Raw genomic sequence first — 72,089 nt, 5'->3', positions numbered from 1 at the left:
TTGAAAACCTCCCGGAGGTCCTAGTACTCTGCGGAAATGGCAGAGAGATTCGAGGCCTCTCCCAAGCCCGCAGGAAGACGTCCCGGGACAGGCTGCGCCGACTTCAGAAAATGGCGTGGCAGAACGGGCTCCAACCCATGATAGAACCAGTAGCCCAGTAGATTAGAGGATTGTGCCTCTATAGCCATGAAAACCCCAAAACTACGGGTGCATGAGGGGATTCAATGAGCAGTTCTAAAACCAAGAAAACGATTTATAATCTATCACCTCTGTCTCCGGTAATTGAAGAAACACATTTGAATGGAATAATATCCTAAAAATGCTCAACAAACACTTTTCACTCTTAATTTATATCCAATATCTATCCCCCCATAATACTCTATGGCACAACCCCAATACAACACACTAGGTTAATTATCTTATCCTAATCCTATGATTAGATGGACAACATGTCAGTTCATACTGCAAAAGCTTTGATTGGTTGGAGGACGTCCTCCGGAAGTGGTCATAATTACCATGTAGGTCTATGGAAGGGGGTGAGGCCTAAGAACCTCCTAGGTTTTGTATTGAAGTCATTGTAGCCAGAGGGAAACGGAAGCTAGCTGTCCTCCGGCTACACCATGGTGCTACACCAGAGAGTGCTGTTGAAGTTACCATAAAACTTAATTGCAAAACAGTGTGTTTTAATCAATTATTTGATGACATATGAATATATTTAGTATAGTTTAGTTATACTGTTTTTAGTTTTTTTATGTTACACTATTTTTATTTTTATGACATTTCAATGAAGAGGATGGTCCTCCCCATCCTCCTCTGAGGAACCTCCACTGGTGTACACCGCCATCTTGTCTTTTTCAAATCTTCTTTCATTGATTGAGACAAATTATCTGGTGTTACAATCTGTAGATAGCGAAAATAGTGTGGTGATTGGTCAAATTACAAGCCCTCGCATAATATGTGGAATCGCGGAATCCTGGCGGGACTGATCTTTACTTTCAATCTTACTTTCAATTAGATTAGATTAGAATACACTCTACTTTTTAATCCATGTAGGGAAATTAATTAGCCGAGACATTTAAAAAAATACAATAACCATATTAGCAAATTCAATAATGATCGTCACTGGCTACATAATGGATACACATTGTTTACTGTTTATTTGAGGAATATACTGCCATATCTTAGCTTTACATTACATTCCTATCCAACTGGTTTAGGAATAGGAGGAATCGAATTCTTAAATGTAATTGAAATATTACTGAAAGGATTATTTAACCTTTCACGAGCCTCAACCCCGGATCCGGGATCACCCCCCACCCCCCACCCCCCCACACTGATTAGCATCGCTAGCATAGCGTCACAATTAAATAGTAGCATCTAAATATCATTAAATCACAAGTCCAAGACACCAGATGAAAGATACAGATCTTGTGAATAAAGCCACCATTTCAGATTTTTTAAATGTTTTACAGGGAAGACACAATATGTAAATCTATTAGCTAACCACGTTAGCATAAGACACAATTTTTTTACTCCAACAGTTTTTTCCTGCGTCAGTAGCTATCACTAATTCGACTAAATAAAAATATATATAGCCACTAACCAAGAAACAACTTCATAAGATGACAGTCTGATAACATATTTATGGTATAGCATAGTTTTTTTTTGAAAAATGTGCATTTTTCAGGTATAAATCACAGTTCTACATTGCAGCTGCAATCTGAAATAGTGCTGACGCAGCCAGAACAATTACAGAGACCAACGTCATATAACTAATTACTTATCTTAAAACATTTCAGAAAAATACACAGCGTACAGATATTGAAAGCCCAACATCTGGTGAATCCAAACAATATTTCAGATTTATTAAATGTTTTATAGCGAAAACAAAATGTAGCGCTAAATTAGCATAGCCACGCCAGCCAGAACCAGCTGGGCGCCCGCGACCAGTTCACATGCACGACAGATATATGAAATAACATCGTAAATTGGGTCTTACTATTGCTGATCTTTCATCAGAATGTTGATCAATGTGTCCTTAGTCCTGATGAGTCGTTCAATCCATTCATAATGGCAACTTTCCCTCTTCATTTAGCATATGTACTGGTCGACTGGCCAAAGTAAAAAAAGTCACAGAACGGAACACGGCAAAACTCCCGAAAAAATTCAAATAATCTGATTAAACTATATTGAAAAAACATACATTAAGATGATATGGTCACATGTATCAAACAAACTTCGAGACGGAGATAGTTTTCATCCGTAACGGCAGCAAAACAGTAGACAATCGCACCTCCAAATAGCGCGAGTCAGAGAACCGGAAGTTGTCGGTCACGCCAAAGAAATAGGTCTTATTTCACGTCAGTACAAGGTAAACAAAAAAATTCTCCTCTGACGTCCTCTTGACACCCAGAGGAAGACGAATGAAGTGTGTTTCGGGTCATAGGTGGCGTGACCATATATAGGCAGAGCGTTGAAGCGAGCATACACATCTTGCATTCTTCTTCTTGGTCAGGGAAAGTGCTGTCAAATGACTTCTGTTTAACTCAGAGACAAAATTGAAACGGTTTTAGAAACTATAGATTGTTTTCTATCCAATGGTATTAATTATATGCATATAGTAAGAGCAATAATTGAATAAGAGGCAGTTTAATCTGTAGAGGAAATTATGCTAATGCGAAAACAGCACCCCCTATAGTGGCAAGAAGTTAAACTTTTCTGGTCTTGTTCATTTCTCAATAAAACCCCTTGTGTTAATTCAAACAATCATCCTCAGTGTTGCTTGACTTATTTACAGTGTCACTGTAACGGCTTGCAACAAGAGGATGGAATGTGGTGTGATTTCTTAATTAAACCCCCTAGAGTCAATGTCTGGAAAACAGCATTTTGAAATGGTTTTCCTTGGCCAGCACCCGCACACAAGCCGCACACAAGCCGCACACAAGCCTAAGATCACAATGCCACGCGTCGGCTAGAGTGGTGTAAAGCTCGCCGCCATTGGACTCTGAAGCAGAGTTAACCACAACCACTAACATAACATTTGTTTTGATATAACATTTGATTTACCCTGAGCTTTCCTATACCTCTCAGATGCATTTCAGACACTTCAAAACATACTTCCTATTGATTTATTTTGCTATGTATTTGTGTTATACAATGGGTTTCTGTAGCAGTAAGGGCAAATGCAATGCTTCATTAAATAATTTGTTTCAAGAAAATTAATATACCTACAGGTTTCCTAAAATACAAATTAAAATAGCTAAATGGTCAATTTTATTACTATCTTAACTCCATATGTTATCTTAGTAGCCCTAAATGTATCACTTCTAAGCTAGCTGAACACGTTTTAATCAATATGTCAGTGTGGTGTATTCTGCTGGAAACATACACTGAGTGTACAAAACATTAAGAAGACCTGCTCTTTCCATGACATACAGTACATGGCATAATCTGTAATTGACGAATTAAAATGAAATTAAAATGAAGATCAGACAGTGGAGAGATGGAAAAAGGTGATTATGAAGATTGCTCCTCATCGGTATGTACTGTAGGTCTAAGCAGTAACATCCTGTTGACTTGTAAGGGTTGTGTCTTGTGGTTAATGTGAGTTGTACTATCAATAGAATGAACTGTAGGTGGGGTTATACAGGGTGCTGTGGATAGAGGGGCCTCCTATATATAAAGGGGCTTGTCTGATTCCTAAGTTACTTTACCAAACCCCGACACGACTTTTACTCTTCACATCTCTACCACCACAAATCATGAAGACATCTCTGGTCCTCCTTGCCCTCAGTCTGCTGGCTTGTTCAGGTGAGATTTTATTTATTTAACTCAAATAGTAACTACTGTATATGCAGCACATACATTGGGTCAGGGTTCAAGGGGAACTGTGGGTAGGGGGCCAAAATCAACTCCAAGTTCACCTTTGGTTTCAGTAAAATACAAGTGAAGTACCCATCACTTGAGTGACTGTTGTGTCATTTTTTCTTTGCAGTTTGGAAAATCCATGGGCATCGCCAAGAGGTTGACCCTGATGACCAGGAAGTAGTGGAAGCAAAGCCGAAAAAGTGCATGGTAATCTCACTCTCACATTACATATTCAAATGTACTTAAACCATAACACTGAATACATCACACCATAATTGAATTCATAATAATAATTTGGGGGGGGGGTGCTTATATTTGACTTAAGTGTGTTTTTTTCTCCTTTCTTGTTTGTTTGTGGTTTCTAAAGGAGCAACAGCTAAAGGGGACCTGCTGGGTGTGTAAGTGGGCACTGAACAAAGTGAAGAAATCCATCTCCGCTTCCTCTAGCCAGGTAGCTACCATAGCATTACAATTGATAAGAGTGTCCTTTAATGAAATTGCACTATTTACTATTTACTGTGATATTTCTCTGAAAATGTCAACTGTTGTTGATGATGATTTCTTGTCAACAGGAGGAGCTAAAGCAGAAGCTGTTGTCTGTTTGCGATAATGTTGGCTTCCTAAAATCTATGTGTAAAGGCCTGGTGAAAAAACACTTGTGGGTGCTGATTGAGGAGCTTAGCACAAGCGATGATGTGAGGACCATCTGTGTTAACATTAAGGCCTGCAAGTGAGTACAAGAAACCGTTCGACAAACTATTTAGTCACTGTTCAGACAACTAAAGAGTATTGCGATGATCACTTGTGCTTGTTAATTGAAACAGTATTTGAGTCAAATGTATTAATTCATATGAAACTATTGGGGTTTATGTCTTCCGATCTTCCACTCATGTAGTCTTTTTGTGCCTCTTTAGACCAAAGGAAGTTTTGGACCTGACCTACTGACCAAGCAGCCAGTATCCAGATTCCAAAGTGAGAAGATGGATGTTCAGGTGTCAAGACAATGCTATGCTACCAGCCTCTTGCTCTTTCTTTTTCAAACTAGTCACAACACAAGCATATAAATGGATGATGAAGTTATTGGAATGATTATGTTCTGAAATAATGTTTTGGGAACATGTGTTATAATTAAGCAATAAGTCCAGAGGGAGTGTGGTATTTGGCCAATCTACCGTGGATAAGGACTGTTCTTATTCACCAAGCAGCCAGAGTACCTGGATACAGCCCTTAGCTGTGGTGTAACGGCCCTATACCACAAACCCCCGAGGTGCCGTGTTGCTATTATTAACAGGTTACCAATGTAATTAGAAAGTAAGTAAGTTGTTTTGCGTCATACCCGTGGTATATTGTCTCTTATGAACTGGGTGGTTCGAGCCATGCATGCTGATTGGCTGACAGCCATGGTATATCAGACCGTATACCACGCGTATGACCAAAAAATACTTTACTGCTCTAATTACATTGGTAACCAGTTTATAATAGCAATAAGGCACCTCTGGGGTTTGTGATATATAGCCAATATACCACGGCTAGGGCTGTATCCAGGCACTCTGTGTTGTGTCGTGCTTAAGAACAGCCCTTAGCAGTGGTATATTTTCCATATACCACACCCCTTTGGGCCTTATTGCTTAAATCACCATCCAGGGATCAAATGATCCAGTTTATAATAATGTATGTGTCAATTTTAAATTGCACTCTATTTTGTATCACATACAAATGTAAATATTATGCTATTTTAGTCCAAAAGTTTGAAAATGTTTGTGTGAACTTTTTTGTTTGGGCAAAAAATAAACCTCAATTGATAGAGAATACAACTCCAACTCTTCTTTGACATGTCTAACATAACTCTAGAAATGTATCTACTTAGAATTTTTACAGATTAACATATCGTAATATTATTTTATGATAAAGCATTTAATAATTACATTGTCTAGGAACTCATGTTGGCATTTTGGCTACCTTTTTCATTTACAATCTTAGTTTTCTGAACAAAAAGTATTGATTGTTTGGTAGGTGGCTTAAAGTAGCTGATCCAAAAAGTATCTGTCCAGTGTTTCCAGATTTCTATGAAATAGGACTTACAATGAAAAACAATATGAGTGAAATAGTTTCCCTTCCAAAAGGTTTTAATTAAGTGTGTTAAAAAGCAGCTTTTCTGTGAGTGGTGTGGGAGTACCCCAACAACAGAATGGTGTGGGCGTCAGATGTCATGCTGTATGTCACCTTATTTGTCCTCTGTGTTTAGGCATCATGTTCTTCACCTTCCTCGGGACCAACTTACATCTCCAGCAGACTCTAGGAAGGTTTGCTTCAACCCGGCTCTCAACCTGTAGTGTTTTAAAACAGCTGATTGCCAGCTGGGTCATTCCTATAAATGATGTCCTCATAACTTTTTTGAGGAAAAGTACATATTATTTTAGTATTCTATCAGAAAAAGGACATATTGGTCAAGCTCAGGAACGTACATTCTTTTGGTTTATTTTCAAACCTGTTGCATATTCGTAAAAGGGTGGACATTTGGAGCCTAATTAGTCATATAGTAGCTTGGCGAATGAGCAAGACTGAGCTAACATAATGGTGAACACTGACATTTTGTTAATTTTCTCAAGAATTTAGCCGAACAGGGTGGAAATATATAAGTGGGACATACAGACCAACAACATGAAACAATAGTTTATATTTATTTAGCTTTGCACCATTGTTTTCCCACCAAAGAAATTATGACACTTCCTGAATGTGGTGTTTGTAGTAAGAGGTTGTTTTCTGAAATGGAGATTTACAACAAACTAACAGGGCAGAATAATTTTTTATATTTCTTTTATTAAAGGCTTTATTGAACAAGGTATGACCCGCAACTTCTGGTTGGTTAAAGCGGAAGGGAGCTAGGGCGAGAGAGATGCCTGCCTGGCTGCCTGCTATGAGTTGAATCCCATCTGATGCACACATCCAAGAAGATTTACTCACAAGGCTACACACAAAAGACACAGTTAAGGCATCAGATAATTACCATATTTGTGTGGGTGTGGGGGATCGTCTGCTGGGTTAATTTTATTATCTGTCTGACAGTGATGTGCACTTCACGAACGATTCATTCTCTTTGAACGACTCTTTGTACATATTCGACTGTCATTATTCGTTTTCTAAGTGACTCGTTCATTTAAGTCGATCATTTTACCAGCTAGTACTTAACACACGCTCCTCCGGCTCAGAGGCTCCAGAGACCTGCTCTGAACACGAACTGTCTATCATATGCGCGCATGAAAAATAGATAATGAGCACAGAGAAGAAAAATGTATGTTAAGAACTGATAATTGATCGCATGTTGCAAGAATTAATGCTATGAATTGATTGTTTAACGTTATGATGGACATCACAGCTTCGTAGAACATAGTAGCGAGAAGTAGGGATGCTGAGGGTGCTGCAGCTGCATGAAAAATCGGAATAAAAATATATACTGAACAAAAATACCTCATTTCAACCAGCATGTTAAATGTGACAATGAGCACAAAAAAACTTGCTTACGCAGGTTCTAAGAAGCCCATTTGTAATTTACGGACCTGTGATCTATAAATCTCAAATTAATTTAAAATTAACGGCACCTGAACGTGCCTTACAATCAGCGATTTCCCATTATAGGATGCTAGCACAAAATAGTGTTTAGTCAGGAATAACCATGGACCAAAAGAGAAAAGCTAACTTTTTGGAAGATGGCTGAATGATGGCTGTTATATACCTGACCTGTCACTTATTTCCCTCTGGAATATCCCAGTAGTGAGGAATCCCAGAGTGGATAGTACTTGGACAGATACGGGAATGGCATGATTACAGCGTGTCTTCCTTTCCAGATTAGGGGCTAAATCCGCACAGAAATCTAACGGAACATTTTTTAGGGAGACGATGGCGATTTATAAGCCATGGATCATCATGCGCATAAAAGTAATTGCGGTCTCTGAAAACTCTCTCTTCTAAAATCACAGTTTACAATGTCTTCCAATAACGCAAGAACAGCCATGGTTACTTTTTTCTAATTTGACACACTATTTATAGAACATCGCATCCTGTTTCTAATTCAAGACACCTTGCGTCCTCACAACTTTATTAGATCATTACTAAAAAATTGTTAATTAGGAAAGTGCAAAGTTCACCACAGGCTTGGACGCACATGTGTCCCAAACTGCAATACCCCTACATAACCAGTAGGAAAATCACTTATGTCAAGTCTAGACTTTACTTAGAGATAAGATAATTTCCACGTTAAAGTAAGGTTTTATAAATAACTACTTGTACGTGGTTTTCTGCGTAAGTCATATTTAAGATACAAATGTATCTTAAGTCCGTTTTAGAAATGAGGCCCCAGGTACTTATATATGTGGTCAATCTATCAACAGATTCCCCATTTATCTTCGTAGGGGGTAGTGGAGTTTTGTTTGTTCTGAAATCAATTTCCAACTCTTTTGTTTTCTCAACAAGAAAGTTATCTGCGCACCACTGGACAAATATAGCTGTTTCTATGTCAACCTTGAAGAGAGGCTTGGTCTGGGTGGAGGAAACCCACAATAGAGGAGTGTAGCAGCTGCATTGATGACACACACACACAGTCGTCCATGTAATTCCCTGTAGAACCCATATGGAAGCTAACAATAGAAGGAACCCAAGCACATCTACCCTTTCATTTCCTTCTTTCTTTCTCTTATATCATTTTGCTGAGTGAAGTTTCTGTTTTGCTTGCCTTGTAGTGTCCTTGGAAGTCTTGAATGTCACTTGAAAATGAGTCACTAATGTTTAATGAACTATAAGGGACGTTCGTAGCCAATGGAACAGCAACCTATGTTTTTTCTCTCTCGTTCTGCAGTGTCATTGTCCTCCAGTAGGGGATTCTCTCTGAGGAAGACTGACGACGACCCCCGACCTTCCAAGTCACCCCAGACCCACCACAGCACTCAGCAGGTCAGAGACACAGAGACACAGAGTAAGAGCTGACCTGGCTCAAATACTATTTGAGCATTTGCTTCAGCCTGCCTACAGTGCCAGGTGGGCTGGGGTTTGCACTTGTGGACCTATTGGTACCATTGCAACAGGCAACCTTAATCAAGAACAGCAAATACAGAATAGGTGAATACCGGAACATCAGTCATCAAGATTCTGTCTTGATTCATACTTAGACGTTGATGAATGTTAGGGATGAAAGTATGGAGATGAAGAGATATTAAGGTCCTAAAGAGGTAAATAAACAGTCAAAGATATGTCTTGGACTCTGGCGCAGGAGTGATGATGACACCCAATTGGAATTTTCCACCAAAGTCAATTTAGAGCTCTCTTGTATTTTGCATCATTGGATAGGCAGTTTATGTGAACGAATGGGTATTGAATGGTTTCTAACATAGACATATAATGACTAGACTGGTTTACCCATCACAGATCATGAACTTGAATTGGGATTTAGGAACTATTTCTGGCATTTGAACACTTGAAGTGCATTGTTAATCCATGCCATTTGTGAGCGTGTGTGTGTGATGTGTGTCCAGAGGAGAACAAGCATGTTGTTGGTCTGTGTGAGGTCAGGACGGCAATCCCTCTGTGTCAGTGTGTGGCCTCAGCCTGTCTCCCTCTTCCGTATCTCTTCTCCTCCGCGCCCTCAAACTGCAGGCCAGACGACCTCTTCCCAGAGCTGGTCGACCCTACAATGCCCAGACTCCACCTCCTGGAAGTGTCCTCCAATCACATAATGTGGGAGGGCCTTAAGACGACAGTGAATACCTTGGAAGGGCATCCTCAACTTTCTTTCCCGGTTATTTATTATAGGTCAATTGTATTTACTTAGTTAATTTGTATAAAGTTAGTGTCATTTTTTGAGTAGTTGATGTTGTTTGCTGGTGAAATACTCTCAGCTGGACAGCAAGTGAAGCTATGAAAGTCTGGGGCCTCATTTATAAACTGTGCATTCGTACAAAACATACCCCAAAACATTTGTTGTAATGCAAAAGTTGGCATTTATAAAAAACTGAACTTGCAGTGAGAATGTGCTTAGCTTCCCGCAAACTTTGCGTATGCACAGAAGGTTATTGCATTGCAAGCAAGCAAGTAGGGGATACCTAGTCATTGAACTGCAGACTTTTCCACATTGCCGGATCAGGGATTCAAACCTTTTCTGGCCATGATGGGTTCATATTCCCAAAGTAGCTTTAGCCTACAACAAATTACCATGTGCATCTCTCATTTAATCAGGCTGCTATTAAGTATTTTGCTCTATGCATCCGAAAGGCAGCACGGATTTAATATACAGTAGAGTTGAACAGACAGTTGATCTTTTGCATTGAAGTGTGTAGGCTACCACTGTAAGTGGGCCTACTATAAATTTATATTTTTGGGGTGAAGTACACAGACAGTGCATCATATTTTGGTTTGGGAAAAAGTAAACACTAAATATTATTGAATTCAAATGATCTGTTTACAGGTTTACAACAATTTGCTATTGATTTTTTCTTTAAGAAACTGACCCACCTGAGCCAGGCCCTACAGGAAATGTCACTGGAAAAGTTTAAAACATTCTTCCAACACCTCCAGAGACATTTGATCAAGCTCGCCATATATATTCTTTAGAAACTTCCTTGTCCTAATTCCAATACCAAAATATACAGCAAATAAGGGCATTATTTTCACCATAAAAGGTGAATGATGAGCTTTTTACAGGTGGAGTTATTACGCGCGTTCACATGCGCACCGTTTCAAGACGGGTCTGATTTATAACCGGAAACATGCATATATATGAATGTTGTTTCAGAAGCATCTGCACCCCACCAAGACAAACACTGTGGGAAACACTGACATATGATACTGACTTGTAAGACTCTGGCTGTGCTATGTCCCTATATGGCCTTCTATCCTCTGTTCAGTGATGGTCACAGCACCACCCCCTCTTTCTGCAGCAGCCTGACAGGCAGCAGTGGGTGTGCAGGACAGGCCAGGCTAGGTGTTCGTGGTTGGAAATAGGTCTGACTGGCGTGTGAGGCTGTCTTCTAGTGGTCTGTGTAATTTGAGAAATATTGTCTGAAATCCATGTAAATTCTGAATAATATATGGCAGTAACGTTCTTATCTGTCAAAAGTTCAACTCAAGTAATTTATTTTCAGACAAGTTAGATACGTTAAAAGGCAAACATTTTTCTGTATTTGTCAGACAATCATTAACCAAACCATCTGGTTTGCATAATATAACACATTTTAAATAATATACCCTTTTTCTTTTGATACTTATATATACGTATATTTAAAACCAAATACTTCTAGACTTTTACTCAAGTAATATTTTACTGGGTGACTTTCACTTCTATTAAGGTATCTTTACTTTTACTCAAGTACAAATATTGGGTACTCTTTCCACAACTGAAAGACTCTTAAACTGAACTGCATCTCTGCCTCTGCCTGATCTTTAACTAGAGTCCAACTGTAGATGGGCATCACCTGACCATGCTTTCTGGAAGAAATGTTTGGGGTGTGGTCGATTTGTTCTGAATGCTACGTGTTGAGTTTGACCCATCAGTGAGTTTAATCATGTGATAATATTCAAGGTGTTCATTATGTAAAACTATTGCAATGATGTCCTTTTGTTTTCAGTTGATTTGTTTACATAGGCTTTGCTGGTTTGAGGTCCAGGCAGTTTATTGGCAGCTCCCTTGTCACGTTCTGACCATAGTTCTTGTGTGTTTTACTTGTTTTAGTGTTGGTCAGGACGTGAGCTGGGTGGGCATTCTATGTTGTGTGTCTAGTGTGTCTGTTTCTATGTTTGGCCTAATATGGTTCTCAATCAGAGGCAGGTGTTTTGTGTTGTCTCTGATTGGGAATCATATTTAGGTGGCTTGTTTTGTGTTGGGGTTTGTGGGTGGTTGTTTCCTGTCTTTGTGTTCGTTTCACCAGAGAGGACTGTTTCGGTTTGCCACGTTTGTTATTTTTGTATTTTGTAAGTGTTCACGTTTTCGTCTTGTTTATGAAAACATGTTGAACACGAGCTACGCTGCGTCTTGGTCCGATCCCCGCTACACCTCCTCTTCAGACGAAGAGGAGGAAGGCTGCCGTTACAGAACCACCCACCAAACCCGGACCAAGCAGCGTAGTAACGGGCAGCAGCAGCGGCCCATTACACAGGACTCCTGGACATGGGAGGAGATTCTGTAGGGTAAGGGACACTGGGCTAAGATTGGAGAATATCGCCGCTCTCGTGAAGAGCTGGAGGCAGCTAAAGCCGAGGAGCGGTGGTATGAGGAGGCAGCACGGAAGTGTGGCTGGAAGCCCGAGAAGAAACCCCAAAAATTTCTTGGGGGGGGGGCTAAAGGGGAGTGTGGCGAAGTCAGGTAGGAGACCTGTTTTATTAGTCACATGCGCCGAGCACAACCGTACTGTGAAATGTTTACTTACAAGCCCCTAACCAGCAGTCCCTTGCTGAAAATGGAGGAGGCACAGAGAACATGGTTCTGATTGGTCCTTTCTGTGTTCCACAGGATGACTGCTTCCTGACCAACCTGAGCCTGGTGGGAAATGGCGGACGGCAGCGTGGCCACCCTCTCCAAGTGTGTGTTTGTGGTTTCTCTCAATGTATATCAATCCTTGTCCTTCTGTATTTAGCTAGTTGAGCTGTCTGGGTCTTTTCAAAGTGTCTATCCTGTACACTACCTCTGGATCATGTGACCTGACTGTCCAGTACTTAGATCTGTAAGTTCTGTGTGTCCTGCTGTTCAGGTGTCTGCCTGTCTGTCCCTCCATTGTGTCTGTGGACCTGTCCGGGAACCCGGCGGTGACCTAGGTGGCACTCCAAAGCCTCCTCTCCACCCAGCGACCTTTGCCCTATCTCAACCTCCAAGGTACAGTAGGCCTATAGTAGTCTATTGGTTCTCAGTCTGACTCTGTTTCTCTCTTAATACCTCTAAATTGTTCCCTCTCTCTCTTTCTTCAGGTTGTCAGTTAGCCGTGCTCTGGGTCAGCTCTAGTTTGGATTGCCTGTCAGAACAGGTCCAGGACCTGCGGCTGTGCTCCCAGAGGCTCAACAAACTGGACTGCAAGGCACTGCAGCAGACCTGGGGCCAGAGAAGGCCTGGGAGCTGCTTCCTCTCCAGAGATGCCAAGTGCCTGCTCACTACTGCCCCCTCACTGTGAGAAGGACTCCTTGACTTTTCACCCTTTTAAAGACCGGATTCGATTCCAATGTGTATACTTGAGATGATTTACACTCCTTGGTCCTCATATTTGAGACATCAATTGACACAGGCTGCAGAGGGATCTCGGCATTAATATTTTATAAACATTATGTAGATATACGTATTTCACTGTGTTTGTAGGTGCGTTTATACATGTGTATTGTCTATGTTTTTGTAAGTATTCAATGAAAAAATAAAAAAAATGATATTGCCATGGTACTTTTTCCACGCGACCACCCAACATTTGCTGACTGAAGAAAGGGCCAGCTGAAAAACTGTTATTACCCTTCATTCTGTCATGTTCTTCATAGTCTCCTCCCACAGCTGCTGCATCTCCAACAACTCACAACTCTCGGGGTGCAGTGTCATGAGTCTTGCAAGTGAAACAATGTTCTCCACCAACTTGGTGTGAGCTTCTGAAGACACACCGCTTCACATTGTGGTTTCCTTGTTAGTTAACCTACTGACTGGCCTTCTCACTGTTTAATATTTCCACAATGGAGGGTGTTGTGTGGGCTTCAAGATACTGTGGGAAAGTTCCTAGTCACACATCAGTGTTGTCACCTCAGTGTATCGCTATATCACTCAGAGATTGGGCCAAGGTGATTATATTTAGGATAACTCATTTCATCACCTGTAATTTCCAATTTATAAAAAGCAATTACTAAATGGTTTCTGTTAGTGCAATTTGTGGATGGTGCTACTGCCACCTTGTTAACTATTTAAGCATATCCATTTGTTTGAAGTGCTGCTAAGCAGGGGCACAACTTTCAGTGGGGATGGGGGTTCATGTCCCCCCGCCACACAGTTTTATCATTGCAATGTGACAAAAAAAGTGGCAACGGTGTGCTTTAGGACCATACAAACGCCTCTGTGCGGTCAGGTAGGCTGTTTCCAGTTTTAGACGGCTGGAATGAGGACCCCACGGACACCAAAGATTGGGCTCATAGGCTATGTGAAAGCAAAGGTTCTGGAAGAATGGCTAGACCAGCACGGGAGACTTGAGCATACTGTAGTTCAGTGTGCATGTGTTGCGTTTTTTCACCGAGTTGTAAAAGCAAGCAGAGCAGAAACGGGCTATTATTTAGTTGACTGATGTAGCTGGCAAGGTAACTGCTGTTTAACTTCACAGAGAAAATGAACTACGGTTTATTCCCAGTGCATACCATGTTGCAATGATCTCTGTTGGGACCCGCAGGTCCTGCATCCTGTGGGTTGTCACTCTGGCCTTGGCCTAACACACCCGAAACCAATAATGAATGTTTCACTACGATCCTAGAGCTGAGTGGGGTAAGTTGGGTTGGGACTCTGCAGGGTGGTGGACCCCTAGGGACACGATGGGTCGACGCAGATACATTGTAAAAAGAGTTCTCATTAACATTAGGCTTTTGATATTAATTTTATGGAGGATTTGCTGTTTCTGTGTGTTAATGTATATTTGAGGTGTATGTGTGTTTTTTGGTTAAAGTTTTTGTTTCCAAACCTTTCCCTTAGGAATTCAAATATTTTAAGGTGTGAACTGGGAAGGAAATATGTTGGGAGTGAGTTGAGTTATTGACTAGACTTGTGGGGGTCCGGAGTGCAGGCGGCTCAGGCTGACTTGTCGGTCTGGCTGGAATTTTAAATTGAGGCTGTCTTAATAAAGACAATCAAAAGTCTTTGTATCTTTTCAAGAGTTTTTCATTTGTTAGGCTATTGGTTAATAAAGTTGCAACACAATATGTATTATTGGATTAACTTTGATCTAGTTCAGTCCTATTAATCACTTAAACATATTTTAAAATGATCTCTTACCTAACATGATGACTGTGGATTTTTTGCTTACTTTTTGTTCTAAATTACGACAGCATAATGGATTGTGTAAAAGTGCAAGAAATTAGCTTTAGATGCATCCCCTCCAAAAAACACCAAGTTATGTCCCCTCCCAAATCTAAAACCAAAGTGGTGCCCCTGCTGCTATGGGGACATTTTTTTAATCATGCACAAACCTTTTCACGGTTTGAAAGATGTAGTATGCATTCACTGAAATACTTTATAGAAAGTGCATATCAGTGGTCTCGTAGTCTCTTCCCACAGCTGCTGTGTCTAACCTATCAAGTTGAGGCCAGCCAGACTAAAACATCCATGTGGTTTTCATTTTCACCAAGGGACCAATCAAATCCCAGATCTCATGGTATGCCCTGAACCAGGCAGTTAGTACTATGTCTTTTACCCAATATGTCAGTGTTGAGTTCTGAGCTTGGCCTCCAGCTTCAACATTACTAGTTGACTTGAATCCTACTTACAGGGACCATCACTACATTTGTTCCTCTATTGAATACATTGATATTGAATATTGCATTGTTGGGTGTAACGTTTGCAAGAAAGGCATTTCCCTGTACATTAAAACTTGAAAGTTTCAATTGCTTGCTGTTTGGGTTTTAGGCTGGGTTTCTGTACAGCACTTTGAGATATCAGCTGATGTAAGAAGGGCTATATAAATACATTTGATTTGATTTATAGAATCAATCTTTAGGATGTTTTTAACATAAATCTTCAATAATGTTCCAACCGGAGAATTCCTTTGTCTTCAGAAATGCGATGGAACGCAGCTAACTCTCACATGAACGCGCATGGTCAGCGCATGGTCAGCTCGTGGCACTCTGGGAGAGACCTTACTCAATCTCCTCTCATTCGCCCCCACTTCACAGTAGAAGCATCAAACAAGGTTCTAAAGACTGTTGACATCTAGTGGAAGCCTTAGGAAATGCAACATGACCCCATTTCCACTGTATCTTGGATAAGCAAAGAGTTGAAAACATACAAACCTCAGATTTCCCACTTCCTGGTTGGATTTTTTCTCAGGTTTATGCCTGCCATATGAGTTCTGTTATACTCACAGACATCATTCAAACAGTTTTAGAAACGTCAGAGTGTTTTCTATCTAAATCTACTAATAATATGCATATCCTGGGATCTGGGCCTGAGTAGCAGGCAGTTTACTCTGGGCACGCTTTTCATCCGGACGTGAAAATACTGCCCCTACCCCAAAGAAGTTAAGGAGAAGTTTATCTAAAGTTCCATGTTTAATACTTGTATCTTTTATCAATGTTTATTATGAGTATTTCTGTAAATTGATGTGGCTCTCTGCAAAATCACCTGATGTTTTGGACGCAAAACATTACTGAACATAACGAGCCAATGTAAACTAAGATTTTTGGATATAAATATGAACTTTATCGAAAAAAACATACATGTTACACAGAGTAGGTGCAGACCTAACATAATCGTTTGGTGTGTTTCGTCGTAGAGTCTTTTTGAAATCGGACACTGTGGTGGGATTAACAACAAGTGTATCTTTAAAATGGTGTAAAATACTTGTATGTCTGAGGAATTTTAATTATGAGATTTCTGTTGTTTTGAATTTGGCGCCCTACACTTTCACTAGCTGTTGTCTAATCGATCCCGTTAACGGGATCTCAGCCGTAAGAAGTTTTAACCAGGGACTGGAACACTGCGGGAGCATTGGTCAGTCCAAATGGCATAACAAGGTACTTATAGTGCCCGCCGTGTTAAAAGCTGTCTTCCATCCGTCTCCTTCCCGTATCCGAACCAGATGGTAGGCGTTCCGAAGGTCCAACTTCGAGAAGATTGTCGCCCCCTGGAGAGGCTAGAAAGCCGAGAAGATGAGTGGTAGAGGGTAATGTTTTTTAACCGTTATGTCATTAATGCCGCGGTAGTCGATACACGGCCGCAGGGTTTTGTCCTTCTTCACAACAAAGAAGAACCCTGCGCCGGAGGGGGAGTCAGAAGGATGAATACGCTCTGCAGCAAGAGATTCCTCTATGTACTTTCCATGGTCTTGGTCTCCGGACCCGGCAGGGAATAAAGACGCACCTGCGAAGGTGTAGTTCCTGGTAGAAGGTCGAGAGTTCAGTCATAGGGTAGATGCAGAGGTAGAGATGTAGCGCGAGCCTTGTTGAAAACCTCCCGGAGGTCCTAGTACTCTGCGGAAATGGCAGAGAGATTCGAGGCCTCTCCCAAGCCCGCAGGAAGACGTCCCGGGACAGGCTGCGCCGACTTCAGAAAATGGCGTGGCAGAACGGGCTCCAACCCATGATAGAACCAGTAGCCCAGTAGATTAGAGGATTGTGCCTCTATAGCCATGAAAACCCCAAAACTACAGGTGCATGAGGGGATTCAATGAGCAGTTCTAAAACCAAGAAAACGATTTATAATCTATCACCTCTGTCTCCGGTAATTGAAGAAACACATTTGAATGGAATAATATCCTAAAAATGCTCAACAAACACTTTTCACTCTTAATTTATATCCAATATCTATCCCCCCATAATACTCTATGGCACAACCCCAATACAACACACTAGGTTAATTATCTTATCCTAATCCTATGATTAGATGGACAACATGTCAGTTCATACTGCAAAAGCTTTGATTGGTTGGAGGACGTCCTCCGGAAGTGGTCATAATTACCATGTAGGTCTATGGAAGGGGGTGAGGCCTAAGAACCTCCTAGGTTTTGTATTGAAGTCATTGTAGCCAGAGGGAAACGGAAGCTAGCTGTCCTCCGGCTACACCATGGTGCTACACCAGAGAGTGCTGTTGAAGTTACCATAAAACTTAATTGCAAAACAGTGTGTTTTAATCAATTATTTGATGACATATGAATATATTTAGTATAGTTTAGTTATACTGTTTTTAGTTTTTTTATGTTACACTATTTTTATTTTTATGACATTTCAATGAAGAGGATGGTCCTCCCCATCCTCCTCTGAGGAACCTCCACTGGTGTACACCGCCATCTTGTCTTTTTCAAATCTTCTTTCATTGATTGAGACAAATTATCTGGTGTTACAATCTGTAGATAGCGAAAATAGTGTGGTGATTGGTCAAATTACAAGCCCTCGCATAATATGTGGAATCGCGGAATCCTGGCGGGACTGATCTTTACTTTCAATCTTACTTTCAATTAGATTAGATTAGAATACACTCTACTTTTTAATCCATGTAGGGAAATTAATTAGCCGAGACATTTAAAAAAATACAATAACCATATTAGCAAATTCAATAATGATCGTCACTGGCTACATAATGGATACACATTGTTTACTGTTTATTTGAGGAATATACTGCCATATCTTAGCTTTACATTACATTCCTATCCAACTGGTTTAGGAATAGGAGGAATCGAATTCTTAAATGTAATTGAAATATTACTGAAAGGATTATTTAAACTTTTCTGGTCTTGTTCATTTCTCAATAAAACCCCTTGTGTTAATTCAAACAATCATCCTCAGTGTTGCTTGACTTATTTACAGTGTCACTGTAACGGCTTGCAACAAGAGGATGGAATGTGGTGTGATTTCTTAATTAAACCCCCTAGAGTCAATGTCTGGAAAACAGCATTTTGAAATGGTTTTCCTTGGCCAGCACCCGCACACAAGCCGCACACAAGCCGCACACAAGCCGCACACAAGCCGCACACAAGCCTAAGATCACAATGCCACGCGTCGGCTAGAGTGGTGTAAAGCTCGCCGCCATTGGACTCTGAAGCAGAGTTAACCACAACCACTAACATAACATTTGTTTTGATATAACATTTGATTTACCCTGAGCTTTCCTATACCTCTCAGATGCATTTCAGACACTTCAAAACATACTTCCTATTGATTTATTTTGCTATGTATTTGTGTTATACAATGGGTTTCTGTAGCAGTAAGGGCAAATGCAATGCTTCATTAAATAATTTGTTTCAAGAAAATTAATATACCTACAGGTTTCCTAAAATACAAATTAAAATAGCTAAATGGTCAATTTTATTACTATCTTAACTCCATATGTTATCTTAGTAGCCCTAAATGTATCACTTCTAAGCTAGCTGAACACGTTTTAATCAATATGTCAGTGTGGTGTATTCTGCTGGAAACATACACTGAGTGTACAAAACATTAAGAAGACCTGCTCTTTCCATGACATACAGTACATGGCATAATCTGTAATTGACGAATTAAAATGAAATTAAAATGAAGATCAGACAGTGGAGAGATGGAAAAAGGTGATTATGAAGATTGCTCCTCATCAGTATGTACTGTAGGTCTAAGCAGTAACATCCTGTTGACTTGTAAGGGTTGTGTCTTGTGGTTAATGTGAGTTGTACTATCAATAGAATGAACTGTAGGTGGGGTTATACAGGGTGCTGTGGATAGAGGGGCCTCCTATATATAAAGGGGCTTGTCTGATTCCTAAGTTACTTTACCAAACCCCGACACGACTTTTACTCTTCACATCTCTACCACCACAAATCATGAAGACATCTCTGGTCCTCCTTGCCCTCAGTCTGCTGGCTTGTTCAGGTGAGATTTTATTTATTTAACTCAAATAGTAACTACTGTATATGCAGCACATACATTGGGTCAGGGTTCAAGGGGAACTGTGGGTAGGGGGCCAAAATCAACTCCAAGTTCACCTTTGGTTTCAGTAAAATACAAGTGAAGTACCCATCACTTGAGTGACTGTTGTGTCATTTTTTCTTTGCAGTTTGGAAAATCCATGGGCATCGCCAAGAGGTTGACCCTGATGACCAGGAAGTAGTGGAAGCAAAGCCGAAAAAGTGCATGGTAATCTCACTCTCACATTACATATTCAAATGTACTTAAACCATAACACTGAATACATCACACCATAATTGAATTCATAATAATAATTTGGGGGGGGGGGGTGCTTATATTTGACTTAAGTGTGTTTTTTTCTCCTTTCTTGTTTGTTTGTGGTTTCTAAAGGAGCAACAGCTAAAGGGGACCTGCTGGGTGTGTAAGTGGGCACTGAACAAAGTGAAGAAATCCATCTCCGCTTCCTCTAGCCAGGTAGCTACCATAGCATTACAATTGATAAGAGTGTCCTTTAATGAAATTGCACTATTTACTATTTACTGTGATATTTCTCTGAAAATGTCAACTGTTGTTGATGATGATTTCTTGTCAACAGGAGGAGCTAAAGCAGAAGCTGTTGTCTGTTTGCGATAATGTTGGCTTCCTAAAATCTATGTGTAAAGGCCTGGTGAAAAAGACACTTGTGGGTGCTGATTGAGGAGCTTAGCACAAGCGATGATGTGAGGACCATCTGTGTTAACATTAAGGCCTGCAAGTGAGTACAAGAAACCGTTCGACAAACTATTTAGTCACTGTTCAGACAACTAAAGAGTATTGCGATGATCACTTGTGCTTGTTAATTGAAACAGTATTTGAGTCAAATGTATTAATTCATATGAAACTATTGGGGTTTATGTCTTCCGATCTTCCACTCATGTAGTCTTTTTGTGCCTCTTTAGACCAAAGGAAGTTTTGGACCTGACCTACTGACCAAGCAGCCAGTATCCAGATTCCAAAGTGAGAAGATGGATGTTCAGGTGTCAAGACAATGCTATGCTACCAGCCTCTTGCTCTTTCTTTTTCAAACTAGTCACAACACAAGCATATAAATGGATGATGAAGTTATTGGAATGATTATGTTCTGAAATAATGTTTTGGGAACATGTGTTATAATTAAGCAATAAGTCCAGAGGGAGTGTGGTATTTGGCCAATCTACCGTGGATAAGGACTGTTCTTATTCACCAAGCAGCCAGAGTACCTGGATACAGCCCTTAGCTGTGGTGTAACGGCCCTATACCACAAACCCCCGAGGTGCCGTGTTGCTATTATTAACAGGTTACCAATGTAATTAGAAAGTAAGTAAGTTGTTTTGCGTCATACCCGTGGTATATTGTCTCTTATGAACTGGGTGGTTCGAGCCATGCATGCTGATTGGCTGACAGCCATGGTATATCAGACCGTATACCACGCGTATGACCAAAAAATACTTTACTGCTCTAATTACATTGGTAACCAGTTTATAATAGCAATAAGGCACCTCTGGGGTTTGTGATATATAGCCAATATACCACGGCTAGGGCTGTATCCAGGCACTCTGTGTTGTGTCGTGCTTAAGAACAGCCCTTAGCAGTGGTATATTTTCCATATACCACACCCCCTTGGGCCTTATTGCTTAAATCACCATCCAGGGATCAAATGATCCAGTTTATAATAATGTATGTGTCAATTTTAAATTGCACTCTATTTTGTATCACATACAAATGTAAATATTATGCTATTTTAGTCCAAAAGTTTGAAAATGTTTGTGTGAACTTTTTTGTTTGGGCAAAAAATAAACCTCAATTGATAGAGAATACAACTCCAACTCTTCTTTGACATGTCTAACATAACTCTAGAAATGTATCTACTTAGAATTTTTACAGATTAACATATCGTAATATTATTTTATGATAAAGCATTTAATAATTACATTGTCTAGGAACTCATGTTGGCATTTTGGCTACCTTTTTCATTTACAATCTTAGTTTTCTGAACAAAAAGTATTGATTGTTTGGTAGGTGGCTTAAAGTAGCTGATCCAAAAAGTATCTGTCCAGTGTTTCCAGATTTCTATGAAATAGGACTTACAATGAAAAACAATATGAGTGAAATAGTTTCCCTTCCAAAAGGTTTTAATTAAGTGTGTTAAAAAGCAGCTTTTCTGTGAGTGGTGTGGGAGTACCCCAACAACAGAATGGTGTGGGCGTCAGATGTCATGCTGTATGTCACCTTATTTGTCCTCTGTGTTTAGGCATCATGTTCTTCACCTTCCTCGGGACCAACTTACATCTCCAGCAGACTCTAGGAAGGTTTGCTTCAACCCGGCTCTCAACCTGTAGTGTTTTAAAACAGCTGATTGCCAGCTGGGTCATTCCTATAAATGATGTCCTCATAACTTTTTTGAGGAAAAGTACATATTATTTTAGTATTCTATCAGAAAAAGGACATATTGGTCAAGCTCAGGAACGTACATTCTTTTGGTTTATTTTCAAACCTGTTGCATATTCGTAAAAGGGTGGACATTTGGAGCCTAATTAGTCATATAGTAGCTTGGCGAATGAGCAAGACTGAGCTAACATAATGGTGAACACTGACATTTTGTTAATTTTCTCAAGAATTTAGCCGAACAGGGTGGAAATATATAAGTGGGACATACAGACCAACAACATGAAACAATAGTTTATATTTATTTAGCTTTGCACCATTGTTTTCCCACCAAAGAAATTATGACACTTCCTGAATGTGGTGTTTGTAGTAAGAGGTTGTTTTCTGAAATGGAGATTTACAACAAACTAACAGGGCAGAATAATTTTTTATATTTCTTTTATTAAAGGCTTTATTGAACAAGGTATGACCCGCAACTTCTGGTTGGTTAAAGCGGAAGGGAGCTAGGGCGAGAGAGATGCCTGCCTGGCTGCCTGCTATGAGTTGAATCCCATCTGATGCACACATCCAAGAAGATTTACTCACAAGGCTACACACAAAAGACACAGTTAAGGCATCAGATAATTACCATATTTGTGTGGGTGTGGGGGATCGTCTGCTGGGTTAATTTTATTATCTGTCTGACAGTGATGTGCACTTCACGAACGATTCATTCTCTTTGAACGACTCTTTGTACATATTCGACTGTCATTATTCGTTTTCTAAGTGACTCGTTCATTTAAGTCGATCATTTTACCAGCTAGTACTTAACACACGCTCCTCCGGCTCAGAGGCTCCAGAGACCTGCTCTGAACACGAACTGTCTATCATATGCGCGCATGAAAAATAGATAATGAGCACAGAGAAGAAAAATGTATGTTAAGAACTGATAATTGATCGCATGTTGCAAGAATTAATGCTATGAATTGATTGTTTAACGTTATGATGGACATCACAGCTTCGTAGAACATAGTAGCGAGAAGTAGGGATGCTGAGGGTGCTGCAGCTGCATGAAAAATCGGAATAAAAATATATACTGAACAAAAATACCTCATTTCAACCAGCATGTTAAATGTGACAATGAGCACAAAAAAACTTGCTTACGCAGGTTCTAAGAAGCCCATTTGTAATTTACGGACCTGTGATCTATAAATCTCAAATTAATTTAAAATTAACGGCACCTGAACGTGCCTTACAATCAGCGATTTCCCATTATAGGATGCTAGCACAAAATAGTGTTTAGTCAGGAATAACCATGGACCAAAAGAGAAAAGCTAACTTTTTGGAAGATGGCTGAATGATGGCTGTTATATACCTGACCTGTCACTTATTTCCCTCTGGAATATCCCAGTAGTGAGGAATCCCAGAGTGGATAGTACTTGGACAGATACGGGAATGGCATGATTACAGCGTGTCTTCCTTTCCAGATTAGGGGCTAAATCCGCACAGAAATCTAACGGAACATTTTTTAGGGAGACGATGGCGATTTATAAGCCATGGATCATCATGCGCATAAAAGTAATTGCGGTCTCTGAAAACTCTCTCTTCTAAAATCACAGTTTACAATGTCTTCCAATAACGCAAGAACAGCCATGGTTACTTTTTTCTAATTTGACACACTATTTATAGAACATCGCATCCTGTTTCTAATTCAAGACACCTTGCGTCCTCACAACTTTATTAGATCATTACTAAAAAATTGTTAATTAGGAAAGTGCAAAGTTCACCACAGGCTTGGACGCACATGTGTCCCAAACTGCAATACCCCTACATAACCAGTAGGAAAATCACTTATGTCAAGTCTAGACTTTACTTAGAGATAAGATAATTTCCACGTTAAAGTAAGGTTTTATAAATAACTACTTGTACGTGGTTTTCTGCGTAAGTCATATTTAAGATACAAATGTATCTTAAGTCCGTTTTATAAATGAGGCCCCAGGTACTTATATATGTGGTCAATCTATCAACAGATTCCCCATTTATCTTCGTAGGGGGTAGTGGAGTTTTGTTTGTTCTGAAATCAATTTCCAACTCTTTTGTTTTCTCAACAAGAAAGTTATCTGCGCACCACTGGACAAATATAGCTGTTTCTATGTCAACCTTGAAGAGAGGCTTGGTCTGGGTGGAGGAAACCCACAATAGAGGAGTGTAGCAGCTGCATTGATGACACACACACACAGTCGTCCATGTAATTCCCTGTAGAACCCATATGGAAGCTAACAATAGAAGGAACCCAAGCACATCTACCCTTTCATTTCCTTCTTTCTTTCTCTTATATCATTTTGCTGAGTGAAGTTTCTGTTTTGCTTGCCTTGTAGTGTCCTTGGAAGTCTTGAATGTCACTTGAAAATGAGTCACTAATGTTTAATGAACTATAAGGGACGTTCGTAGCCAATGGAACAGCAACCTATGTTTTTTCTCTCTCGTTCTGCAGTGTCATTGTCCTCCAGTAGGGGATTCTCTCTGAGGAAGACTGACGACGACCCCCGACCTTCCAAGTCACCCCAGACCCACCACAGCACTCAGCAGGTCAGAGACACAGAGACACAGAGTAAGAGCTGACCAGGCTCAAATACTATTTGAGCATTTGCTTCAGCCTGCCTACAGTGCCAGGTGGGCTGGGGTTTGCACTTGTGGACCTATTGGTACCATTGCAACAGGCAACCTTAATCAAGAACAGCAAATACAGAATAGGCGAATACCGGAACATCAGTCATCAAGATTCTGTCTTGATTCATACTTAGACGTTGATGAATGTTAGGGATGAAAGTATGGAGATGAAGAGATATTAAGGTCCTAAAGAGGTAAATAAACAGTCAAAGATATGTCTTGGACTCTGGCGCAGGAGTGATGATGACACCCAATTGGAATTTTCCACCAAAGTCAATTTAGAGCTCTCTTGTATTTTGCATCATTGGATAGGCAGTTTATGTGAACGAATGGGTATTGAATGGTTTCTAACATAGACATATAATGACTAGACTGGTTTACCCATCACAGATCATGAACTTGAATTGGGATTTAGGAACTATTTCTGGCATTTGAACACTTGAAGTGCATTGTTAATCCATGCCATTTGTGAGCGTGTGTGTGTGATGTGTGTCCAGAGGAGAACAAGCATGTTGTTGGTCTGTGTGAGGTCAGGACGGCAATCCCTCTGTGTCAGTGTGTGGCCTCAGCCTGTCTCCCTCTTCCGTATCTCTTCTCCTCCGCGCCCTCAAACTGCAGGCCAGACGACCTCTTCCCAGAGCTGGTCGACCCTACAATGCCCAGACTCCACCTCCTGGAAGTGTCCTCCAATCACATAATGTGGGAGGGCCTTAAGACGACAGTGAATACCTTGGAAGGGCATCCTCAACTTTCTTTCCCGGTTATTTATTATAGGTCAATTGTATTTACTTAGTTAATTTGTATAAAGTTAGTGTCATTTTTTGAGTAGTTGATGTTGTTTGCTGGTGAAATACTCTCAGCTGGACAGCAAGTGAAGCTATGAAAGTCTGGGGCCTCATTTATAAACTGTGCATTCGTACAAAACATACCCCAAAACATTTGTTGTAATGCAAAAGTTGGCATTTATAAAAAACTGAACTTGCAGTGAGAATGTGCTTAGCTTCCCGCAAACTTTGCGTATGCACAGAAGGTTATTGCATTGCAAGCAAGCAAGTAGGGGATACCTAGTCATTGAACTGCAGACTTTTCCACATTGCCGGATCAGGGATTCAAACCTTTTCTGGCCATGATGGGTTCATATTCCCAAAGTAGCTTTAGCCTACAACAAATTACCATGTGCATCTCTCATTTAATCAGGCTGCTATTAAGTATTTTGCTCTATGCATCCGAAAGGCAGCACGGATTTAATATACAGTAGAGTTGAACAGACAGTTGATCTTTTGCATTGAAGTGTGTAGGCTACCACTGTAAGTGGGCCTACTATAAATTTATATTTTTGGGGTGAAGTACACAGACAGTGCATCATATTTTGGTTTGGGAAAAAGTAAACACTAAATATTATTGAATTCAAATGATCTGTTTACAGGTTTACAACAATTTGCTATTGATTTTTTCTTTAAGAAACTGACCCACCTGAGCCAGGCCCTACAGGAAATGTCACTGGAAAAGTTTAAAACATTCTTCCAACACCTCCAGAGACATTTGATCAAGCTCGCCATATATATTCTTTAGAAACTTCCTTGTCCTAATTCCAATACCAAAATATACAGCAAATAAGGGCATTATTTTCACCATAAAAGGTGAATGATGAGCTTTTTACAGGTGGAGTTATTACGCGCGTTCACATGCGCACCGTTTCAAGACGGGTCTGATTTATAACCGGAAACATGCATATATATGAATGTTGTTTCAGAAGCATCTGCACCCCACCAAGACAAACACTGTGGGAAATACTGACATATGATACTGACTTGTAAGACTCTGGCTGTGCTATGTCCCTATATGGCCTTCTATCCTCTGTTCAGTGATGGTCACAGCACCACCCCCTCTTTCTGCAGCAGCCTGACAGGCAGCAGTGGGTGTGCAGGACAGGCCAGGCTAGGTGTTCGTGGTTGGAAATAGGTCTGACTGGCGTGTGAGGCTGTCTTCTAGTGGTCTGTGTAATTTGAGAAATATTGTCTGAAATCCATGTAAATTCTGAATAATATATGGCAGTAACGTTCTTATCTGTCAAAAGTTCAACTCAAGTAATTTATTTTCAGACAAGTTAGATACGTTAAAAGGCAAACATTTTTCTGTATTTGTCAGACAATCATTAACCAAACCATCTGGTTTGCATAATATAACACATTTTAAATAATATACCCTTTTTCTTTTGATACTTATATATACGTATATTTAAAACCAAATACTTCTAGACTTTTACTCAAGTAATATTTTACTGGGTGACTTTCACTTCTATTAAGGTATCTTTACTTTTACTCAAGTACAAATATTGGGTACTCTTTCCACAACTGAAAGACTCTTAAACTGAACTGCATCTCTGCCTCTGCCTGATCTTTAACTAGAGTCCAACTGTAGATGGGCATCACCTGACCATGCTTTCTGGAAGAAATGTTTGGGGTGTGGTCGATTTGTTCTGAATGCTACGTGTTGAGTTTGACCCATCAGTGAGTTTAATCATGTGATAATATTCAAGGTGTTCATTATGTAAAACTATTGCAATGATGTCCTTTTGTTTTCAGTTGATTTGTTTACATAGGCTTTGCTGGTTTGAGGTCCAGGCAGTTTATTGGCAGCTCCCTTGTCACGTTCTGACCATAGTTCTTGTGTGTTTTACTTGTTTTAGTGTTGGTCAGGACGTGAGCTGGGTGGGCATTCTATGTTGTGTGTCTAGTTTGTCTGTTTCTATGTTTGGCCTAATATGGTTCTCAATCAGAGGCAGGTGTTTTGTGTTGTCTCTGATTGGGAATCATATTTAGGTGGCTTGTTTTGTGTTGGGGTTTGTGGGTGGTTGTTTCCTGTCTTTGTGTTCGTTTCACCAGAGAGGACTGTTTCGGTTTGCCACGTTTGTTATTTTTGTATTTTGTAAGTGTTCACGTTTTCGTCTTGTTTATGAAAACATGTTGAACACGAGCTACGCTGCGTCTTGGTCCGATCCCCGCTACACCTCCTCTTCAGACGAAGAGGAGGAAGGCTGCCGTTACAGAACCACCCACCAAACCCGGACCAAGCAGCGTAGTAACGGGCAGCAGCAGCGGCCCATTACACAGGACTCCTGGACATGGGAGGAGATTCTGGAGGGTAAGGGACACTGGGCTAAGATTGGAGAATATCGCCGCTCTCGTGAAGAGCTGGAGGCAGCTAAAGCCGAGGAGCGGTGGTATGAGGAGGCAGCACGGAAGTGTGGCTGGAAGCCCGAGAAGAAACCCCAAAAATTTCTTGGGGGGGGGGCTAAAGGGGAGTGTGGCGAAGTCAGGTAGGAGACCTGTTTTATTAGTCACATGCGCCGAGCACAACCGTACAGTGAAATGTTTACTTACAAGCCCCTAACCAGCAGTCCCTTGCTGAAAATGGAGGAGGCACAGAGAACATGGTTCTGATTGGTCCTTTCTGTGTTCCACAGGATGACTGCTTCCTGACCAACCTGAGCCTGGTGGGAAATGGCGGACGGCAGCGTGGCCACCCTCTCCAAGTGTGTGTTTGTGGTTTCTCTCAATGTATATCAATCCTTGTCCTTCTGTATTTAGCTAGTTGAGCTGTCTGGGTCTTTTCAAAGTGTCTATCCTGTACACTACCTCTGGATCATGTGACCTGACTGTCCAGTACTTAGATCTGTAAGTTCTGTGTGTCCTGCTGTTCAGGTGTCTGCCTGTCTGTCCCTCCATTGTGTCTGTGGACCTGTCCGGGAACCCGGCGGTGACCTAGGTGGCACTCCAAAGCCTCCTCTCCACCCAGCGACCTTTGCCCTATCTCAACCTCCAAGGTACAGTAGGCCTATAGTAGTCTATTGGTTCTCAGTCTGACTCTGTTTCTCTCTTAATACCTCTAAATTGTTCCCTCTCTCTCTTTCTTCAGGTTGTCAGTTAGCCGTGCTCTGGGTCAGCTCTAGTTTGGATTGCCTGTCAGAACAGGTCCAGGACCTGCGGCTGTGCTCCCAGAGGCTCAACAAACTGGACTGCAAGGCACTGCAGCAGACCTGGGGCCAGAGAAGGCCTGGGAGCTGCTTCCTCTCCAGAGATGCCAAGTGCCTGCTCACTACTGCCCCCTCACTGTGAGAAGGACTCCTTGACTTTTCACCCTTTTAAAGACCGGATTCGATTCCAATGTGTATACTTGAGATGATTTACACTCCTTGGTCCTCATATTTGAGACATCAATTGACACAGGCTGCAGAGGGATCTCGGCATTAATATTTTATAAACATTATGTAGATATACGTATTTCACTGTGTTTGTAGGTGCGTTTATACATGTGTATTGTCTATGTTTTTGTAAGTATTCAATGAAAAAATAAAAAAACTGATATTGCCATGGTACTTTTTCCACACGACCACCCAACATTTGCTGACTGAAGAAAGGGCCAGCTGAAAAACTGTTATTACCCTTCATTCTGTCATGTTCTTCATAGTCTCCTCCCACAGCTGCTGCATCTCCAACAACTCACAACTCTCGGGGTGCAGTGTCATGAGTCTTGCAAGTGAAACAATGTTCTCCACCAACTTGGTGTGAGCTTCTGAAGACACACCGCTTCACATTGTGGTTTCCTTGTTAGTTAACCTACTGACTGGCCTTCTCACTGTTTAATATTTCCACAATGGAGGGTGTTGTGTGGGCTTCAAGATACTGTGGGAAAGTTCCTAGTCACACATCAGTGTTGTCACCTCAGTGTATCGCTATATCACTCAGAGATTGGGCCAAGGTGATTATATTTAGGATAACTCATTTCATCACCTGTAATTTCCAATTTATAAAAAGCAATTACTAAATGGTTTCTGTTAGTGCAATTTGTGGATGGTGCTACTGCCACCTTGTTAACTATTTAAGCATATCCATTTGTTTGAAGTGCTGCTAAGCAGGGGCACAACTTTCAGTGGGGATGGGGGTTCATGTCCCCCCGCCACACAGTTTTATCATTGCAATGTGACAAAAAAAGTGGCAACGGTGTGCTTTAGGACCATACAAACGCCTCTGTGCGGTCAGGTAGGCTGTTTCCAGTTTTAGACGGCTGGAATGAGGACCCCACGGACACCAAAGATTGGGCTCATAGGCTATGTGAAAGCAAAGGTTCTGGAAGAATGGCTAGACCAGCACGGGAGACTTGAGCATACTGTAGTTCAGTGTGCATGTGTTGCGTTCTTTCACCGAGTTGTAAAAGCAAGCAGAGCAGAAACGGGCTATTATTTAGTTAACTGATGTAGCTGGCAAGGTAACTGCTGTTTAACTTCACAGAGAAAATGAACTACGGTTTATTCCCAGTGCATACCATGTTGCAATGATCTCTGTTGGGACCCGCAGGTCCTGCATCCTGTGGGTTGTCACTCTGGCCTTGGCCTAACACACCCGAAACCAATAATGAATGTTTCACTACGATCCTAGAGCTGAGTGGGGTAAGTTGGGTTGGGACTCTGCAGGGTGGTGGACCCCTAGGGACACGATGGGTCGACGCAGATACATTGTAAAAAGAGTTCTCATTAACATTAGGCTTTTGATATTAATTTTATGGAGGATTTGCTGTTTCTGTGTGTTAATGTATATTTGAGGTGTATGTGTGTTTTTTGGTTAAAGTTTTTGTTTCCAAACCTTTCCCTTAGGAATTCAAATATTTTAAGGTGTGAACTGGGAAGGAAATATGTTGGGAGTGAGTTGAGTTATTGACTAGACTTGTGGGGGTCCGGAGTGCAGGCGGCTCAGGCTGACTTGTCGGTCTGGCTGGAATTTTAAATTGAGGCTGTCTTAATAAAGACAATCAAAAGTCTTTGTATCTTTTCAAGAGTTTTTCATTTGTTAGGCTATTGGTTAATAAAGTTGCAACACAATATGTATTATTGGATTAACTTTGATCTAGTTCAGTCCTATTAATCACTTAAACATATTTTAAAATGATCTCTTACCTAACATGATGACTGTGGATTTTTTGCTTACTTTTTGTTCTAAATTACGACAGCATAATGGATTGTGTAAAAGTGCAAGAAATTAGCTTTAGATGCATCCCCTCCAAAAAACACCAAGTTATGTCCCCTCCCAAATCTAAAACCAAAGTGGTGCCCCTGCTGCTATGGGGACATTTTTTTAATCATGCACAAACCTTTTCACGGTTTGAAAGATGTAGTATGCATTCACTGAAATACTTTATAGAAAGTGCATATCAGTGGTCTCGTAGTCTCTTCCCACAGCTGCTGTGTCTAACCTATCAAGTTGAGGCCAGCCAGACTAAAACATCCATGTGGTTTTCATTTTCACCAAGGGACCAATCAAATCCCAGATCTCATGGTATGCCCTGAACCAGGCAGTTAGTACTATGTCTTTTACCCAATATGTCAGTGTTGAGTTCTGAGCTTGGCCTCCAGCTTCAACATTACTAGTTGACTTGAATCCTACTTACAGGGACCATCACTACATTTGTTCCTCTATTGAATACATTGATATTGAATATTGCATTGTTGGGTGTAACGTTTGCAAGAAAGGCATTTCCCTGTACATTAAAACTTGAAAGTTTCAATTGCTTGCTGTTTGGGTTTTAGGCTGGGTTTCTGTACAGCACTTTGAGATATCAGCTGATGTAAGAAGGGCTATATAAATACATTTGATTTGATTTATAGAATCAATCTTTAGGATGTTTTTAACATAAATCTTCAATAATGTTCCAACCGGAGAATTCCTTTGTCTTCAGAAATGCGATGGAACGCAGCTAACTCTCACATGAACGCGCATGGTCAGCGCATGGTCAGCTCGTGGCACTCTGGGAGAGACCTTACTCAATCTCCTCTCATTCGCCCCCACTTCACAGTAGAAGCATCAAACAAGGTTCTAAAGACTGTTGACATCTAGTGGAAGCCTTAGGAAATGCAACATGACCCCATTTCCACTGTATCTTGGATAAGCAAAGAGTTGAAAACATACAAACCTCAGATTTCCCACTTCCTGGTTGGATTTTTTCTCAGGTTTATGCCTGCCATATGAGTTCTGTTATACTCACAGACATCATTCAAACAGTTTTAGAAACGTCAGAGTGTTTTCTATCTAAATCTACTAATAATATGCATATCCTGGGATCTGGGCCTGAGTAGCAGGCAGTTTACTCTGGGCACGCTTTTCATCCGGACGTGAAAATACTGCCCCTACCCCAAAGAAGTTAAGGAGAAGTTTATCTAAAGTTCCATGTTTAATACTTGTATCTTTTATCAATGTTTATTATGAGTATTTCTGTAAATTGATGTGGCTCTCTGCAAAATCACCTGATGTTTTGGACGCAAAACATTACTGAACATAACGAGCCAATGTAAACTAAGATTTTTGGATATAAATATGAACTTTATCGAAAAAAACATACATGTTACACAGAGTAGGTGCAGACCTAACATAATCGTTTGGTGTGTTTCGTCGTAGAGTCTTTTTGAAATCGGACACTGTGGTGGGATTAACAACAAGTGTATCTTTAAAATGGTGTAAAATACTTGTATGTCTGAGGAATTTTAATTATGAGATTTCTGTTGTTTTGAATTTGGCACCCTACACTTTCACTAGCTGTTGTCTAATCGATCCCGTTAACGGGATCTCAGCCGTAAGAAGTTTTAACCAGGGACTGGAACACTGCGGGAGCATTGGTCAGTCCAAATGGCATAACAAGGTACTTATAGTGCCCGCCGTGTTAAAAGCTGTCTTCCATCCGTCTCCTTCCCGTATCCGAACCAGATGGTAGGCGTTCCGAAGGTCCAACTTCGAGAAGATTGTCGCCCCCTGGAGAGGCTAGAAAGCCGAGAAGATGAGTGGTAGAGGGTAATGTTTTTTAACCGTTATGTCATTAATGCCGCGGTAGTCGATACACGGCCGCAGGGTTTTGTCCTTCTTCACAACAAAGAAGAACCCTGCGCCGGAGGGGGAGTCAGAAGGATGAATACGCTCTGCAGCAAGAGATTCCTCAATGTACTTTCCATGGTCTTGGTCTCCGGACCCGGCAGGGAATAAAGACGCACCTGCGAAGGTGTAGTTCCTGGTAGAAGGTCGAGAGTGCAGTCATAGGGTAGATGCAGAGGTAGAGATGTAGCGCGAGCCTTGTTGAAAACCTCCCGGAGGTCCTAGTACTCTGCGGAAATGGCAGAGAGATTCGAGGCCTCTCCCAAGCCCGCAGGAAGACGTCCCGGGACAGGCTGCGCCGACTTCAGAAAATGGCGTGGCAGAACGGGCTCCAACCCATGATAGAACCAGTAGCCCAGTAGATTAGAGGATTGTGCCTCTATAGCCATGAAAACCCCAAAACTACGGGTGCATGAGGGGATTCAATGAGCAGTTCTAAAACCAAGAAAACGATTTATAACCTATCACCTCTGTCTCCAGTAATTGAAGAAACACATTTGAATGGAATAATATCCTAAAAATGCTCAACAAACACTTTTCACTCTTAATTTATATCCAATATCTATCCCCCCATAATACTCTATGGCACAACCCCAATACAACACACTAGGTTAATTATCTTATCCTAATCCTATGATTAGATGGACAACATGTCAGTTCATACTGCAAAAGCTTTGATTGGTTGGAGGACGTCCTCCGGAAGTGGTCATAATTACCATGTAGGTCTATGGAAGGGGGTGAGGCCTAAGAACCTCCTAGGTTTTGTATTGAAGTCATTGTAGCCAGAGGGAAACGGAAGCTAGCTGTCCTCCGGCTACACCATGGTGCTACACCAGAGAGTGCTGTTGAAGTTACCATAAAACTTAATTGCAAAACAGTGTGTTTTAATCAATTATTTGATGACATATGAATATATTTAGTATAGTTTAGTTATACTGTTTTTAGTTTTTTTATGTTACACTATTTTTATTTTTATGACATTTCAATGAAGAGGATGGTCCTCCCCATCCTCCTCTGAGGAACCTCCACTGGTGTACACCGCCATCTTGTCTTTTTCAAATCTTCTTTCATTGATTGAGACAAATTATCTGGTGTTACAATCTGTAGATAGCGAAAATAGTGTGGTGATTGGTCAAATTACAAGCCCTCGCATAATATGTGGAATCGCGGAATCCTGGCGGGACTGATCTTTACTTTCAATCTTACTTTCAATTAGATTAGATTAGAATACACTCTACTTTTTAATCCATGTAGGGAAATTAATTAGCCGAGACATTTAAAAAAATACAATAACCATATTAGCAAATTCAATAATGATCGTCACTGGCTACATAATGGATACACATTGTTTACTGTTTATTTGAGGAATATACTGCCATATCTTAGCTTTACATTACATTCCTATCCAACTGGTTTAGGAATAGGAGGAATCGAATTCTTAAATGTAATTGAAATATTACTGAAAGGATTATTTAAACTTTTCTGGTCTTGTTCATTTCTCAATAAAACCCCTTGTGTTAATTCAAACAATCATCCTCAGTGTTGCTTGACTTATTTACAGTGTCACTGTAACGGCTTGCAACAAGAGGATGGAATGTGGTGTGATTTCTTAATTAAACCCCCTAGAGTCAATGTCTGGAAAACAGCATTTTGAAATGGTTTTCCTTGGCCAGCACCCGCACACAAGCCGCACACAAGCCGCACACAAGCCGCACACAAGCCTAAGATCACAATGCCACGCGTCGGCTAGAGTGGTGTAAAGCTCGCCGCCATTGGACTCTGAAGCAGAGTTAACCACAACCACTAACATAACATTTGTTTTGATATAACATTTGATTTACCCTGAGCTTTCCTATACCTCTCAGATGCATTTCAGACACTTCAAAACATACTTCCTATTGATTTATTTTGCTATGTATTTGTGTTATACAATGGGTTTCTGTAGCAGTAAGGGCAAATGCAATGCTTCATTAAATAATTTGTTTCAAGAAAATTAATATACCTACAGGTTTCCTAAAATACAAATTAAAATAGCTAAATGGTCAATTTTATTACTATCTTAACTCCATATGTTATCTTAGTAGCCCTAAATGTATCACTTCTAAGCTAGCTGAACACGTTTTAATCAATATGTCAGTGTGGTGTATTCTGCTGGAAACATACACTGAGTGTACAAAACATTAAGAAGACCTGCTCTTTCCATGACATACAGTACATGGCATAATCTGTAATTGACGAATTAAAATGAAATTAAAATGAAGATCAGACAGTGGAGAGATGGAAAAAGGTGATTATGAAGATTGCTCCTCATCGGTATGTACTGTAGGTCTAAGCAGTAACATCCTGTTGACTTGTAAGGGTTGTGTCTTGTGGTTAATGTGAGTTGTACTATCAATAGAATGAACTGTAGGTGGGGTTATACAGGGTGCTGTGGATAGAGGGGCCTCCTATATATAAAGGGGCTTGTCTGATTCCTAAGTTACTTTACCAAACCCCGACACGACTTTTACTCTTCACATCTCTACCACCACAAATCATGAAGACATCTCTGGTCCTCCTTGCCCTCAGTCTGCTGGCTTGTTCAGGTGAGATTTTATTTATTTAACTCAAATAGTAACTACTGTATATGCAGCACATACATTGGGTCAGGGTTCAAGGGGAACTGTGGGTAGGGGGCCAAAATCAACTCCAAGTTCACCTTTGGTTTCAGTAAAATACAAGTGAAGTACCCATCACTTGAGTGACTGTTGTGTCATTTTTTCTTTGCAGTTTGGAAAATCCATGGGCATCGCCAAGAGGTTGACCCTGATGACCAGGAAGTAGTGGAAGCAAAGCCGAAAAAGTGCATGGTAATCTCACTCTCACATTACATATTCAAATGTACTTAAACCATAACACTGAATACATCACACCATAATTGAATTCATAATAATAATTTGGGGGGGGGGGGTGCTTATATTTGACTTAAGTGTGTTTTTTTCTCCTTTCTTGTTTGTTTGTGGTTTCTAAAGGAGCAACAGCTAAAGGGGACCTGCTGGGTGTGTAAGTGGGCACTGAACAAAGTGAAGAAATCCATCTCCGCTTCCTCTAGCCAGGTAGCTACCATAGCATTACAATTGATAAGAGTGTCCTTTAATGAAATTGCACTATTTACTATTTACTGTGATATTTCTCTGAAAATGTCAACTGTTGTTGATGATGATTTCTTGTCAACAGGAGGAGCTAAAGCAGAAGCTGTTGTCTGTTTGCGATAATGTTGGCTTCCTAAAATCTATGTGTAAAGGCCTGGTGAAAAGACACTTGTGGGTGCTGATTGAGGAGCTTAGCACAAGCGATGATGTGAGGACCATCTGTGTTAACATTAAGGCCTGCAAGTGAGTACAAGAAACCGTTCGACAAACTATTTAGTCACTGTTCAGACAACTAAAGAGTATTGCGATGATCACTTGTGCTTGTTAATTGAAACAGTATTTGAGTCAAATGTATTAATTCATATGAAACTATTGGGGTTTATGTCTTCCGATCTTCCACTCATGTAGTCTTTTTGTGCCTCTTTAGACCAAAGGAAGTTTTGGACCTGACCTACTGACCAAGCAGCCAGTATCCAGATTCCAAAGTGAGAAGATGGATGTTCAGGTGTCAAGACAATGCTATGCTACCAGCCTCTTGCTCTTTCTTTTTCAAACTAGTCACAACACAAGCATATAAATGGATGATGAAGTTATTGGAATGATTATGTTCTGAAATAATGTTTTGGGAACATGTGTTATAATTAAGCAATAAGTCCAGAGGGAGTGTGGTATTTGGCCAATCTACCGTGGATAAGGACTGTTCTTATTCACCAAGCAGCCAGAGTACCTGGATACAGCCCTTAGCTGTGGTGTAACGGCCCTATACCACAAACCCCCGAGGTGCCGTGTTGCTATTATTAACAGGTTACCAATGTAATTAGAAAGTAAGTAAGTTGTTTTGCGTCATACCCGTGGTATATTGTCTCTTATGAACTGGGTGGTTCGAGCCATGCATGCTGATTGGCTGACAGCCATGGTATATCAGACCGTATACCACGCGTATGACCAAAAAATACTTTACTGCTCTAATTACATTGGTAACCAGTTTATAATAGCAATAAGGCACCTCTGGCGTTTGTGATACATAGCCAATATACCACGGCTAGGGCTGTATCCAGGCACTCTGTGTTGTGTCGTGCTTAAGAACAGCCCTTAGCAGTGGTATATTTTCCATATACCACACCCCCTTGGGCCTTATTGCTTAAATCACCATCCAGGGATCAAATGATCCAGTTTATAATAATGTATGTGTCAATTTTAAATTGCACTCTATTTTGTATCACATACAAATGTAAATATTATGCTATTTTAGTCCAAAAGTTTGAAAATGTTTGTGTGAACTTTTTTGTTTGGGCAAAAAATAAACCTCAATTGATAGAGAATACAACTCCAACTCTTCTTTGACATGTCTAACATAACTCTAGAAATGTATCTACTTAGAATTTTTACAGATTAACATATCGTAATATTATTTTATGATAAAGCATTTAATAATTACATTGTCTAGGAACTCATGTTGGCATTTTGGCTACCTTTTTCATTTACAATCTTAGTTTTCTGAACAAAAAGTATTGATTGTTTGGTAGGTGGCTTAAAGTAGCTGATCCAAAAAGTATCTGTCCAGTGTTTCCAGATTTCTATGAAATAGGACTTACAATGAAAAACAATATGAGTGAAATAGTTTCCCTTCCAAAAGGTTTTAATTAAGTGTGTTAAAAAGCAGTTTTTCTGTGAGTGGTGTGGGAGTACCCCAACAACAGAATTGTGTGGGCGTCAGATGTCATGCTGTATGTCACCTTATTTGTCCTCTGTGTTTAGGCATCATGTTCTTCACCTTCCTCGGGACCAACTTACATCTCCAGCAGACTCTAGGAAGGTTTGCTTCAACCCGGCTCTCAACCTGTAGTGTTTTAAAACAGCTGATTGCCAGCTGGGTCATTCCTATAAATGATGTCCTCATAACTTTTTTGAGGAAAAGTACATATTATTTTAGTATTCTATCAGAAAAAGGACATATTGGTCAAGCTCAGGAACGTACATTCTTTTGGTTTATTTTCAAACCTGTTGCATATTCGTAAAAGGGTGGACATTTGGAGCCTAATTAGTCATATAGTAGCTTGGCGAATGAGCAAGACTGAGCTAACATAATGGTGAACACTGACATTTTGTTAATTTTCTCAAGAATTTAGCCGAACAGGGTGGAAATATATAAGTGGGACATACAGACCAACAACATGAAACAATAGTTTATATTTATTTAGCTTTGCACCATTGTTTTCCCACCAAAGAAATTATGACACTTCCTGAATGTGGTGTTTGTAGTAAGAGGTTGTTTTCTGAAATGGAGATTTACAACAAACTAACAGGGCAGAATAATTTTTTATATTTCTTTTATTAAAGGCTTTATTGAACAAGGTATGACCCGCAACTTCTGGTTGGTTAAAGCGGAAGGGAGCTAGGGCGAGAGAGATGCCTGCCTGGCTGCCTGCTATGAGTTGAATCCCATCTGATGCACACATCCAAGAAGATTTACTCACAAGGCTACACACAAAAGACACAGTTAAGGCATCAGATAATTACCATATTTGTGTGGGTGTGGGGGATCGTCTGCTGGGTTAATTTTATTATCTGTCTGACAGTGATGTGCACTTCACGAACGATTCATTCTCTTTGAACGACTCTTTGTACATATTCGACTGTCATTATTCGTTTTCTAAGTGACTCGTTCATTTAAGTCGATCATTTTACCAGCTAGTACTTAACACACGCTCCTCCGGCTCAGAGGCTCCAGAGACCTGCTCTGAACACGAACTGTCTATCATATGCGCGCATGAAAAATAGATAATGAGCACAGAGAAGAAAAATGTATGTTAAGAACTGATAATTGATCGCATGTTGCAAGAATTAATGCTATGAATTGATTGTTTAACGTTATGATGGACATCACAGCTTCGTAGAACATAGTAGCGAGAAGTAGGGATGCTGAGGGTGCTGCAGCTGCATGAAAAATCGGAATAAAAATATATACTGAACAAAAATACCTCATTTCAACCAGCATGTTAAATGTGACAATGAGCACAAAAAAACTTGCTTACGCAGGTTCTAAGAAGCCCATTTGTAATTTACGGACCTGTGATCTATAAATCTCAAATTAATTTAAAATTAACGGCACCTGAACGTGCCTTACAATCAGCGATTTCCCATTATAGGATGCTAGCACAAAATAGTGTTTAGTCAGGAATAACCATGGACCAAAAGAGAAAAGCTAACTTTTTGGAAGATGGCTGAATGATGGCTGTTATATACCTGACCTGTCACTTATTTCCCTCTGGAATATCCCAGTAGTGAGGAATCCCAGAGTGGATAGTACTTGGACAGATACGGGAATGGCATGATTACAGCGTGTCTTCCTTTCCAGATTAGGGGCTAAATCCGCACAGAAATCTAACGGAACATTTTTTAGGGAGACGATGGCGATTTATAAGCCATGGATCATCATGCGCATAAAAGTAATTGCGGTCTCTGAAAACTCTCTCTTCTAAAATCACAGTTTACAATGTCTTCCAATAACGCAAGAACAGCCATGGTTACTTTTTTCTAATTTGACACACTATTTATAGAACATCGCATCCTGTTTCTAATTCAAGACACCTTGCGTCCTCACAACTTTATTAGATCATTACTAAAAAATTGTTAATTAGGAAAGTGCAAAGTTCACCACAGGCTTGGACGCACATGTGTCCCAAACTGCAATACCCCTACATAACCAGTAGGAAAATCACTTATGTCAAGTCTAGACTTTACTTAGAGATAAGATAATTTCCACGTTAAAGTAAGGTTTTATAAATAACTACTTGTACGTGGTTTTCTGCGTAAGTCATATTTAAGATACAAATGTATCTTAAGTCCGTTTTATAAATGAGGCCCCAGGTACTTATATATGTGGTCAATCTATCAACAGATTCCCCATTTATCTTCGTAGGGGGTAGTGGAGTTTTGTTTGTTCTGAAATCAATTTCCAACTCTTTTGTTTTCTCAACAAGAAAGTTATCTGCGCACCACTGGACAAATATAGCTGTTTCTATGTCAACCTTGAAGAGAGGCTTGGTCTGGGTGGAGGAAACCCACAATAGAGGAGTGTAGCAGCTGCATTGATGACACACACACACAGTCGTCCATGTAATTCCCTGTAGAACCCATATGGAAGCTAACAATAGAAGGAACCCAAGCACATCTACCCTTTCATTTCCTTCTTTCTTTCTCTTATATCATTTTGCTGAGTGAAGTTTCTGTTTTGCTTGCCTTGTAGTGTCCTTGGAAGTCTTGAATGTCACTTGAAAATGAGTCACTAATGTTTAATGAACTATAAGGGACGTTCGTAGCCAATGGAACAGCAACCTATGTTTTTTCTCTCTCGTTCTGCAGTGTCATTGTCCTCCAGTAGGGGATTTCTCTCTGAGGAAGACTGACGACGACCCCGACCTTCCAAGTCACCCCAGACCCACCACAGCACTCAGCAGGTCAGAGACACAGAGACACAGAGTAAGAGCTGACCAGGCTCAAATACTATTTGAGCATTTGCTTCAGCCTGCCTACAGTGCCAGGTGGGCTGGGGTTTGCACTTGTGGACCTATTGGTACCATTGCAACAGGCAACCTTAATCAAGAACAGCAAATACAGAATAGGCGAATACCGGAACATCAGTCATCAAGATTCTGTCTTGATTCATACTTAGACGTTGATGAATGTTAGGGATGAAAGTATGGAGATGAAGAGATATTAAGGTCCTAAAGAGGTAAATAAACAGTCAAAGATATGTCTTGGACTCTGGCGCAGGAGTGATGATGACACCCAATTGGAATTTTCCACCAAAGTCAATTTAGAGCTCTCTTGTATTTTGCATCATTGGATAGGCAGTTTATGTGAACGAATGGGTATTGAATGGTTTCTAACATAGACATATAATGACTAGACTGGTTTACCCATCACAGATCATGAACTTGAATTGGGATTTAGGAACTATTTCTGGCATTTGAACACTTGAAGTGCATTGTTAATCCATGCCATTTGTGAGCGTGTGTGTGTGATGTGTGTCCAGAGGAGAACAAGCATGTTGTTGGTCTGTGTGAGGTCAGGACGGCAATCCCTCTGTGTCAGTGTGTGGCCTCAGCCTGTCTCCCTCTTCCGTATCTCTTCTCCTCCGCGCCCTCAAACTGCAGGCCAGACGACCTCTTCCCAGAGCTGGTCGACCCTACAATGCCCAGACTCCACCTCCTGGAAGTGTCCTCCAATCACATAATGTGGGAGGGCCTTAAGACGACAGTGAATACCTTGGAAGGGCATCCTCAACTTTCTTTCCCGGTTATTTATTATAGGTCAATTGTATTTACTTAGTTAATTTGTATAAAGTTAGTGTCATTTTTTGAGTAGTTGATGTTGTTTGCTGGTGAAATACTCTCAGCTGGACAGCAAGTGAAGCTATGAAAGTCTGGGGCCTCATTTATAAACTGTGCATTCGTACAAAACATACCCCAAAACATTTGTTGTAATGCAAAAGTTGGCATTTATAAAAAACTGAACTTGCAGTGAGAATGTGCTTAGCTTCCCGCAAACTTTGCGTATGCACAGAAGGTTATTGCATTGCAAGCAAGCAAGTAGGGGATACCTAGTCATTGAACTGCAGACTTTTCCACATTGCCGGATCAGGGATTCAAACCTTTTCTGGCCATGATGGGTTCATATTCCCAAAGTAGCTTTAGCCTACAACAAATTACCATGTGCATCTCTCATTTAATCAGGCTGCTATTAAGTATTTTGCTCTATGCATCCGAAAGGCAGCACGGATTTAATATACAGTAGAGTTGAACAGACAGTTGATCTTTTGCATTGAAGTGTGTAGGCTACCACTGTAAGTGGGCCTACTATAAATTTATATTTTTGGGGTGAAGTACACAGACAGTGCATCATATTTTGGTTTGGGAAAAAGTAAACACTAAATATTATTGAATTCAAATGATCTGTTTACAGGTTTACAACAATTTGCTATTGATTTTTTCTTTAAGAAACTGACCCACCTGAGCCAGGCCCTACAGGAAATGTCACTGGAAAAGTTTAAAACATTCTTCCAACACCTCCAGAGACATTTGATCAAGCTCGCCATATATATTCTTTAGAAACTTCCTTGTCCTAATTCCAATACCAAAATATACAGCAAATAAGGGCATTATTTTCACCATAAAAGGTGAATGATGAGCTTTTTTACAGGTGGAGTTATTACGCGCGTTCACATGCGCACCGTTTCAAGACGGGTCTGATTTATAACCGGAAACATGCATATATATGAATGTTGTTTCAGAAGCATCTGCACCCCACCAAGACAAACACTGTGGGAAATACTGACATATGATACTGACTTGTAAGACTCTGGCTGTGCTATGTCCCTATATGGCCTTCTATCCTCTGTTCAGTGATGGTCACCAGCACCACCCCCTCTTTCTGCAGCAGCCTGACAGGCAGCAGTGGGTGTGCAGGACAGGCCAGGCTAGGTGTTCGTGGTTGGAAATAGGTCTGACTGCGTGTGAGGCTGTCTTCTAGTGGTCTGTGTAATTTGAGAAATATTGTCTGAAATCCATGTAAATTCTGAATAATATATGGCAGTAACGTTCTTATCTGTCAAAAGTTCAACTCAAGTAATTTATTTTCAGACAAGTTAGATACGTTAAAAGGCAAACATTTTTCTGTATTTGTCAGACAATCATTAACCAAACCATCTGGTTTGCATAATATAACACATTTTAAATAATATACCCTTTTTCTTTTGATACTTATATATACGTATATTTAAAACCAAATACTTCTAGACTTTTACTCAAGTAATATTTTACTGGGTGACTTTCACTTCTATTAAGGTATCTTTACTTTTACTCAAGTACAATATTGGGTACTCTTTCCACAACTGAAAGACTCTTAAACTGAACTGCATCTCTGCCTCTGCCTGATCTTTAACTAGAGTCCAACTGTAGATGGGCATCACCTGACCATGCTTTCTGGAAGAAATGTTTGGGGTGTGGTCGATTTGTTTGAATGCTACGTGTTGAGTTTGACCCATCAGTGAGTTTAATCATGTGATAATATTCAAGGTGTTCATTATGTAAAACTATTGCAATGATGTCCTTTTGTTTTCAGTTGATTTGTTTACATAGGCTTTGCTGGTTGAGGTCCAGGCAGTTTATTGGCAGCTCCCTGTCACGTTCTGACCATAGTTTCTTGTGTGTTTTACTTGTTTTAGTGTTGGTCAGGACGTGAGCTGGGTGGGCATTCTATGTTGTGTGTCTAGTTTGTCTGTTTCTATGTTTGGCCTAATATGGTTCTCAATCAGAGGCAGGTGTTTTGTGTTGTCTCTGATTGGGAATCATATTTAGGTGGCTTGTTTTGTGTTGGGGTTTGTGGGTGGTTGTTTCCTGTCTTTGTGTTCGTTTCACCAGAGAGGACTGTTTCGGTTTGCCACGTTTGTTATTTTTGTATTTTGTAAGTGTTCACGTTTTCGTCTGTTATGAAAACATGTTGAACACGAGCTACGCTGCGTCCTTGGTCCGATCCCCGCTACACCTCCTCTTCAGACGAAGAGGAGGAAGGCTGCCGTTACAGAACCACCCACCAAACCCGGACCAAGCAGCGTAGTAACGGGCAGCAGCAGCGGCCCATTACACAGGACTCCTGGACATGGAGGAGATTCTGGAGGTAAGGGACACTGGGCTAAGATTGGAGAATATCGCCGCTCCGTGAAGAGCTGGAGGCAGCTAAAGCCGAGGAGCGGTGTATGAGGAGGCAGCACGGAAGTGTGGCTGGAAGCCCGAGAAGAAACCCCAAAATTTCTTGGGGGGGGGGCTAAAGGGGAGTGTGGCGAAGTCAGGTAGGAGACCTGTTTTATTAGTCACATGCGCCGAGCACAACCGTACAGTGAAATGTTTACTTACAAGCCCCTAACCAGCAGTCCCTTGCTGAAAATGGAGGAGGCACAGAGAACATGGTTCTGATTGGTCCTTTCTGTGTTCCACAGGATGACTGCTTCCTGACCAACCTGAGCCTGGTGGGAAATGGCGGACGGCAGCGTGGCCACCCTCTCCAAGTGTGTGTTTGTGGTTTCTCTCAATGTATATCAATCCTTGTCCTTCTGTATTTAGCTAGTTGAGCTGTCTGGGTCTTTTCAAAGTGTCTATCCTGTACACTACCTCTGGATCATGTGACCTGACTGTCCAGTACTTAGATCTGTAAGTTCTGTGTGTCCTGCTGTTCAGGTGTCTGCCTGTCTGTCCCTCCATTGTGTCTGTGGACCTGTCCGGGAACCCGGCGGTGACCTAGGTGGCACTCCAAAGCCTCCTCTCCACCCAGCGACCTTTGCCCTATCTCAACCTCCAAGGTACAGTAGGCCTATAGTAGTCTATTGGTTCTCAGTCTGACTCTGTTTCTCTCTTAATACCTCTAAATTGTTCCCTCTCTCTCTTTCTTCAGGTTGTCAGTTAGCCGTGCTCTGGGTCAGCTCTAGTTTGGATTGCCTGTCAGAACAGGTCCAGGACCTGCGGCTGTGCTCCCAGAGGCTCAACAAACTGGACTGCAAGGCACTGCAGCAGACCTGGGGCCAGAGAAGGCCTGGGAGCTGCTTCCTCTCCAGAGATGCCAAGTGCCTGCTCACTACTGCCCCCTCACTGTGAGAAGGACTCCTTGACTTTTCACCCTTTTAAAGACCGGATTCGATTCCAATGTGTATACTTGAGATGATTTACACTCCTTGGTCCTCATATTTGAGACATCAATTGACACAGGCTGCAGAGGGATCTCGGCATTAATATTTTATAAACATTATGCAGATATACGTATTTCACTGTGTTTGTAGGTGCGTTTATACATGTGTATTGTCTATGTTTTTGTAAGTATTCAATGAAAAAAATAAAAAAACTGATATTGCCATGGTACTTTTTCCACGCGACCACCCAACATTTGCTGACTGAAGAAAGGGCCAGCTGAAAAACTGTTATTACCCTTCATTCTGTCATGTTCTTCATAGTCTCCTCCCACAGCTGCTGCATCTCCAACAACTCACAACTCTCGGGGTGCAGTGTCATGAGTCTTGCAAGTGAAACAATGTTCTCCACCAACTTGGTGTGAGCTTCTGAAGACACACCGCTTCACATTGTGGTTTCCTTGTTAGTTAACCTACTGACTGGCCTTCTCACTGTTTAATATTTCCACAATGGAGGGTGTTGTGTGGGCTTCAAGATACTGTGGGAAAGTTCCTAGTCACACATCAGTGTTGTCACCTCAGTGTATCGCTATATCACTCAGAGATTGGGCCAAGGTGATTATATTTAGGATAACTCATTTCATCACCTGTAATTTCCAATTTATAAAAAGCAATTACTAAATGGTTTCTGTTAGTGCAATTTGTGGATGGTGCTACTGCCACCTTGTTAACTATTTAAGCATATCCATTTGTTTGAAGTGCTGCTAAGCAGGGGCACAACTTTCAGTGGGGATGGGGGTTCATGTCCCCCCGCCACACAGTTTTATCATTGCAATGTGACAAAAAAAGTGGCAACGGTGTGCTTTAGGACCATACAAACGCCTCTGTGCGGTCAGGTAGGCTGTTTCCAGTTTTAGACGGCTGGAATGAGGACCCCACGGACACCAAAGATTGGGCTCATAGGCTATGTGAAAGCAAAGGTTCTGGAAGAATGGCTAGACCAGCACGGGAGACTTGAGCATACTGTAGTTCAGTGTGCATGTGTTGCGTTCTTTCACCGAGTTGTAAAAGCAAGCAGAGCAGAAACGGGCTATTATTTAGTTAACTGATGTAGCTGGCAAGGTAACTGCTGTTTAACTTCACAGAGAAAATGAACTACGGTTTATTCCCAGTGCATACCATGTTGCAATGATCTCTGTTGGGACCCGCAGGTCCTGCATCCTGTGGGTTGTCACTCTGGCCTTGGCCTAACACACCCGAAACCAATAATGAATGTTTCACTACGATCCTAGAGCTGAGTGGGGTAAGTTGGGTTGGGACTCTGCAGGGTGGTGGACCCCTAGGGACACGATGGGTCGACGCAGATACATTGTAAAAAGAGTTCTCATTAACATTAGGCTTTTGATATTAATTTTATGGAGGATTTGCTGTTTCTGTGTGTTAATGTATATTTGAGGTGTATGTGTGTTTTTTGGTTAAAGTTTTTGTTTCCAAACCTTTCCCTTAGGAATTCAAATATTTTAAGGTGTGAACTGGGAAGGAAATATGTTGGGAGTGAGTTGAGTTATTGACTAGACTTGTGGGGGTCCGGAGTGCAGGCGGCTCAGGCTGACTTGTCGGTCTGGCTGGAATTTTAAATTGAGGCTGTCTTAATAAAGACAATCAAAAGTCTTTGTATCTTTTCAAGAGTTTTTCATTTGTTAGGCTATTGGTTAATAAAGTTGCAACACAATATGTATTATTGGATTAACTTTGATCTAGTTCAGTCCTATTAATCACTTAAACATATTTTAAAATGATCTCTTACCTAACATGATGACTGTGGATTTTTTGCTTACTTTTTGTTCTAAATTACGACAGCATAATGGATTGTGTAAAAGTGCAAGAAATTAGCTTTAGATGCATCCCCTCCAAAAAACACCAAGTTATGTCCCCTCCCAAATCTAAAACCAAAGTGGTGCCCCTGCTGCTATGGGGACATTTTTTTAATCATGCACAAACCTTTTCACGGTTTGAAAGATGTAGTATGCATTCACTGAAATACTTTATAGAAAGTGCATATCAGTGGTCTCGTAGTCTCTTCCCACAGCTGCTGTGTCTAACCTATCAAGTTGAGGCCAGCCAGACTAAAACATCCATGTGGTTTTCATTTTCACCAAGGGACCAATCAAATCCCAGATCTCATGGTATGCCCTGAACCAGGCAGTTAGTACTATGTCTTTTACCCAATATGTCAGTGTTGAGTTCTGAGCTTGGCCTCCAGCTTCAACATTACTAGTTGACTTGAATCCTACTTACAGGGACCATCACTACATTTGTTCCTCTATTGAATACATTGATATTGAATATTGCATTGTTGGGTGTAACGTTTGCAAGAAAGGCATTTCCCTGTACATTAAAACTTGAAAGTTTCAATTGCTTGCTGTTTGGGTTTTAGGCTGGGTTTCTGTACAGCACTTTGAGATATCAGCTGATGTAAGAAGGGCTATATAAATACATTTGATTTGATTTATAGAATCAATCTTTAGGATGTTTTTAACATAAATCTTCAATAATGTTCCAACCGGAGAATTCCTTTGTCTTCAGAAATGCGATGGAACGCAGCTAACTCTCACATGAACGCGCATGGTCAGCGCATGGTCAGCTCGTGGCACTCTGGGAGAGACCTTACTCAATCTCCTCTCATTCGCCCCCACTTCACAGTAGAAGCATCAAACAAGGTTCTAAAGACTGTTGACATCTAGTGGAAGCCTTAGGAAATGCAACATGACCCCATTTCCACTGTATCTTGGATAAGCAAAGAGTTGAAAACATACAAACCTCAGATTTCCCACTTCCTGGTTGGATTTTTTCTCAGGTTTATGCCTGCCATATGAGTTCTGTTATACTCACAGACATCATTCAAACAGTTTTAGAAACGTCAGAGTGTTTTCTATCTAAATCTACTAATAATATGCATATCCTGGGATCTGGGCCTGAGTAGCAGGCAGTTTACTCTGGGCACGCTTTTCATCCGGAAGTGAAAATACTGCCCCTACCCCAAAGAAGTTAAGGAGAAGTTTATCTAAAGTTCCATGTTTAATACTTGTATCTTTTATCAATGTTTATTATGAGTATTTCTGTAAATTGATGTGGCTCTCTGCAAAATCACCTGATGTTTTGGACGCAAAACATTACTGAACATAACGAGCCAATGTAAACTAAGATTTTTGGATATAAATATGAACTTTATCGAAAAAAACATACATGTTACACAGAGTAGGTGCAGACCTAACATAATCGTTTGGTGTGTTTCGTCGTAGAGTCTTTTTGAAATCGGACACTGTGGTGGGATTAACAACAAGTGTATCTTTAAAATGGTGTAAAATACTTGTATGTCTGAGGAATTTTAATTATGAGATTTCTGTTGTTTTGAATTTGGCACCCTACACTTTCACTAGCTGTTGTCTAATCGATCCCGTTAACGGGATCTCAGCCGTAAGAAGTTTTAACCAGGGACTGGAACACTGCGGGAGCATTGGTCAGTCCAAATGGCATAACAAGGTACTTATAGTGCCCGCCGTGTTAAAAGCTGTCTTCCATCCGTCTCCTTCCCGTATCCGAACCAGATGGTAGGCGTTCCGAAGGTCCAACTTCGAGAAGATTGTCGCCCCCTGGAGAGGCTAGAAAGCCGAGAAGATGAGTGGTAGAGGGTAATGTTTTTTAACCGTTATGTCATTAATGCCGCGGTAGTCGATACACGGCCGCAGGGTTTTGTCCTTCTTCACAACAAAGAAGAACCCTGCGCCGGAGGGGGAGTCAGAAGGATGAATACGCTCTGCAGCAAGAGATTCCTCAATGTACTTTCCATGGTCTTGGTCTCCGGACCCGGCAGGGAATAAAGACGCACCTGCGAAGGTGTAGTTCCTGGTAGAAGGTCGAGAGTGCAGTCATAGGGTAGATGCAGAGGTAGAGATGTAGCGCGAGCCTTGTTGAAAACCTCCCGGAGGTCCTAGTACTCTGCGGAAATGGCAGAGAGATTCGAGGCCTCTCCCAAGCCCGCAGGAAGACGTCCCGGGACAGGCTGCGCCGACTTCAGAAAATGGCGTGGCAGAACGGGCTCCAACCCATGATAGAACCAGTAGCCCAGTAGATTAGAGGATTGTGCCTCTATAGCCATGAAAACCCCAAAACTACGGGTGCATGAGGGGATTCAATGAGCAGTTCTAAAACCAAGAAAACGATTTATAACCTATCACCTCTGTCTCCAGTAATTGAAGAAACACATTTGAATGGAATAATATCCTAAAAATGCTCAACAAACACTTTTCACTCTTAATTTATATCCAATATCTATCCCCCCATAATACTCTATGGCACAACCCCAATACAACACACTAGGTTAATTATCTTATCCTAATCCTATGATTAGATGGACAACATGTCAGTTCATACTGCAAAAGCTTTGATTGGTTGGAGGACGTCCTCCGGAAGTGGTCATAATTACCATGTAGGTCTATGGAAGGGGGTGAGGCCTAAGAACCTCCTAGGTTTTGTATTGAAGTCATTGTAGCCAGAGGGAAACGGAAGCTAGCTGTCCTCCGGCTACACCATGGTGCTACACCAGAGAGTGCTGTTGAAGTTACCATAAAACTTAATTGCAAAACAGTGTGTTTTAATCAATTATTTGATGACATATGAATATATTTAGTATAGTTTAGTTATACTGTTTTTAGTTTTTTTATGTTACACTATTTTTATTTTTATGACATTTCAATGAAGAGGATGGTCCTCCCCATCCTCCTCTGAGGAACCTCCACTGGTGTACACCGCCATCTTGTCTTTTTCAAATCTTCTTTCATTGATTGAGACAAATTATCTGGTGTTACAATCTGTAGATAGCGAAAATAGTGTGGTGATTGGTCAAATTACAAGCCCTCGCATAATATGTGGAATCGCGGAATCCTGGCGGGACTGATCTTTACTTTCAATCTTACTTTCAATTAGATTAGATTAGAATACACTCTACTTTTTAATCCATGTAGGGAAATTAATTAGCCGAGACATTTAAAAAAATACAATAACCATATTAGCAAATTCAATAATGATCGTCACTGGCTACATAATGGATACACATTGTTTACTGTTTATTTGAGGAATATACTGCCATATCTTAGCTTTACATTACATTCCTATCCAACTGGTTTAGGAATAGGAGGAATCGAATTCTTAAATGTAATTGAAATATTACTGAAAGGATTATTTAAACTTTTCTGGTCTTGTTCATTTCTCAATAAAACCCCTTGTGTTAATTCAAACAATCATCCTCAGTGTTGCTTGACTTATTTACAGTGTCACTGTAACGGCTTGCAACAAGAGGATGGAATGTGGTGTGATTTCTTAATTAAACCCCCTAGAGTCAATGTCTGGAAAACAGCATTTTGAAATGGTTTTCCTTGGCCAGCACCCGCACACAAGCCGCACACAAGCCGCACACAAGCCGCACACAAGCCTAAGATCACAATGCCACGCGTCGGCTAGAGTGGTGTAAAGCTCGCCGCCATTGGACTCTGAAGCAGAGTTAACCACAACCACTAACATAACATTTGTTTTGATATAACATTTGATTTACCCTGAGCTTTCCTATACCTCTCAGATGCATTTCAGACACTTCAAAACATACTTCCTATTGATTTATTTTGCTATGTATTTGTGTTATACAATGGGTTTCTGTAGCAGTAAGGGCAAATGCAATGCTTCATTAAATAATTTGTTTCAAGAAAATTAATATACCTACAGGTTTCCTAAAATACAAATTAAAATAGCTAAATGGTCAATTTTATTACTATCTTAACTCCATATGTTATCTTAGTAGCCCTAAATGTATCACTTCTAAGCTAGCTGAACACGTTTTAATCAATATGTCAGTGTGGTGTATTCTGCTGGAAACATACACTGAGTGTACAAAACATTAAGAAGACCTGCTCTTTCCATGACATACAGTACATGGCATAATCTGTAATTGACGAATTAAAATGAAATTAAAATGAAGATCAGACAGTGGAGAGATGGAAAAAGGTGATTATGAAGATTGCTCCTCATCGGTATGTACTGTAGGTCTAAGCAGTAACATCCTGTTGACTTGTAAGGGTTGTGTCTTGTGGTTAATGTGAGTTGTACTATCAATAGAATGAACTGTAGGTGGGGTTATACAGGGTGCTGTGGATAGAGGGGCCTCCTATATATAAAGGGGCTTGTCTGATTCCTAAGTTACTTTACCAAACCCCGACACGACTTTTACTCTTCACATCTCTACCACCACAAATCATGAAGACATCTCTGGTCCTCCTTGCCCTCAGTCTGCTGGCTTGTTCAGGTGAGATTTTATTTATTTAACTCAAATAGTAACTACTGTATATGCAGCACATACATTGGGTCAGGGTTCAAGGGGAACTGTGGGTAGGGGGCCAAAATCAACTCCAAGTTCACCTTTGGTTTCAGTAAAATACAAGTGAAGTACCCATCACTTGAGTGACTGTTGTGTCATTTTTTCTTTGCAGTTTGGAAAATCCATGGGCATCGCCAAGAGGTTGACCCTGATGACCAGGAAGTAGTGGAAGCAAAGCCGAAAAAGTGCATGGTAATCTCACTCTCACATTACATATTCAAATGTACTTAAACCATAACACTGAATACATCACACCATAATTGAATTCATAATAATAATTTGGGGGGGGGGGTGCTTATATTTGACTTAAGTGTGTTTTTTTCTCCTTTCTTGTTTGTTTGTGGTTTCTAAAGGAGCAACAGCTAAAGGGGACCTGCTGGGTGTGTAAGTGGGCACTGAACAAAGTGAAGAAATCCATCTCCGCTTCCTCTAGCCAGGTAGCTACCATAGCATTACAATTGATAAGAGTGTCCTTTAATGAAATTGCACTATTTACTATTTACTGTGATATTTCTCTGAAAATGTCAACTGTTGTTGATGATGATTTCTTGTCAACAGGAGGAGCTAAAGCAGAAGCTGTTGTCTGTTTGCGATAATGTTGGCTTCCTAAAATCTATGTGTAAAGGCCTGGTGAAAAGACACTTGTGGGTGCTGATTGAGGAGCTTAGCACAAGCGATGATGTGAGGACCATCTGTGTTAACATTAAGGCCTGCAAGTGAGTACAAGAAACCGTTCGACAAACTATTTAGTCACTGTTCAGACAACTAAAGAGTATTGCGATGATCACTTGTGCTTGTTAATTGAAACAGTATTTGAGTCAAATGTATTAATTCATATGAAACTATTGGGGTTTATGTCTTCCGATCTTCCACTCATGTAGTCTTTTTGTGCCTCTTTAGACCAAAGGAAGTTTTGGACCTGACCTACTGACCAAGCAGCCAGTATCCAGATTCCAAAGTGAGAAGATGGATGTTCAGGTGTCAAGACAATGCTATGCTACCAGCCTCTTGCTCTTTCTTTTTCAAACTAGTCACAACACAAGCATATAAATGGATGATGAAGTTATTGGAATGATTATGTTCTGAAATAATGTTTTGGGAACATGTGTTATAATTAAGCAATAAGTCCAGAGGGAGTGTGGTATTTGGCCAATCTACCGTGGATAAGGACTGTTCTTATTCACCAAGCAGCCAGAGTACCTGGATACAGCCCTTAGCTGTGGTGTAACGGCCCTATACCACAAACCCCCGAGGTGCCGTGTTGCTATTATTAACAGGTTACCAATGTAATTAGAAAGTAAGTAAGTTGTTTTGCGTCATACCCGTGGTATATTGTCTCTTATGAACTGGGTGGTTCGAGCCATGCATGCTGATTGGCTGACAGCCATGGTATATCAGACCGTATACCACGCGTATGACCAAAAAATACTTTACTGCTCTAATTACATTGGTAACCAGTTTATAATAGCAATAAGGCACCTCTGGCGTTTGTGATACATAGCCAATATACCACGGCTAGGGCTGTATCCAGGCACTCTGTGTTGTGTCGTGCTTAAGAACAGCCCTTAGCAGTGGTATATTTTCCATATACCACACCCCCTTGGGCCTTATTGCTTAAATCACCATCCAGGGATCAAATGATCCAGTTTATAATAATGTATGTGTCAATTTTAAATTGCACTCTATTTTGTATCACATACAAATGTAAATATTATGCTATTTTAGTCCAAAAGTTTGAAAATGTTTGTGTGAACTTTTTTGTTTGGGCAAAAAATAAACCTCAATTGATAGAGAATACAACTCCAACTCTTCTTTGACATGTCTAACATAACTCTAGAAATGTATCTACTTAGAATTTTTACAGATTAACATATCGTAATATTATTTTATGATAAAGCATTTAATAATTACATTGTCTAGGAACTCATGTTGGCATTTTGGCTACCTTTTTCATTTACAATCTTAGTTTTCTGAACAAAAAGTATTGATTGTTTGGTAGGTGGCTTAAAGTAGCTGATCCAAAAAGTATCTGTCCAGTGTTTCCAGATTTCTATGAAATAGGACTTACAATGAAAAACAATATGAGTGAAATAGTTTCCCTTCCAAAAGGTTTTAATTAAGTGTGTTAAAAAGCAGTTTTTCTGTGAGTGGTGTGGGAGTACCCCAACAACAGAATTGTGTGGGCGTCAGATGTCATGCTGTATGTCACCTTATTTGTCCTCTGTGTTTAGGCATCATGTTCTTCACCTTCCTCGGGACCAACTTACATCTCCAGCAGACTCTAGGAAGGTTTGCTTCAACCCGGCTCTCAACCTGTAGTGTTTTAAAACAGCTGATTGCCAGCTGGGTCATTCCTATAAATGATGTCCTCATAACTTTTTTGAGGAAAAGTACATATTATTTTAGTATTCTATCAGAAAAAGGACATATTGGTCAAGCTCAGGAACGTACATTCTTTTGGTTTATTTTCAAACCTGTTGCATATTCGTAAAAGGGTGGACATTTGGAGCCTAATTAGTCATATAGTAGCTTGGCGAATGAGCAAGACTGAGCTAACATAATGGTGAACACTGACATTTTGTTAATTTTCTCAAGAATTTAGCCGAACAGGGTGGAAATATATAAGTGGGACATACAGACCAACAACATGAAACAATAGTTTATATTTATTTAGCTTTGCACCATTGTTTTCCCACCAAAGAAATTATGACACTTCCTGAATGTGGTGTTTGTAGTAAGAGGTTGTTTTCTGAAATGGAGATTTACAACAAACTAACAGGGCAGAATAATTTTTTATATTTCTTTTATTAAAGGCTTTATTGAACAAGGTATGACCCGCAACTTCTGGTTGGTTAAAGCGGAAGGGAGCTAGGGCGAGAGAGATGCCTGCCTGGCTGCCTGCTATGAGTTGAATCCCATCTGATGCACACATCCAAGAAGATTTACTCACAAGGCTACACACAAAAGACACAGTTAAGGCATCAGATAATTACCATATTTGTGTGGGTGTGGGGGATCGTCTGCTGGGTTAATTTTATTATCTGTCTGACAGTGATGTGCACTTCACGAACGATTCATTCTCTTTGAACGACTCTTTGTACATATTCGACTGTCATTATTCGTTTTCTAAGTGACTCGTTCATTTAAGTCGATCATTTTACCAGCTAGTACTTAACACACGCTCCTCCGGCTCAGAGGCTCCAGAGACCTGCTCTGAACACGAACTGTCTATCATATGCGCGCATGAAAAATAGATAATGAGCACAGAGAAGAAAAATGTATGTTAAGAACTGATAATTGATCGCATGTTGCAAGAATTAATGCTATGAATTGATTGTTTAACGTTATGATGGACATCACAGCTTCGTAGAACATAGTAGCGAGAAGTAGGGATGCTGAGGGTGCTGCAGCTGCATGAAAAATCGGAATAAAAATATATACTGAACAAAAATACCTCATTTCAACCAGCATGTTAAATGTGACAATGAGCACAAAAAAACTTGCTTACGCAGGTTCTAAGAAGCCCATTTGTAATTTACGGACCTGTGATCTATAAATCTCAAATTAATTTAAAATTAACGGCACCTGAACGTGCCTTACAATCAGCGATTTCCCATTATAGGATGCTAGCACAAAATAGTGTTTAGTCAGGAATAACCATGGACCAAAAGAGAAAAGCTAACTTTTTGGAAGATGGCTGAATGATGGCTGTTATATACCTGACCTGTCACTTATTTCCCTCTGGAATATCCCAGTAGTGAGGAATCCCAGAGTGGATAGTACTTGGACAGATACGGGAATGGCATGATTACAGCGTGTCTTCCTTTCCAGATTAGGGGCTAAATCCGCACAGAAATCTAACGGAACATTTTTTAGGGAGACGATGGCGATTTATAAGCCATGGATCATCATGCACATAAAAGTAATTGCGGTCTCTGAAAACTCTCTCTTCTAAAATCACAGTTTACAATGTCTTCCAATAACGCAAGAACAGCCATGGTTACTTTTTTCTAATTTGACACACTATTTATAGAACATCGCATCCTGTTCCTAATTCAAGACACCTTGCGTCCTCACACCTTTAATTGATCATTCCTAACAAATTGTTAATTAAGAAAGTGCAAAGTTCACCACAGGCTTGGACGCACATGTGTCCCAAACTGCAATACCCCTACATAACCAGTAGGAAAATCACTTATGTCAAGTCTAGACTTTACTTAGAGATAAGATAATTTCCACGTTAAAGTAAGGTTTTATAAAGAACTACTTGTACGTGGTTTTCTGCGTAAGTCATATTTAAGATACAAATGTATCTTAAGTCCGTTTTATAAATGAGGCCCCAGGTACTTATATATGTGGTCAATCTATCAACAGATTCCCCATTTATCTTCGTAGGGGGTAGTGGAGTTTTGTTTGTTCTGAAATCAATTTCCAACTCTTTTGTTTTCTCAACAAGAAAGTTATCTGCGCACCACTGGACAAATATAGCTGTTTCTATGTCAACCTTGAAGAGAGGCTTGGTCTGGGTGGAGGAAACCCACAATAGAGGAGTGTAGCAGCTGCATTGATGACACACACACACAGCCGTCCATGTAATTCCCTGTAGAACCCATATGGAAGCTAACAATATAAGGAACCCAAGCACATCTACCCTTTCATTTCCTTCTTTCTTTCTCTTATATCATTTTGCTGAGTGAAGTTTCTGTTTTGCTTGCCTTGTAGTGTCCTTGGAAGTCTTGAATGTCACTTGAAAATGAGTCACTAATGTTTAATGAACTATAAGGGACGTTCGTAGCCAATGGAACCGCAACCTATGTTTTTTCTCTCTCGTTCTGCAGTGTCGTTGTCCTCCAGTAGGGGATTCTCTCTGAGGAAGACTGACGACGACCCCCGACCTTCCAAGTCACCCCAGACCCACCACAGCACTCAGCAGGTCAGAGACACAGAGACACAGAGTAAGAGCTGACCTGGCTCAAATACTATTTGAGCATTTGCTTCAGCCTGCCTACAGTGCCAGGTGGGCTGGGGTTTGCACTTGTGGACCTATTGGTACCATTGCAACAGGCAACCTTAATCAAGAACAGCAAATACAGAATAGGCGAATACCGGAACATCAGTCATCAAGATTCTGTCTTGATTCATACTTAGACGTTGATGAATGTTAGGGATGAAAGTATGGAGATGAAGAGATATTAAGGTCCTAAAGAGGTAAATAAACAGTCAAAGATATGTCTTGGACTCTGGCGCAGGAGTGATGATGACACCCAATTGGAATTTTCCACCAAAGTCAATTTAGAGCTCTCTTGTATTTTGCATCATTGGATAGGCAGTTTATGTGAACGAATGGGTATTGAATGGTTTCTAACATAGACATATAATGACTAGACTGGTTTACCCATCACAGATCATGAACTTGAATTGGGATTTAGGAACTATTTCTGGCATTTGAACACTTGAAGTGCATTGTTAATCCATGCCATTTGTGAGCGTGTGTGTGTGATGTGTGTCCAGAGGAGAACAAGCATGTTGTTGGTCTGTGTGAGGTCAGGACGGCAATTCCTCTGTGTCAGTGTGTGGCCTCAGCCTGTCTCCCTCTTCCGTATCTCTTCTCCTCCGCGCCCTCAAACTGCAGGCCAGACGACCTCTTCCCAGAGCTGGTCGACCCTACAATGCCCAGACTCCACCTCCTGGAAGTGTCCTCCAATCACATAATGTGGGAGGGCCTTAAGACGACAGTGAATACCTTGGAAGGGCATCCTCAACTTTCTTTCCCGGTTATTTATTATAGGTCAATTGTATTTACTTAGTTAATTTGTATAAAGTTAGTGTCATTTTTTGAGTAGTTGATGTTGTTTGCTGGTGAAATACTCTCAGCTGGACAGCAAGTGAAGCTATGAAAGTCTGGGGCCTCATTTATAAACTGTGCATTCGTACAAAACATACCCCAAAACATTTGTTGTAATGCAAAAGTTGGCATTTATAAAAAACTGAACTTGCAGTGAGAATGTGCTTAGCTTCCCGCAAACTTTGCGTATGCACAGAAGGTTATTGCATTGCAAGCAAGCAAGTAGGGGATACCTAGTCATTGAACTGCAGACTTTTCCACATTGCCGGATCAGGGATTCAAACCTTTTCTGGCCATGATGGGTTCATATTCCCAAAGTAGCTTTAGCCTACAACAAATTACCATGTGCATCTCTCATTTAATCAGGCTGCTATTAAGTATTTTGCTCTATGCATCCGAAAGGCAGCACGGATTTAATATACAGTAGAGTTGAACAAACAGTTGATCTTTTGCATTGAAGTGTGTAGGCTACCACTGTAAGTGGGCCTACTATAAATTTATATTTTTGGGGTGAAGTACACAGACAGTGCATCATATTTTGGTTTGGGAAAAAGTAAACACTAAATATTATTGAATTCAAATGATCTGTTTACAGGTTTACAACAATTTGCTATTGATTTTTTCTTTAAGAAACTGTGAACGCGTGTAATGACCCACCAGAGACAGGCCCACCAGAGACAGGCCCTACAGGAAATGTCACTGGAAAAGTTTAAAACATTCTTCCAACACCTCCAGAGACATTTGATCAAGCTCGCCATATATATTCTTTAGAAACTTCCTTGTCCTAATTCCAATACCAAAATATACAGCAAATAAGGGCATTATTTTCACCATAAAAGGTGAATGATGAGCTTTTTACAGGTGGAGTTATTACGCGCGTTCACATGCGCACCGTTTCAAGACGGGTCTGATTTATAACCGGAAACATGCATATATATGAATGTTGTTTCAGAAGCATCTGCACCCCACCAAGACAAACACTGTGGGAAACACTGACATATGATACTGACTTGTAAGACTCTGGCTGTGCTATGTCCCTATATGGCCTTCTATCCTCTGTTCAGTGATGGTCACAGCACCACCCCCTCTTTCTGCAGCAGCCTGACAGGCAGCAGTGGGTGTGCAGGACAGGCCAGGCTAGGTGTTTGTGGTTGGAAATAGGTCTGACTGGCGTGTGAGGCTATCTTCTAGTGGTCTGTGTAATTTGAGAAATATTGTCTGAAATCCATGTAAATTCTGAATAATATATGGCAGTAACGTTCTCATCTGTCAAAAGTTCAACTCAAGTAATTTATTTTCAGACAAGTTGAATACATTTTAAAGGCAGACATTTTTCTGTATTTGTCAGACAATCATTAACCAATCCAGCGGTTTTACACTGATGTGCTTATATATGCCATCTGGTTTGCTTAATATAACAAATTTGAAATGATTATACTTTCACTTTTGATACTTAAGTATATTTAAAACCAAATACTTTTAGACTTTTACTTAAGTAGTATTCTACTGGGTGACTTTCACGTCTATTAAAGTATCTTTACTTTTACTCAAGTACAAATATTGTGTTCTTTTTCCGCCACTGAAAGACTCAGGGGGCAGCATTTTCACATTGGATGAATCGCGTGCCCATAGTGAACTGCCTCCTACTCTGTCCCAGATGCTAATATATGCATATAATTATTACTATTGGATAGAAAACACTCTGAAGTTTCTAAAACTGTTTGAATTATGTCTGTGAGTATAACAGAACTCATATGGCAGGGAAACTTCCAAACAGGAAGTGGAAATTCTGGGGCTGGTTGATGTTAAACTCATCGTCTATTCATATCCCAGTAAGATATGGATCTGTTCGCACTTCCTACTCCTTCCACTAGATGTCAACAGTCAGTAGAACGTGGAATGAAGCCTCTAGTGTGATGTGGGGCCGGATGGCAGCTATTTGAGTCAGTGGTCTGGCAGAATGCGAGTTCCTGGTCATGCGCTCTAGTCATGATATGGCCATGCGTTCCATTACTCTGTAGACAAAAATGAATGCTCCGGTTGGAACGTTATTGGATATACAGTATATCACAAAAGTGAGTACACCCCTCACATTTTTGTAAATATTTGAGTATATCTTTTCATGTGACAACACTGAAGAAATGACACTTTGCTACAATGTAAAATAGTGAGTGTACAGCTTGTATAACAGTGTAAATTTGCTGTCCCCTCAAAATAACTCAACACACAGCCATTAATGTCTAAACCGCTGGCAACAAAAGTGAGTACACCCCTAAGTGAAAATGTCCAAATTGGGCCCAAAGTGTCAATATTTTGTGTGGCCACCATCATTTTCCAGCACTGCCTTAACCCTCTTGGGCATGGAGTTCACCAGAGCTTCACAGGTTGCCACTGGAGTCCTCTTCCACTCCTCCATGACGACATCACGGTGCTGGTGGATGTGAGAGACCTTGCACTCCTCCTTCCGTTTGAGGATGCCCCACAGATATTCAATAGGGTTTAGGTCTGGAGACATGCTTGGCCAGTCCATCACCTTTACCCTCAGCTTCTTTAGCAAGGCAGTGGTCGTCTTGGAGGTGTGTTTGGGGTCGTTATCATGTTGGAATACTGCCCTGCAGCCCAGTCTCCGAAGGGAGGGGATCATGCTCTGCTTCAGTATGTCACAGTACATGTTGGAATTCATGGTTCCCTCAATGAACTGTAGCTCCCCAGTGCCGGCAGCATTCATGCAGCCCCAGACCATGACACTCCCACCACCATGCTTGACTGTAGGCAAGACACACTTGTCTTTGTACTCCTCACCTGGTTGCCACCACACACGCTTGACACCATCTGAACCAAATAACTTTATCTTGGTCTCATCAGACCACAGGACATGGTTCCAGTAATCCATGTCCTTAGTCTGCTTGTCTTCAGCAAACTGTTTGCAGGCTTTCTTGTGCATCATCTTTAGAAGAGGCTTCCTTCTGGGACGACAGCCATGCAGAACAATTTGATGCAGTGTACGGCGTATGGTCTGAGCACTGACAGGCTGACCCCCCACCCCTTCAACCTCTGCAGCAATGCTGGCAGCACTCATACGTCTATTTCCCAAAGACAACCTCTGGATATGACGCTGAGCACGTGCACTCAACTTCTTTGGTCGACCATGGCGAGGCCTGTTCTGAGTGGAACCTGTCCAGTTAAACCGCTGTATGGTCTTGGCCACCGTGCTGCAGCTCAGTTTCAGGGTCTTGCCAATCTTCTTATAGCCCAGGCCATCTTTGCCATGAGGTGCCATGTTGAACTCTCAGTGACCAGTCAGTATGAGGGAGTGTGAGAGCGATGACACCAAATTTACACACCTGCTCCCCATTCACACCTGAGACCTTGTAACACTAACGAGTCACATGACACCGGGGAGGGAAAATGGCTAATTGGGCCCAATTTGGACATTTTCACTTAGGGGTGTACTCCCTTTTGTTGCCAGCGGTTTAGACATTAATGGCTGTGGGTTGAGTTATTTTGAGGGGACAGCAAATTTACACTGTTATACAAGCTGTACACTCACTACTTTACATTGTAGCAAAGTGTCATTTCTTCAGTGTTGTCACATGAAAAGATATACTCAAATATTTACAAAAATGTGAGGGGTGTACTCACTTTTGTGATATACTGTATATGATAACAACATCCTGAAGATTGATTCGCTACTTAATTTGACCAGTTTATTCGACCTGGAATATAACTTTTTTAAATTTTCTTCCGAGTTCGCCTGGACCGGCGCCAGTGTTTGGACATGTGAACTAAACGTGCTAGCAAAAGTAGCTAATTGGACACTAGTAATGGACATTATCGAACAAAACAACGATTTATTGTGGAACTAGGATTCCTGGCACTGCATTCTGATGAAAGATCATCAAAGGTAAGGGAATATTTATGATGTAATTTCGTATTTCTGTTGACTCCAACATGGCGGAGAAATGTTGTGTATTTCTGAGCGCCGTCTCAGATTATTGCATGGTATGCTTTTTCCGTAAAGTAAAAAAAAAATCTGACACAGCGGTTGCATTAAGAACAAGTGTATCTTTAATTATATGTAAAACGTATCTTTCATCAAAGTTTATGATGAGTATTTCTGTTATTTGACGTGGCTCTCTGTAATTACTCTGGATATTTTGGAGGCGTTTCTGAACATAGCGCCAATGTAAACCGGGATTTGTGGATATAAATATGCACATTATCAAACAAAACATAAATGTATTGTGTAACATAATGTCCTATGAGTGTCATCTGATGAAGATTATCAAAGGTTAGTGATTAATTTTATCTCTATTTCTGCTTTTGTGACTCTATCTTGGCTGGGAAAAAATGGCTGTGTGTTTTTTGGATTTGGTGGTGATCTAACAAATATATGTTGTGCTTTCGCTGTAAAACATTTTAAAAATCGGACACGATGGGTAGATTAACAAGATGTTTATCTTTCATTTGCTGTATTGGACTTGTTATTGTGTGAAAGTTACATATTTAGAAAAAATATTTTTGAATTTCGCGCGCTGCCTTTTCAGCGGAATGTTGTGGGTGTTCCGCTGGCGAAACCCCTGGGCTAGTAAGGTTAATGTCACGACTCCGACCGAGGGTGACTCCCCTTCCCGTTCGGGCGGGGCTCGGCGGTCGTCGTCACCGGCCTACTAGCTGCCACTGACTCTTTTTCCTCCCCCTCCTTATGTGTTTATTTGGTACACCTGTGTTGAGGTGATTTATAATTAGTGGGGCTTTATTAGTCAGCCAGCCCGTACGGTTCTTTGTGCGGGATTGTTCAGCTGTATGTTAGATTCGGGAGTAGATGAACGTTTGTTTGTTTCGTTTCATCAATTGTATTTTGGACTGGGTTTTTGTCCTCCGTGTAGGGGACATTTGTTTGTTGCACCCAGTGTTAATTCGTGTGGACATTGTTTGCCAGTTGTGCATTAAAAGCACCATATTTGAACTGTCTGTTGTTCCTGCGCTTGACTTCACACACCCCGACACCCACAGCGTTACAGAATCCCGCACCTGCAGAAATGGAGTCAGCAGGAGCAGCAGCCAACCCTCTCCCCTCGATGGAGGAACGGGTTCTCCACCACACCACCGTCCTCCATCGGATCGGATCAGCCATGGACCAAATGATGGAGAGAATGGACCGATGGGAGAGGAGTGGGTTCCTCTCTCCACCTTCGGTTTCCCCTCCTCAGGACTCTCCATCTCCCGGCTCCAGCGCGCTCCGTCTTACGCTCCCGAGGGATTATGATGGAGCGGCGGCGGGGTGTCAGGGGTTCTTACTCCAACTGGAACTATACCTGGCCACCGTTAGCCCCACTCCCTCGGGAGCGGAGAGGGTGAGTGTCCTCGTCTCCTGCCTAACGGGTCGTGCTCTGGAGTGGGCAAACGCAGTCTGGAATGGCCCAGACTCAGCGAAGGAGCACTACCCAGAGTTTACCCGCCGTTTTCGTGCCGTGTTTGACCACCCCCCAGAGGGCCGAGCGGCGGGTGAAAGACTATTCCATCTCAGGCAGGAGAAGAGGAGCGCACAGGATTACGCGCTGGAGTTCCGGACCTTGGCCGCGGGATCAGGGTGGAACGACAGGGCCCTTATTGACCACTATCGGTGTAGTCTCCGGGAGGACGTCCGCAGGGAGCTAGCGTGTCGGGACACCGCTCTTTCCCTTGATGAGCTAATTGACATGTCCATCCGACGGGACAATCTGCTGGCTACCCGCGGGCGTTCGGAGAGGGTCCTGTGCGTTCCACCACCCAGCACCCCGGCTCCCATCCCGATGGAGTTGGGAGGGACCGCGCCTAGGGGTATCGGAGGAGGAGGCTCCCCCTGCACCAGCTGTGGTCGGAGAGGACACACGGCCGATCGGTGCTGGGGGGTCCCGTCTGGGAGTCGAGATGGCAGGCGGAACACTTCTCGATCACCCCAGGTGAGTCAGCACCAGACTCACCCAGAACCCCCTGTTGGTCACATGTTTGTCTTGATTTTTTTTCTTAAATTTTTTCCCTCTTCCCAGCATAGGGTGCTAGTCAATTCAGGTGCAGCTGGGAACTTTATGGATCGCGGACTCGCCCGTAAGTTGGGCATTCCGCTTGTGCCGATAGATTCTCCCTTTCCCGTGCACTCCCTAGATAGCCGGCCATTAGGGTCAGGGGTGGTCAGGGAGGCCACAGTTCCACTGGACATGGTGACGCAGGGGAATCATAGGGAACGGATCAGTCTCTATATTATTGATTCGCCTGCGTTTCCAGTGGTGCTGGGAATTCCCTGGCTGGCCCGACACAATCCCAGTATTTCGTGGAGACAGGGGGTTCTCCAGGGGTGGTCAGAGGAGTGTTCTAGAAGGTGTCTGGGAGTTTCCATCGGTGCTACGTCAGTGGAGAGTCCAGACCAGGTTTCCCCGGTGTGCATTCCCCCCGAGTATGCCGATTTGGCAATCGCTTTCTGTAAAAAGAAAGCGACGAAATTACCACCCCATCGACCGGGAAGGGATTGTGCGATAGATCTCCAGGTAAACGCTGCGCTTCCCAAGAGTCACGTGTACCCCTTGTCCCAAGAGGAGACGTTGGCTATGGAGACATATGTCACGGAGTCTCTGGGACAGGGGTACATTCGGCCCTCCATCTCACCCGTCTCCTCGAGTTTCTTTTTTGTGAAGAAAAAGGGGGGAGGTTTGCGTCCGTGTATTGATTATAGAGGTCTAAATGCCATCACAGTGGGGTTTAGTTACCCACTACCTCTCATCGCTTCGGCGGTGGAATCATTTCACGGAGCGCAGTTCTTTACAAAACTGGACCTCAGGAGCGCGTACAGTCTGGTGCGTATTCGGAAAGGAGACGAGTGGAAAACCGCATTTAGTACCACATCGGGCCACTATGAGTACTGCGTCATGCCGTATGGGTTAAAGAATGCTCCAGCCGTTTTTCAATCCTTTGTAGACGAGATTCTCAGGGACCTGCACGTGCAGGGGGTGGTTGTGTATATCGATGACATTCTGATCTACTCAGCTACTCACGCCGCGCATGTATCTCTGGTACGCAAGGTGCTTGGCAGACTGCTGGAGCATGACCTATACGTCAAGGCTGAGAAGTGTGTGTTCTCCAAACGAGCCGTCTCCTTCCTGGGTTATCGCATTTCCACCTCGGGGGTGGTGGTGGAGAGTGACCGCATTAAGGCCGTGCGTAATTGGCCGACTCCGACCACGGTAAAGGAGGTGCAGCGGTTTTTGGGTTTTGCCAACTACTACCGGAGATTTATCCGGGGTTTTGGCCAGGTAGCGGCTCCCATTACCTCACTGCTAAAGGGGGGCCCGGTGCGGTTGCGGTGTTCAGCAGCGGCGGACGGAGCTTTCAACAGGTTGAAGGTTCTGTTCACGGATGCGCCCGTGTTGGCGCATCCGGACCCCTCTTTAGCATTCATAGTGGAGGTGGACGCGTCCGAGGCTGGGGTGGGTGCCGTGCTATCACAGCGCTCGGGTACGCCACCAAAACTCCGCCCCTGCGCTTTCTTCTCTAGGAAGCTCAGCCCAGCGGAGCGTAACTATGATGTGGGGGACCGGGAGTTGTTAGCGGTGGTCAGGGCTCTGAAGGTGTGGAGACACTGGCTTGAGGGGGCTAAGCACCCCTTTCTCATCTGGACCGACCACCAGAATCTGGAGTATATTCGGGCAGCTAGGAGACTGAACCCACGTCAGGCAAGGTGGGTCATGTTCTTCACCCGGTTCCGGTTTACCTTATCCTATAGACCAGGCTCCCAAAACGTAAAGGCTGACGCACTGTCCCGCCTTTACGACACGGAGGATAGGTCCACCGAACCCACTCCTATCCTTCCCGCCTCGAGGCTGATAGCGCCAGTGGTATGGGAGGTGGACTCGGACATCGAGCGGGCGCTACGGGCGGAACCCGCGCCTCCTCAGTGTCCGGCGGGGCGGAAGTACGTGCCGCTTGGTGTTCGGGACCAACTGATTCGGTGGGCTCACGTCCTACCCTCCTCGGGACACCCTGGGGTGGCGAGGACAGTGGGGAGCCTTCGGGGGAGGTATTGGTGGCCTACCTTAGCTCGGGACGTTAGGGTTTATGTCTCCTCCTGTTTGGTATGCGCCCAGAGTAAGGCTCCTAGGCACCTTCCTAGAGGGAAGTTGCAACCCCTCCCCGTTCCACAACGGCCATGGTCTCATCTGTCCGTAGATTTCCTGACCGATCTTCCCCCGTCTCAGGGAGACACTACGGTTCTGGTGATTGTGGATCGGTTTTCTAAGTCCTGCGGTCTCCTCCCGTTGCCCGGTATCCCTACAGCCCTACAGACGGCGGAGGCCTTATTCACCCACGTCTTCCGGCACTACGGGGTGCCGGAGGACATCGTTTCTGATCGGGGCCCCCAGTTCACGTCCCGAGTATGGAGGGCGTTCATGGAGCGTCTGGGGGTCTCGGTCAGCCTGACTTCCGGGTATCACCCCGAGAGTAATGGGCAGGTGGAGAGAGTGAACCAGGAGGTGGGTAGGTTTCTGCGGTCGTATTGCCAGGACCGGCCAGGGGAGTGGGCGAGATACATTCCCTGGGCCGAGATGGCCCAGAACTCACTACGCCACTCCTCTACTAACGTATCCCCCTTTCAGTGCGTGTTGGGGTACCAGCCGGTCCTGGCACCATGGCATTCGAGCCAGACCGAGGCTCCTGTGGTGGAGGAATGGGTACAGCGCTCTAAAGAGACCTGGAGGGCCGTCCAGGAGTCCCTCCAACAAGCTGGGAGAAGGCAGAAGAGGAGCGCTGACCGCCACCGCAGTGAGGCCCCCATGTTTGTACCGGGGGACAGGGTCTGGCTCTCGACCCGAAACCTGCCCCTCCGCTTGCCCTGCCGGAAGCTGGGTCCGCAGTGTGTAGGGCCCTTCAAAGTCCTGAGGAAAATAAACGAGGTGTGTTATCGATTACAACTCCCTTCCTATTATCGTATTAACCCCTCGTTTCATGTGTCTCTCCTCAGGCCGGTGGTAGCTGGTCCCCTGCAGGACGCTGAGGTGCCGGAGGTCCCTCCTCCCCCTCTGGACATCGAGGGGTCCCCGGCGTATACGATACGGGCCATTCTGGACTCGAGACGCCGGGTGAGGGGCCTGCAGTACCTCGTGGACTGGGAGGGGTACGGTCCGGAGGAGAGGTGCTGGGTACCGGTGGGGGACATTTTGGATCCGTCAATGTTGAGGGATTTCCATCGCCTCCATCCGGATCGCCCTGCGCCTCGCCCTCCTGGTCGACCTCGAGGCCGGTGTCGGCGTGCTGCGGGAGCCGCGCGTCAGAGGGGGGGTACTGTCACGACTCCGACCGAGGGTGACTCCCCTTCCCGTTCGGGCGGGGCTCGGCGGTCGTCGTCACCGGCCTACTAGCTGCCACTGACTCTTTTTCCTCCCCCTCCTTGTGTGTTTATTTGGTACACCTGTGTTGAGGTGATTTATAATTAGTGGGGCTTTATTAGTCAGCCAGCCCGTACGGTTCTTTGTGCAAGGTATTGTTCAGCTGTATGTTAGATTCGGGAGTAGATGAACGTTTGTTTGTTTCGTTTCATCAATTGTATTTTGGACTGGGTTTTTTGTCCTCCGTGTAGGGGACATTTGTTTGTTGCACCCAGTGTTAATTCGTGTGGACATTGTTTGCCAGTTGTGCATTAAAAGCACCATATTTGAACTGTCTGTTGTTCCTGCGCTTGACTTCACACCCCCCCGACACCCAGAGCGTTACAGTTAAACTGAACTGCATCTCTGTCTCTGCCTGATCTTTAAGTAGAGTCCCACAGTAGATGGGCATCACCTGACCATGCTTTCTGGAAGAAATGTTTGGGGTGTGGTCATTTTGTTCTGAATGCTACGTGTTGAGTTTGACCCATCAGTGAGTTTATTCATTTGACAATATTCAAAATGTTCATTATGTAAAATCACTGCAATGATGTCCTTTTGTTTTCAGTTGGTTTGTTTAGATAAGCTTTGCTGGTTTGAGGTCCAGGCAGCTTATTGGCCGCACCCTCCAATAAAGGTGTCTTCAAGTAGTAAGTTGTATTTCTAAATTTATTTTGCTTATGTAAATGCAGTGGTTAACTGTTATTTATTTTCTACCATCAGAAATGCAGTATTGTTTGTCATTATTTTTGGTCCTCTTGTGATCTTGGTCATCTGAATCTCTGTGAAAGCACTGTTTTATTTCAAAAAACTATCTAGTGGAAGTAACAGATCGAAGTAATTTTGGTGTACTCTTGTTAATGTGTGTAATTTATCTCTCAAACAAGCTAACCTATTGTAATCCTCTAAGCTTTAATAAACTTTGATTGTTCTTTATATCTGCCTCTTTATTGTTTCCCTTTAATGGGCCTAGAATCCGTTTAGATGTTACAATTGTAAGTATCATAACACAAGGCGAGACCCAGATGCAGACACAGGAGGCAGATGGTTGGAGTCTTACAATGTTTATTAATCCAAAAGGAATAGGCAAGAGAATGGTCGTGGACAGGAAAAAGGTCAAAATCATATCAGAGTCCAGGAGATACAGAGTGGCATGATCTCCCCAAGGACAGCACGTTCAAATCAAAACAGCATCGACAAAGCTAGCAGGAAAGCTAGCTAGCGGTCCAGTCCACCTAAAAATTCGAAACCAAGCACTATATAATCGAGGTATACAATGGTGTGGAGTATAGTATACTACAAAATATTATAGTAAGTACTACATGATCGAGGGATACTACAGTGTGTAGTATAGAATTATCCAGTATACTTTTAGAGTGATGTGTATTATTGAATTGTTTGATATTACTGCGCTGTTGGAGCTAGGAACACAAGCATTTCGCTACACCCGCAATAACATCTGTTATGTGATGCAAGCAATAAAATTAGATTTGATTACTACAAAAATCTATACTAAGAAATACATGATTGAGCAACAGTGTGGAGTATAGGATTCTACAGTTTAAAATAGAATTCCGTAGTAAGTACGGTAGTATTCTATAGTAAACTGTAGTATTTTTTATGTAGGTTGTTTGGCTAAAGAACTGCACAAATTATCAGTGTCTAGGTAGATACTTAGTAGAGGAAATGTGTACAGGAAGGTATACAATAAAGACTGCAATTATAATAAATATATCTGTAAATGAAAATACATTTTTAACACGGCAGTGAATGCCTTGGATGGGCATCCTCAACTTTCTTTCCCGGTTATTTATTATAGGTCATTTGTATTTACTTAGTTAGTTTGTATAAAGTAAATGTCATTTTTCATTAAAAAAAATTGGTTCTGTTTCTGGTGATGACTCTGGTTTCTTTGTGAAGTGATTGTGATCTGTGGTTTGCTCACCAGAAAACTTCAACCACAGGTCTGTGGCAGGTGCCTTGGAAGCTATGAAAACAATTCACAGGTTGAAAGGAAAGTACAGTATGTCATCCACTTATCTGCTGCACAACTTTGCCTTTGGTATTCAAGCTAAGAAGCATGTGCTGATATCCTCCTAGTATTTAATTTTTGTCCTCTCTAAAAGACATCAGTTCTTGGTCCGTATCTCTGAGGCCATACAAGCCACTGTACCTTTGAGAGGACATTCTGGGCTTTTCAATTATATTTCATGTTTTGGGGGTTTGAACTTATCAACTTTATCTTCCTGCCACAACTATGTTTTTCACCTACCGTACCCAATGACTGTAATGTAGAAAAAATCCACATTCCAGTCCTAATGACCACTACAGAGGGCAATTTTGCATTTACAAAAAAAGATAAATAACAATATTTTTTCAACCCCAAACACTTATTTCTCAGGATGATATGATAATTAGGACAAAATGGTTATATCTTAAAGAGTGTACACCATTTGACTTAATGTGGAGCTATGGCAAAATGGTCTTCAATAGAGGAACAAATGTAGTGATGGTCCCTGTAAGTAGGATTCAAGTCAACTAGTAATGTTTAAGCTGGAGGCCAAGCTGAGAACTCAACACTGACATATTGGGTGGTAGACATAGCACTAACTGCTTGGTTAAGGGTTTGCCATGAAATCTCGGATTTGATTGGTACCTTGCTGAAAATGGAGGAGGCACAGAGAACATGGTTCTGATTGGTCCTTTCTGTGTTCCACAGGATGACTGCTTCCTGACCCACCTGAGCCTGGCGGGAAATGGCGGATGTCAGCGTGGTGTGTGTGTTTGTGGTGTCTCTCAATGTATATTAACCCCTTGTCCTTTTGTATTTAGCTAGTTGAGCTGCCTGGGTCTTTTCCAAGTGTCTGCCCTGTACACTACCTCTGGATCATGTGACCTGACTGTCTAGTACTGAGATCTGTAAGTTCTGCTGTTCAGGTGTCTGCCTGTCTGAACCTCCATGGTGTCTGTGGACCTGTCCGGGAACACGGGCGGTGACCTAAGTAGGACTCCAAAGCCTCCTCTCCACCCAGCAACCTTTGACCTATTTCATCCTCCAAGGTACAGTAGGCCTATCGTAGTCTGTTGGTTCTCAGTCTGACTCTGTCTCTCTCTTAATCCCTCTAATTTGTTCCCTCTCTTTCATTCTTCAGGTTGTCAGGTAGCTGGCCCCTGGGTCAGCTCTAGTTTGGATGGCCAGTCAGAATAAGTCCAGGACCTGCAACTGTGCTCCCAGAGGTTCAACAAACTGGACCGTGAGGCACTGCAGCAGACCTGGGGCCAGAGAAGGCCTGGGTGCTGCGTCCTCTCCAGAGATGCCAAGTACCTGCTCAATACTGCCCCCTCGCTGTGAGGAGGACTTCTTGAGTTTTCACACCCTTTGAAGACTGAAGTTGCTTGCATTCCAATGTGTACACATGAGATGATTTACCCTCCTTGGTCCTCATATCTGAGGCATCTTTTGGGGACACGGGCTGCAGAGGTATCTCAGCATTAATATTTTGTACACATGATGTAAATGTAATGTAAATATACCTATTTCAGTGTGTTTTTGTGTGTGTGTTTATATGTGTATGTGCATTGCCTATGTTTTTGTAAGTATTCAATGAAAAAATGAAAAAATGAAGTCAAGATAATTATAATTATTTTTGGACTGCTTATTGCCATGGGGCTTTCTTCCATGCAACCTCCCAACATTTGCTGACTGACAGTTGAAATGGTCAAGCTGAGAAATTAATATGTCCCTCCATTCTGTCATGTTCCCCCTAGTCTCTTCCCACAGCCTCTGCATCTCCGCCACAACTCTGGGGGTGGAGCGTCATGAGTCTTGCAAGTGAAACAATGTTCTCCCCCAACTTGGTGTGAGCTTCTAAAGACACAGCTTCACACTGTTGTTTCCTTCCTTGTTAGTTAAACTGACTGGCCATCTTCACACCTTTTAATATTTTCACAAAGGAGAGTGTTGTGTGGGCTTCAAGATACTGTGGGAAAGTGCCTAGTCACACATCAGTGTATCACTATATCACTCAGAGATTGGATCAATGCAATTATGGTTAGGATAACTCATTTCATCACCTGTTACTGTTATTTATAATTTATAAAAAGCAATTACTAAATGGTTTCTGTTAGTGCAACTTGTTGATGGTGCTACTGCCATCTTGTTATTAACTATTTAAGCATACCCATTTGCGTAAAGTGCTGCTTACCACACCGTTATGGTTGGGGACATTTTTAAAAACATGCACAAACCTTTTCACAGTTTGAAAGATGCAGTATGCATGCATACTGAAATACTTTATAGAAAGTGCAAATCAGTGGACACGTAGCCTCTTCCCACAGCTGCTGTGTCTAACCTATTAGTTTGAGGCAAGCCAGAGTAAGACATACATGTGTTTACACTCTGGTCTAGCTAGAATCCTCTCAGAAGAAGATATAAACATTACACTACTGTACATAAAGCAAAGTATTTTGTATTTGAGTTTCCCGCAGCTGAACACTAGAACAAAAAAACAAAGTGAAGAAACGAAACCGAAACAGTCCTGTCAGGTACAGAAAACAACTACCCACAAAACACAGGTTGGAAAAAGCTACCTAAGTATGGTTCCCAATCAGAGACAACGATAGACAGCTGTCCCTGATTGAGAACCATACCCGGCCAAAACAAAGAAATACAAAACATAGAAAAATGAACATAGAATGCCCACCCCAAATCGCACCCTGACCAAACCAAAATAGATACATAAAAAGCTCTCTAAGGTCAGGGCGTGACAGTGTATCTTTTGGTGACAGGCTGCCAAGTGATCTCATGCATTAATATTTTGTATTCATTACACAGATATACCCCTGGACTTTTCCCACATTTTGTTACTTTACAACCTTATTCTAAAATGGATTAAATAGTTTTTTCCCCCTCTTCAATCTACACACAATAACCCATAACAAAAAAGCAAAAACAGGTTTTTAGAAATTATTGCAAATGTATTGAAAATAAAAACAGCAAGAACTTATTTACATAACTATTCAGACCCTTTGCTATGGGACTCAAAATTGAGCTCAGGTGCATCCTGTTTCCATTGATCATCGTTGAGATGTCTCTACAACTTGGAGTCCTCCTGTTGTAAATTCAATTGATTGGGAATGATTTGGAAAGGCATACACCTGTCTATATCAGGTCCCACAGTTGACAGTACATGTAACACTGCGGGAGCCTTGCCGAAGCTGGAGTAACTTCCGGGCAGCCTCTCTCCCGGACAGTGGAGCAATGAAAACCTTCTTTACCTTTGCCATGAACTCCTCCAGACTGAAGCATTCAGCCAACTGTTGTTCCCATACTGCCATAGCCCAGGCGAGAGCCCTCCCGGACATCAGCGTGATGAGGTATGGTATCTTAGAGCGGTTCGAGGAGGGCTGCAGCTCAATGATTAGTGAACACTGAGCGAGAAACGCCCGACAGGTGCCCTGACAACAGACAAACAGAGAACACAGGTATAAATACACAGGGGATAATGTGGAAGATGGGCGACACCTGGAGGTGTGTGGAGACAAGCACAAAGACAGGTGAAACAGATCAGGATGTGACAGGTTTACTATTTATTTGAGGAATATACTGCTATATCTTAGCATTACATTACATTCCTCTCTAACTGGTTTTGGACAAGGAGGAATCACATTTTTAAATGTAATTGAAGTATTACATTATTTAAACTTTTCTGGTCTTGTTCATTTCTCAATAAAACCCCTTGTGTTAATTCATACAATCATCCTCAGTGGTGTTTGACTTATTGTCAGTATCACTGGAATGGCTTGCAACAAGAGGATGGAATGTGGTGTGATTTCTTAATTAAACCCCATAGAGTCAATGTCTAGAAAACAGCATTTTGAAATGGGTTTCCATGGCCAGCAGCTGCACACAAGCCTGAGATCACAATGCACAATGCCAAGCGTTGGCTGGAGTGGTGTGAAGCTCGCCGCCATTGGACTCTGAATCAGTGTAAACGCGTTCTCTGGAGTTAATCACAAACACTAATTGTAACGGTACTCGTCCCCGTCTAATGACGAGTATGAAAAGTCGGACCAATGTGCAGCGTGGTAAGTGTCCATTTTAATGAAATGCAACTGAACACTGAATGACAAAACAAAAAGAGAAATGAACGAGACTGAAACAGTTCTGTATGGTAAAACATAGACACAGAAAACAA

At 41.9% G+C, this 72,089-nt stretch overlaps 3 protein-coding genes and 1 pseudogene across 3 annotated transcripts; all 4 read left to right on the top strand.

The window, feature by feature from the left end:
• The first annotated feature begins 3,724 nt into the window (after positions 1-3,724).
• LOC120059827 (antimicrobial peptide NK-lysin-like) lies at positions 3,725-5,133 on the top strand. Its single transcript, XM_039008879.1, has 5 exons — positions 3,725-3,810; positions 3,995-4,074; positions 4,235-4,318; positions 4,440-4,597; positions 4,782-5,133. The coding sequence occupies exons 1-5, from the start codon at positions 3,762-3,764 to the stop codon at positions 4,810-4,812; spliced, it is 402 nt and encodes a 133-aa protein (XP_038864807.1). The 5' UTR covers positions 3,725-3,761; the 3' UTR covers positions 4,813-5,133.
• Positions 5,134-19,321: 14,188 nt separating this feature from the next.
• Positions 19,322-20,733, top strand: LOC120059826 (annotated as a pseudogene).
• Positions 20,734-34,910: 14,177 nt separating this feature from the next.
• LOC120059825 (antimicrobial peptide NK-lysin-like) lies at positions 34,911-36,321 on the top strand. Its single transcript, XM_039008878.1, has 5 exons — positions 34,911-34,996; positions 35,181-35,260; positions 35,423-35,506; positions 35,628-35,785; positions 35,970-36,321. Exons 1-5 carry the CDS (start codon positions 34,948-34,950, stop codon positions 35,998-36,000), a joined length of 402 nt encoding a protein of 133 aa, XP_038864806.1. The 5' UTR covers positions 34,911-34,947; the 3' UTR covers positions 36,001-36,321.
• A 14,170-nt stretch (positions 36,322-50,491) lies between these two features.
• On the top strand, positions 50,492-51,901 carry LOC120059824 (antimicrobial peptide NK-lysin-like). Its single transcript, XM_039008876.1, has 5 exons — positions 50,492-50,577; positions 50,762-50,841; positions 51,003-51,086; positions 51,208-51,365; positions 51,550-51,901. The coding sequence occupies exons 1-5, from the start codon at positions 50,529-50,531 to the stop codon at positions 51,578-51,580; spliced, it is 402 nt and encodes a 133-aa protein (XP_038864804.1). The 5' UTR covers positions 50,492-50,528; the 3' UTR covers positions 51,581-51,901.
• Positions 51,902-72,089: the final 20,188 nt, after the last annotated feature.

Source organism: Salvelinus namaycush, chromosome 15 (genome assembly GCF_016432855.1).
Source record: "Salvelinus namaycush isolate Seneca chromosome 15, SaNama_1.0, whole genome shotgun sequence".
NCBI classification, from domain to species: domain Eukaryota; kingdom Metazoa; phylum Chordata; class Actinopteri; order Salmoniformes; family Salmonidae; genus Salvelinus; species Salvelinus namaycush.
The sequence above is the reverse complement of the archived record's forward strand: the minus strand, read 5'-3'. Positions and strand labels throughout refer to the sequence as shown.

Coding starts and splice junctions, on each gene's coding strand:
- LOC120059827 (XM_039008879.1), top strand. CDS start 3,762: ATGAAGACATCTCTGGTCCTCCTTGCCCTCAGTCTGCTGGCTTGTTCA. Junction 4,319..4,439: donor TCTCCGCTTCCTCTAGCCAG/GTAGCTACCATA, acceptor TCTTGTCAACAG/GAGGAGCTAAAGCAGAAGCT. Junction 4,598..4,781: donor GTTAACATTAAGGCCTGCAA/GTGAGTACAAGA, acceptor GTGCCTCTTTAG/ACCAAAGGAAGTTTTGGACC.
- LOC120059824 (XM_039008876.1), top strand. CDS start 50,529: ATGAAGACATCTCTGGTCCTCCTTGCCCTCAGTCTGCTGGCTTGTTCA. Junction 50,578..50,761: donor CAGTCTGCTGGCTTGTTCAG/GTGAGATTTTAT, acceptor TTTTCTTTGCAG/TTTGGAAAATCCATGGGCAT. Junction 50,842..51,002: donor CAAAGCCGAAAAAGTGCATG/GTAATCTCACTC, acceptor TGGTTTCTAAAG/GAGCAACAGCTAAAGGGGAC.
- LOC120059825 (XM_039008878.1), top strand. CDS start 34,948: ATGAAGACATCTCTGGTCCTCCTTGCCCTCAGTCTGCTGGCTTGTTCA. Junction 35,261..35,422: donor CAAAGCCGAAAAAGTGCATG/GTAATCTCACTC, acceptor TGGTTTCTAAAG/GAGCAACAGCTAAAGGGGAC. Junction 35,507..35,627: donor TCTCCGCTTCCTCTAGCCAG/GTAGCTACCATA, acceptor TCTTGTCAACAG/GAGGAGCTAAAGCAGAAGCT.